The following is a 72,089-nucleotide window of genomic DNA, read 5'->3' as shown; positions in this document are numbered from 1 at the left end:
TCAATTAATTTTTAAAAAAATTTAGAGTGCTCTGCCAAAACAATGAGAAGATATATATATAATTTGTAATCATGCACATACAGAATTAAGCAACTACGTGGAAGCTCGCTTCCTCTTCTCCTAGGTTCAGTCATATCACCCCACAGATTCATACTTCTATAAATACCTTATCTGATTACATTATCTTCCATCGAATCCTCTGCTTCGAAATTTCAAATACCACCTACTTCCCCAAACATTTCAATTAACTCGAGTCTGTGTGCATGGGAGAGCCCAATTCCAGCAGCAGCACTGTCTACGGTGCTGCAACTTCTGCCTACAGAGGCGTCCGCAAGCGAAAATGGGGCAAGTGGGTGTCTGAAATCCGTGAGCCGGGGAAGAAAACCCGAATTTGGTTAGGGAGCTTCGAGACCCCCGAGATGGCTGCCGCGGCATACGACGTGGCAGCATTGCATTTCCGAGGACGTGAGGCCAGGCTCAACTTCCCGGAACTTGTCAACTACCTGCCACGCCCTGCCAGCTCGAGCCCCGACGACATACGCATGGCTGCGCATGAAGCGGCTTTAAGGTTGAGGAGTAACGATGGTGACACTACTAATTCTTTGGGGGCAGCAGGTCATTGTGACGTTGGGAGCTCTAGCTCGAGCGGGGTGGCTCCGGTGACGGTGAGGCTGTCACCGAGTCAAATTCAGGCCATTAACGAGTCTCCCTTGGACTCGCCCAAGATGTGGATGCAAATGTCTGAGGCTCTTATGTTTGAGGAATCCATGATGTTCTCTAATGACTTCGACGATGAGGGCATGAATAGTAATCAATGGGAGAATATTCAACAAGATTCTCTGTGGGATCCTTAGGTAACGTTTTGCATAACAGAAATGACATAATCACTATATTTAATCATCATATCCGACAATTACTTTGAGTTTTATAACTAGGTGTGACTAAGTTTGACATATATTTATTATGGAAATAATTTCTTACAAAACTCTCTAATATATGATGTTGTTAGACTGTGAAACGAGAATGACGAGTTTGATTTGATTAAACTCGACGAACTTGATCACAGTACTAATAACATAATATGTCAGACTGTACGGTAGAATAAAATTTCCTGCATAAATAAGTGTGCAATAACACTTCTTTGATATAAAAAAATAAAAAAATCAAGATTAGTGGTAAGCTTTGAGCTTCCATAATCATTCATTGGCAGATATATATACACATAAAGGAAGGCCATCTATGGATATAGCACTAGAGGGTCACTATTTTTTTCAGGGAAGGCCATTTGTGTTCACAATATTAAGAGATACCTTTGGCGGGTCCCTTTTAACATTTGATAATTTGGAGGGTTTCAGATAGCTCCAGAAGCATTTGTTGTAGTGGGTGTAATTGATTTGATTCGTGTAAGAGCCACAAACTCACATATTGGCTACTCTTTTTAAATCAGCTGTTGAAGAGTGTGGTGTACATGTGTTTCATATGTAATGGAATTCAAATTATATTATCTTCTACTATATTTTGACAAGTTATATACCTTTTATCTTAATTAAATTTTATTTTTAGTGAAGTATTCCCCGTTTGTTTTCTTATGACATCAATATCAACCTCACTAACAAAGAGCTTACATGCTCTCCACAGTCTCAACAACTTTTACAAAAAATATACAATAGAGTGTCTGATCCCTTTATCTGAAGGTATTCAAATAATAGATAATATAATAAGTTAGCAAATTGGAGGAATCTAGACAATTAAACCGAATAAAAATATACAAATATGCTTTTTATTTCTTATTTTATTTTATTCAAATGAACTTTATTGATACTGCAAGTAAATACATCAAAAACTGAAAAAACTGAGCATTCCCAACCCCCAAACCTGGTTACAGGGAGGACTAACCTCCTGATAACTCAAACTATCAGTGATTCTTAAGGCATGCCGACCCTGCTTGTGTGGTATTTGGTTGCTTTTCTTACTTCATCCCATCACCGCCCCAATCTCACTAAGGAGCCTTCAACACATTCAAGACATCCCCTACAACTTCTAGTTTAGCTATCCCCAACTGGCATCATAATTTCAACCCATATAATAAAGTCAAAGCCTCCTTAGCTTCTGGGCTCAAATCACAACAAATTAGAATGGCCAAGGCCCCTCTAAGTCATCCCACATCACTTCGAAAGACAGCTGTCAAACCCACCTTCCCTTGCTTGTTGTCAGTTGTCACAAGTCCCATCAAAGTTCATCCTGACCCAAGAAATTGGGGAGAAACCCACCCATCAACTTCTATTTCCTCACTAATCACTTGGTGTTTTGGCTGCTCCAAAGCTTGCCAATTTCAGCTAGCCATTCATTTGCTTTCTGCACCAATTCACTAGGTTGCAGCACATTTGAACCGCGCGTGCACCTCATTAAATCCACCATGCCATTACTGCAGAAACTGCATAATCAGCTGCACCACCTCCTCATTTAGATGTCACAATAAATCAGCAAAAGTCAAAACCGCAAAAGTCGACTCCTTCCATCTTTTCACTACAAAACCCAACCAAGTTTCCATACACTCCTAGCCTTCGGACATTCGCACAAGCAATGCATCACGGTTTCTTTTGTGCACCCACATGGACCACAATTAGAAAAAGAGCTGATATGGCGTTTACACAGATGCTCAGCACAAGGTAGAGCTGATATGAATACCTCTTCCCCCATACCTTTATGTAAACTCAAACAATTGTATTAAACTAAATTGACACACAAAGTACATTGATACAATCTTATTAGTGTAAAGCACTCAAACCACATATACAGCAATGTAAAGATATGAAGTGTTCTTGAAGAAGTCAACAAATCTGAAGAGGCCATTGAACTTCAAACACTCATCTTCTACACTACTCACTGCTATATCTCTCTATGGGACGAGTTACTGAATGTCTGGCGAGCAATGAGAGTGCAGGGACCAGGTTTTATACAGGGGCGGATCCAGGAAGTGAAGTTGGGGTGGGCTAATTTAGCACTTGCTTAGAAGAATTATTTTTTTTTTTGATCAATAATATTTCAAGAATGTTGAGATTAGATTTTAGAAGAAATTTTTATTAATATATAATGTTATAACTAAAAAAAGAAGGAAGAAGAAAATGAGGAAAGTGTTGTAAATATTATATAAATGTGGCTATCCACTGTAAATACTCATTAGTTACGTCCTTATGATGTAAACTCTACCTCTATATAAAGGGGTCTAATGAGAATGAAACATACACTTCTACCTCCTTCCATATTATGTTTCTCTCTTCTATATCTCTCTTATTCTCTAGTTTATAACACGCTATCACCACGCATTTGCTCTTATTTTTTTTCTTCTTCTTTGAACTCTATGATGATCTGCGAGTCTTATGGTGCAACATAGTTGCTTATACCAAGGCAAATGATCTATGAGTTTCTTTTTTTCTCTATAGATGAATATCAATTTTTTTTATGCATTCATATAATTGTTGAAAATTTATATTTCATATACGACAATGAGAACTACATGTTCCATTGCTCAAGACTCAAGTCCTCTGACCGAGTAGTCTTAGACCTATGGCTCTATAGACATCACACGAACGTTTTTCTCGTGTGTTCCCTATGGGATCCATTGTTCATATTTATGAACACTTCGAAACCTTTGTTTCGTATATGATTTTTCTATCATTTTTCATAGAACATACTGTTCTAATACTTATGGATCCTGATATATCTCGTCTTTTCTCTTTGTAGAAAGATGATGCATCTAACAAAATTGGACTTTGATCCTCTTGAAATTTCTGGCAATAACTATTTGAGCTGGGTTCTAGATGCCGAAATTCACCTTATGGCTAACAACCTTGGAGATGCCGTCAAAATTGACAATAAGTCATGAGTGCAAAATTGCGCTAAGGTTATGATTTTCTTGCGTCATCATCTTGATAAGAGCTCAAAAGATGAGTACCTTACGGTGAAAAACCCGCTTGAACTTTGGCAAGCATTGGCTGATCGATTTGCTCACACCAGAAAACCATTGTTCTACCTAGAGCACGATATGAATGGAAGCATTTGCGCCTTCAGAACTTTAACTATGTCACTGATTTTCAATTCTGCTATGCATCAGATTACCTCCCAACTAAAATTATGTGGAGAATCTGTCAGTGAAGATAACAAGCTCAACGTTTCTGATTTTTTTGTAGACAATGGAAAACATGTTGACGACATGATCAGCGCCAATGTTCTTGACAACGATTAATTTTAAGCCTATGTCTAGGCCTTTTTTTTGTCTCTATTTATTTATTTAGTCATTTTAAGCCTATATTTTGGCACTGATTAAACGTAATTATGTTTCCTTATCTTTATCTGTTTAATCACATTTATTACGTTTAAATTACCTTTATTACAATTCTTACATAATTGAATTTGTCATGAGTATTTGTTGCAAGAGTTACAATTATCATGATATTACCATTATCTGGTAGTTATTGTTTTTTTTTTTTTTTTTTTTTTGAAAGGGGTTTGGAACCCAGCCTAGCTGGGAGGCTCAGCCTCACGCCCGGTTCCATTTATTATATTAATAGTAGTACTTTGCGTCGGGGGGAATATAAAACCTGAACCCCGCGCTACATTAGAACAATTACAATAATCCTCGTAGAGAACGTCCTGAATAATAGCATGAGTCTCCTCTAACCAAACATCATCAAGTGCAAACAAGCTAGCAAGGTGAGCGAGACGATCTGCTACACCATTTGATTCCCTATAAATATGTCGGATCTCAATAGATTGGAAAGCCGTCATATAGGACTTACAATCTTCCAATACTCGACCAACATCGGAGAAGTCATTCCCTCCTCTTTTCAGGGCTGCTATAGGGAGGGTGGAGTCACTTTCAATTTCAACTTCTGTCCATCCTTGGTGAATACCAAGTAACAAGCCCGCTCTACACGCTTCAACCTCCATATTAAGAGCTGAGTGAGCATGTAGAAACGGTCTAGCCAATGCCGCAACTCCCAAGCCTCTATCATTTCTAACCACAACCCCAATACCACCACAACCTATTTCCACATGGGAAGCACCATCAACATTAATTTTGAGCCTACCACTAGGAGGACACTGCCATTTAGTTAGGGCTCTCTTCTTTTTGCAGCTCGGTTTAGCCTGTACCTTTAGGAACTCCTCCAAATACCTCTTCACCCAATCCACTACGAACAGAGGGCTAAACGAAGCCTTTTTCCAAATAATATTGTTACTCTCGGACCACAGAGCCCATAATAACATGAAGAACATACAAACCTGCTCCCCCCTCAACTTATCCAACATATCAAAGACCCATGCATTCAACGTACTTGCATGGTGGTGAACAACATTCAAACTTAAGGAAGAAGAAGACCAAAACATAATTAAAGCTGGGCAATGTTTAAATAAGCGAACCTGTCTCAAAGCTCTCCATGCAGAATACACACCTTAAATCAGGTAACTCTATTCTTCTTGCAGCTAAAGCTGTAAGTGTAGGTAGCACACCTCGTAGCAAGCGCCACATAAACACCCTAACTTTGGGCGGTACCCTAGTCTTCCATACAATGTTCCAATACTTTCCCAGCGGTCCACCAATTACCGTACTCGATGTAGACGCAAAATTACTGGCCCCTCTCCAAGACCTCAGTGCATGGTACCCGCTCTTCACTGAGTACAACCCCTTCTTATCAAAATGCCATATCAAACGATCGTCTGTCTGTCTCAAACTCAGTGGTATACTTGCAATAGTCTTCACTTCATCAACTGTGAACAACTCTTCTAACTGGTGAGTTTGCCACTCCATCTCCTTAACATCGATCAGGTCCTCAACACTCCAGTCCTCTGTTCCCACAATAGGCACCGAAAAGGGACGAAAAGAATATGGAACAGGCAACCATGGATCCTTCCAAATTGAAATCTTATCACCCCTGCCTACTTGGAATCGTAATCCTCTCTCTAACACTGTTCTTCCAGCAATAATGCTCCTCCAAGTATAAGAGGCCCCACCACCAACCTTTGCCTCCATGAAAGAAGTACGAGGATAATACTTTGCTTTCAACATACGGCTAATCAGAGAGTTTGGAAAGCAAATAAGTCTCCACCCTTGTTTCGCAAGTAAAGCAAGGTTAAACTCATGCATATTACGGAACCCTAACCCTCCCTCCTTCTTAGAAAGACAAAGCTTATCCCAAGAAAGCCAATGACATTTCCTCACATCCTTTGATCCTCCCCACCAAAACTGTGCCATCAATTGTTGCATGGAGTAACATAAATGTAGAGGCAATTCGAAGCAACTCATTACGTAGGTGGGTATTGATTGGGCAACCGCCTTCACCAACACCTCTTTTCCAGCCAAGCTAAGTGTTTTCTCCCTCCACCCATGAGTTCTATTGCGAACTTTCTCAACCAAGTAACTAAACGCCTCCTCATAGAGTAGCTTAATTCTGTAGGCAAACCCAAGTATTTGTCATGCTTTTCAACCCGAACAACCCCCAAAACCGAAGCAAGCAATTTGAAACACTCTTGGAACATTCCGGCTAAAAGAAATACAACCCTTCTGAAGGTTAATTTGTTGCCCCGAGACCCTCTCATAATTACCCAAGATATCTTTTAAGGCCATGCATTCCTCCATCTCCGCTTTACAGAAGACAAAGGAGTCATCTGCGAATAACAAATGGCTGACACTCGGTGCACCAGAACAAATCTCCACCCTATGGATAAGAGCTTGAGCTTCTGCCTTTCTGAGCAGCCAAGAGAAAACTTCCGCACAAAATAGAAACAAGTATGGGGAGATTGAGTCACCTTGTCGTAGCCCCCTAGAAGGCCTGATCCTCCCTCGAGGTTCCCCCCGCAGCAGAAAAGAGTAAGATACAGATCGAACGCAACACATGATCCACTCCACCCATCTACTGCAAAATCCCATTTTCACCAACACAGCTTCCAGAAAATTCCATTCGACCCTGTCGTACACCTTACTCATATCTAACTTAAGAGCACAATAGCCTTTCTTCCCACTTCTACGTCACTTAAAAAAATGAGAAATCTCAAAGGCAATTAGTGAGTTATCTGAAATCAACCTACCCGGGACGAAAGCACTCTGCGAAGAAGAGATTAAAGAATCCATGAACGGCTTTACTCTGTTGGCCAAAACTTTAGAGCCGATTTTGTAAATTACGTTGCAAAGACTGATGGGTCGAAGTTGACTCATATGCTCAACGGCTTTAACCTTCGGGATTAGTGTCACGTATGTAACATTGATGGTACGTAAGAAATCTTCTGAGTCAAGAAAGCATTGCACTGCTCCAACAACATCCTGCCCAACAATATTCCAGAAGGTCTGAAAGAAACATGGAGGTAGTCCGTCTGGCCCCAGAGATTTCGAAGGGTGCATTTGCTTGAGCGCTTCATAAACCTCATCCCTGTTGATCAAAGCAGCTAGAACATCATTCATACCATCACTTACCAATCTAGGAAACCCATGCAGAATCTGTTGTACCTCAGTAGGATGGGACGTAGAGAATAGCTCACTAAAGTACTTTAAAATAATCTCTTCCACCTCCTTGTCATCATTACACCATCGCCCCTCACTATTAAACAATCCATTGATAGAATTCTTTTTTTCCCTTATACTAGCACGTTGGTGAAAGAATCTAGTATTAGAGTCTCCCTCCTTCAGCAAAAAAATTTTAGCCCTCTGCCTCCAAAAAGTCTATTCCCTCTGCCTCCAAAAAGTCTGTTCACGCAACAAGAGCTCGTTCAATTTTGTCTCCAACTCAACCCTATCTTTGACTTTTTTTTATTGATAACTAATTTTATTAACATTCTCCCCGATAATTATTGTTAGAATAAAACTCATTTTATTACCATTCATAGTTATTTATTTTATGCGATCATAATGAATATTTGTTACATTTGTTACTTATGATTATTTTTGTCATGTCTACCTCATATAATTATGTCGCTTGTGAAAAAATAACAAAATACAATACATTACCAAGATTTGAACACTGGTCCCTCGGGTGAGAGCCAAATATCCTAACCAACTAGACTACAACAAATGATTATTTTGTTATAATATTATATTAATGCATGTTTCAATTACTGACTCTAAATGAATCTGTCTCTATTTTGGCATATGGTACTCACCAATTGATATCAACAATATTAATTATATTTCCTATAGAATCAAGGTATGTATTTTTATTAGTTTGACGACTTCAATTTGGTTTCCTCTTATTATTTGATCTGATAATTTGATATAAAATTGTCAATTTATAATGAGATCGAAACTACATGTTTCTTGATTAAATTTCATGAGGACTTAAAATTCCTCCACTAATTGTTATACAATCAAATAGATCGAAACCTCTTGTTTCTTGATCTCCAATTATGTTAGGACCTTTGTCCATTCTCTTTATGAGTACATGTGAACCTCTGTTCACTCCACTTTTAGAACATGCTTCTAATTGTGAAGACTAAAACCAAATGTTTTGAGTATGAGGGCTATAGTCCCTAAATCTATTATTATTGGAGTATATGCTTATACCCATATGGACCATTGTCCCAAACTCGAAATTTGAGTATATCATTTTGACATTTTTCAATGTCAAACAATAATATGAACCACGTGTTCATCAATAAACTCATTTTGAATCATGAATGTTCATGATAAATATAATGACAAACATAGTTGTCTTGCATGCATATAATGCAACTATAGACATGATCCATTGCAATTGTTGATAATTTTTCACAATTGATGCTTCAGAAAGCTAAGGTAATAATCATCTCAAGAGCTGCAGATCTTGATTGATGGCTCCATCTGAGCTCATATTATGTTACATACCTATATGGAATACCATTGCATATATTGGTGATGAAATTTCCACCTAACTTATGTTGTATTAATCAACTATAAGTATACTATATCATGAATTAAAAATTTCATTGAGCCAAATAAAATTATTTTGGCGTGACCAATGTGTTATTGTTTTATCTACTATATCATGTAAACTCATCTACATACTTTACATTGTTGTATAATACAACAATAATTGCAAACTGTTCTAACGAGGAAGTTATAATTTATCGCATATTTGCGAGTTGTCACTTTAATAAGACAATCCTCCCACCATTAGGGGGAGCAATATCGTTTATGAAAAATGACATGAATTGGTGTGTGATATTTATCCACCATGTCTTATTCTTATCTTAAGAAAAAGTCTCAATCAATTATGAGAAATTGAGAAAGTGACAATCATTAACTTCAAGTTTTTGACCTAAAAATTTGGTTTGGGCTCACCACCCCTCAATGGATATCATAGATCCAATATTTTTCATCGCACATTTTGCGAATGATCAAACTAGATAGTCTTCCCGCCGTTAGGTGGAGGAAACACGTACTATTGTAACGGCACAAATTTATGTGGAATATATCCACCAAGTCCAATGGTTCAAGCTCCCTATAAGGGAAGATTATACAAGTCCTATAATGCTCTTCATGAGGTTATACAAAGATCCACATTCTCTAATTAATTTGTCCTAAAGAGACAATACATTCCTAAAATAGGAATGAGTACTTAATATCAACAAAGCTTATTATAGCTAATGCATGCATATATGAATGTGTGAGATCGAAATTTGATGATATCTCATCTATAGTAGCGCTACTAAAAATCATCAAGGGTTGTATACTATACCACGTTTCGCTGTGTCGACAAACTATAATATTGGCCAAATTGGAAAGAGGTAATTCCAATGAAATAAAATATTGTAAACGTGATCATATACTTGGACTTTATCAACCCTAAAAATTACAAGAGGGTGTACTAAAGTGAATTGAAATCACTATGACACAAGTCTCTTTATAGAGACATGAGATTATCATTCTTCTCCAAGCGACAACTTTTCTATAAGTACAGTGTTACATATAGCTGTTATATTGACGAGAGGCTTATAGTAGGTTGTCATGGTTAATATGAAGATCTTAAAGGAAAATTTCTAAAAGCAAATCCCCAAATCCTATGTGTCATTATAAGCATATTGCTTAATCAAATTCTTGACTGATTCATATTGCCAAAGGCAAGTCCATGAATGAGTGAAAGAGCTTAAAGCTCACTCATGGAATCAAAAAGTCTAAAGCTCATATATACTCATTTATTTACGGTCAAAGTGACTTATTGTCTCAATGAGTATTATGACAAGACTAATAAATCGATTTCCAATTATGCTCACAATGTTGCAACATATTCTGACTTTCGCGAAGTTATGAATTTATCTAGAGCTCGTATTGAGCCTATATGAAATTATCAATTACACAAATTGATATTTATGACTAAGTATGTCATACTTAAATTTCAATGCTCGGATAAAGGTAAATGTGTCAATTGTTGTTCCTTTATATTGTTATTCTTTGCTAATATCTCTATCTATAATTTGAGCATATGAAATTGGTTCTACTCTTATTATGTGAGGTAAGATTTATTATCATAGGTTATTGGTATTACCCTAACCTTCGATAGGAATTGAAATTCATGATGAGTCCCCTTTATGCAAAGCACACATGGTCTCACCTATGTGATCGACACACCATATCCAATATATATGGTGCATGTATTTTATTACATACATGATTGAAGCTTGCAACAATCAGGGGGAGCATTCAAAATTATGCTACCAAGGACATATGCGCGTTGTACTCTTTTTCTCCTTCGACCAGGGTTGTTTTTATTCCACTGGATTTTTGTTACCTGACAAGGTTTTTAACGAGGCAACATTAAGCGCGTCCAACACCATATCGGTGGTGGACATTGTTGAAACCGAAAAAAATTCATATATCCAATTACAACGAGATTGACGTCTAGTGCATTTCTATGGCAAAAGACAAAAGATTGTGAAGAAGTACAATTGTCAAGCTCGTAAAGCATTGGACTTCTAGGTTTGTTAGAAGTCTTGCCAACAATGCAATTAAAAAATAAGTTACAGTTTTGACGTCAGAAGAGAAAAAAGAAATTGTGGAGATAAAGTTTCCAACTAGTTCACTTCGAGTTGAACTCTAAAACTCTCAATGTTGTATGCAAGTCAAACTTGTCACTAGTGCATTATATAAGCATGATGTGAAGAAAAGAAAAGGAAAAAAAACACGAGCAGAACATAGCAGCGTCAGGAGGACCCGGAAGCAGCAGAGGAGAGGAAGAAAGCAAGAAAGAAGAGGGTGAAACTTTCACCGAACTGCACCTTTTCCTCTTCTGTTCTCAAATGATACAGGCCTCCAGTGATATCGAGCTCCGACACGGCGTGCCTTAGGGTGCCGATTGTCGTCGAGCTCCGGCGCGGCGTGCCTTAGGGTGCCGACATTGTCTTCAAAGCTCCGGTGGCGGTACTTTAGGGTACCAATACTGTTTCAGAGCTGCACGGCACACCCCAGGGCGTTGTATCATCCTCAAATTCCGGCGATGGCCTTTGGTTCTTGAAATCCCAGCAGCTGCTGTCCTTGTTCTGTACCTGTATACAAAAAAGGGTATTGTCAAGGTCCTAAAGTTGCAATGGGGTGCAGTGTGTCTTCTCGTTCACAAAGAACCAAGAACATTGTTCGACAAAACAATTCCAGAAGCTAACAAGCTCTGGTTTGAAGAATATGCAATATTCCAGAAAAGAAAAAGAAAAGAAATAAAAATGTTAATCTAAGGCACCAAGCCCTAGCAATGCTCGGCTTTGGTTCTCACCAAAGCCTAATCAAAACTAAGAGCCTAGTGGTGGATATTCACAAATGAGTGGAAGAGTTCAATATTTTGAGAGAGGATTTTAGATTAACAAAATGTAATGAAATGTAAAGAAATAAAAATAAAAATGAAATGTAAACAATGGAAATGAGAATGTCGGGTGCTAGGGAAGTTCCTTCACCCAAAATTCTATGTGTCGGAAGCTAATCTAATGTAGATGCAAATTCCTACTTTGGCGGTAGTCGTATCCAAGGCGGTTCAAGGCTCAAGGACCGAAATTCCCTTTCATGGTATTCCTACTCCGGTTCAAGGGCCGTAGGAACTCACTTGGCATGAATTAGAGCCGGTTCAAGGGTCACTAATTCACATCAAGTGGCGTAGAGATCGAGGAATTAGACTACTAAGCGACCCGCCCGCGCAATCACGCAACGGGTGTAAATCACCATGCTTATAACCCCTCGAATACGAAATTGAAGGTTTCTAGCTTAGGAATTAGAGGGGGTCAAGCCTCTAACTCCGTCTTAGACATGCTCAAAATACACACCCTAGAGTTGGCTAGGCTCCTAGACATGCATTTTAACCCAACAAAAATAGATATAAGCATCCATCATATGAAAATTGCATCATTACATTAAATTAAACATCTTTTACACAAAATTTGGGTTAGGGACACAACCCTAACCCCCAACAAGGGAATTACTCACAACTCATAATTATAGACATCAAGATTACAAAATTCAAAGAGAGAAGAGTACAGAAGTGTGGGAGAAAACATGGGTAGCCAAAATTAGCTAGAAAGCTAGCATGACTTCCCTTGAATTACAACTCCCACAAATACCTAAAGCTTGAATCTTGTAGCTCTTGATGAATCCTTGAAGCTTGTGTGAGAAATTATATGAATACCCAAAAGAAAACTAAAACTATTATGAAAAATGGAGGAGAAGAGGATGGGAGAAGAGAATGAAAGAGCAGCCCAAAGGGCTGCCCTGTTTCTTGGTGCGGCGCTGCTCTAGGTTATTCTTCTCCGTCTCTCATGCTCAAGGGTTAATTGAATATATATGTGGGTTGCTGAGGAGGAAAGGGCTGATGAATGGATGGCTGGGATTGAAGAATAAAATATGGTCAGTGTGGTATGTGGCTCGGATTCGTAAAGAAGAGAGAGAGAATTGTGGTTGATTGATGGGTGGCTGCTATGCGTGAAGGAAGAGAGAGTGAATGAGAGGGATAAGGTTAGGCCTCATCATTTAGCCCTTAGGCCCTAAACCCGCCCTAAGCCCGCCCGGCCCGTAGGGCCGAAGCCCTACCCGGCCCTTACATTAGGGCGGGCCGGCCCTACCCTTTCTCAAATAGGGTAGGGTAAGGGTCATGCAAATGAAGCCCGGCCCTACCCTACGGCCCGGCCCGTTTGAGCCCGTTAGGGCCAAGCCCGGCCCGGCCCTAAAAGCCCTACCCGGCCCTACCCTAAAATTTATATATTATTTTTATTATTTTTCTATATTACATATTTACATAAAAAGAAATAAGAAATATGTTATTTTAGAGAATGGGTATTAGATTGAACATTTGAACCCAATTAATTTATGTAAATCTAATTTTTATATCATACACTCCAAAGAGAATGGACACTAATTTTTTTATAAATCTATATTTATATATCATACACTCCAAAGAGCAACCTCTATCAATTCAAAGAAAATGAGAAAATCAACCGTTGGATGTGATTATTACAATAAATTATGCGTGTGGTTAAAAATTTAGTCAATTTCACCATAGTTTCGAACCCGATCGGATTGGTCAACCATATTCACTTGTATGTTTTTTTGGTTGACCGATGGCGTGACAACCGCAAAACATGCTAATTTTTTTACATCACATTTTTAAATATTTCATCAATGGATGTGCGTAGATATAAGATAAAAATTTCAAATTTAATTACAAATATGTTGGTCTATACCAATTTGCCTCCTAAAGTTGTATAACTTATACATTGCATTTAAATGATTGAGGTTACCCTCCATGAGCAAAATGGGGGACGAAATGGAATTTTTTAAAATGAACCGCTGGATGTTGTTTTCATATGAATATATGTTAGTGGTAGAAATTTCAGCAATTTCTGCCTTCGGTTGGACCTCGATCTACCCGGTCAACTCAATACCCTAAATAGAACATAAAACAAATATGCTCTTAACCGGTCATTGGAAATTCACTTTTTTCGATCTTTAAGCTCCCACACTCTCATGGGTAGGGGGTATACTTACGGATGTCAAAATTCCGCAACGTTTGTCCGCGCATGGTGCCGCTCCCCTTTGGGAAGTTTGCTTGTGCAAAGCGTTGACCGCTACGTTGGACGCCTTATTGACGGCAGATCGGCCTAATTTCTTTACACAATACCTATCAATGTTGTATGAACATATGAGAATTTTCAGATTGGTCGATTTTCATTTCAAAATTTTTGGATCGCACATAATCCTTATATGCCTTATAATGTAGTATAACTAATTTATTAGGCTTGTTACCCTCCATGAGGAAAATGGGGGACGAAATGGAATTTTTTAAAATGAACCGCTGGATGTTGTTTTCATATGAATATATGTTAGTGGTACAAATTTCAGCAATTTCCGCCTTCGGTTGGACCTCGATCTACCTGGTCAACTCAATACCCTAAATAGAACATAAAACAAATATGTTCTTAACCGGTCCTTGGAAATTCACTTTTTTCGATCTTTCAGCTCCCACACTCTCATGGGTAGGGGGTCTACTTACGGATGTCAAAATTCCGCAACGTTTGTCCGCGCATGGTGCCGCTCCCCTTAGGGAAGTTTGCATGTGCAAAGCGTTGACCGCTACGTTGGACGCCTTATTGACGGCAGATCGGCCTAATTTCTTTACACAATACCTATCAATATTGTATAAACATATGAGAATTTTCAGATTGGTCGATTTTCATTTCAAAATTTTTGGATCGCACATAATCCTTATATGCCTTGTAATGTAGTATAACTAATTTATTAGGCTTGTTACCCTCCATGAGGAAAATGGGGGACGAAATGGAATTTTTTAAAATGAACCGCTGGATGTTGTTTTCATATGAATATATGTTAGTGGTAGAAATTTCAGCAATTTCCGCCTTCGGTTGGACCTCGATCTACCCGGTCAACTCAATACCCTAAATTGAACATAAAACAAATATGCTCTTAACCGGTCCTTAGCAATTCACTTTTTTCGATCTTTCAGCTCCCACACTCTCATGGGTAGGGGGTCTACTTATGGATGTCAAAATTCCGCAACGTTTGTCCGTGCATGGTGCCGCTCCCCTTAGGGAAGTTTGCTTGTGCAAAACGTTGACCGCTACGTTGGACGCCTTATTGACGGCAGATCGGCCTAATTTCTTTACACAATACCTATCAATGTTGTATAAACATATGAGAATTTTCAGATTGGTCGATTTTCATTTCAAAATTTTTGGATCGCACATAATCCTTATATGCCTTGTAATGTAGTATAACTAGTTTATTAGGCTTGTTACCCTCCATGAGCATTGTCAGATTGATCAATTTCCATTTCGAAATTTTTGGCCTGCCCGAATAAGCCATAATTTTTTATTTATTCTTTCTATTTTTTTAATTACGTTTCTCTTTTTTCTATAATATGCAATTTATCTCTTTCTTTGTAATTGATTTCATAAGTTTTGTTTTCTTTATTTTCTATTTTCTTTGTTACACAACAGTTAATATTGGGAGATTTATATAGATAGTTAATTGAATATAACCACCTTAAGTAATATTAATAAATGTTATAAGTTACAAGTATTATATGAATATAAAATATGTTCAATAAAAAACAATGAGTCTTTTATCACCAATACATACCATTAAGCCATATTTTGAGAAGAAAAAAATAATGTTTTTTTTTTTGTTAAACAAAATAAGGCCCTTTTTGGCCCGATTTGGCCCTATTTGAGGGCCGGCCCGATCCGGCCCTTTCGGCCCTAACAGATCGGGCTTTTCGGGCGGGTAAGGGTTAGCATATTTAAGCCCCGGCCCGACCCTACCCGGCCCTAAATTTTGTTGACTTTGACTAGGCCCGGCCCGGCCCGACCCTAAGCCCTAAAATTTAGGGTAGGGCCGGCCCTAGCCCGGCCCATGATGACCCCTAGATAAGGTCATGTGAGTGATGTCACAAAGGTAAAGAGCACGTGCTGTGCTTTGGATTTCATAAGCATAATTAAGCAATTGGTTAATTAATTGATGCACTGCCACATTTAATTAACCCCTTTTTTTCTTTTTCTTCTCTTTTTCCTTTGTTGTCGTTGACCACAGTTGACCGGGTTTGTCGAAAACTCCTATCATCTTCAATTTTATATCAATTTGTCTCATTCCGGCGACTCCTCTTATTTTCTGTAAAATAAATAAAAATGAATTAATTACATATTAATTGACTTGGGGATTAACTTATTTATAGTGTTTTAGATATAATTATACGCATAAAAATGCGTATAATCAAGTAATACCAAAAGCTTTGAAATAATTATCAAAAGCTTTGAATTCATGCAAGAATCTTTTGGCGGTGTTTCCAGGTTTCATGTTCACAATTAAATGAAATCAATGTGGACAAGACAATTGCAGAAATTGACAAAAGCACAAAGCAAAAAAGAGTAGAAAGTGAATGTCCGCAATAATCTGTGTGTCCTCCTTATGACACCTGCAAATAAGCAATAAGGAAGTTAATTTTTCTCCTTCAAATTGAGGCCTGCACAAAGCTAAATCTATTCTCCATGATGAGGGAGCACTATTTAAGCCATGAAAGAGGAGGCCAAGAAGGTGAAGCTTGGTGATCTAATTGCGCCTGCAAGCAAAGAACACAAAACAAACGAAAGTTTAATTAAATCATGGTCCCAGAATCAATGAAAGAAAGAAGCAAAAGCTTACGAAGACTACCTTCGCCAAAATCTAGCAAGGAAATTGCTGCAGACTTTGTCTTTGGCCTTTCATCGAATAGTTGGTGGGCATTATGTTGCTGCTCTACAAATGAAAAAAAGAGAAACAACGATCCCCACACCGTGATTCCATCGCATGTTTTGGATGATGGTGCTCCAAATTACTGCTGTGAGATGGCACCGCTTTGGCCTCACAAATGGGTTGCTGGCTTGAGGAAACACAAATGACAAATTAAGAGGTCTCTCGCCAAGAATAAAGACACATCCCCATCTCCCATTTGCTTTGTGGAAGCTCCAGCGTACCCATCTCTGATTCAATTTCAGTCTTCAAGTCCACCTTCATTCCGTTCTGCTTCTGGGTTTTGTCCAAGACAGTAGAAGAAAGAAACGGAAGTGAAAAGAAAAAGAAGTGAAAGAAAAAAGGGAAAAAAATACAAACAGTACCCAACCTAAGGCCCACTCGTAATTTCTATACCCAAGGTTTCGAAACTATCACTTTGGTACCCCAAATACGGACCCCGACCCAACTTTAGTACCTGGAGCCGTTATCTCAGTAACGACGTATGACAGGTGGCATATATTGAAGGACAAATTCGTCCTTTCATATTTAATTCATTATTTTATATATATATATATATTTTTTACCTCTGCTCTCTGCGCTCTCTCTCTCTCTCTTCCCTTAACCATCATCAACGACCACCCACCACCACCATCAGAACCGTCATTCCTCTTGCCGGCGCTTCTGCCCCGCGCCTCCTCCTCTTCAGCCCCACCCGCCTTGCAGCAGCCCTTGCCTTGAAGCCCCATAGCCGGCCAGACCAGCACACCAGGCCGAGCGCTGCCCAGCCACGCCCAGTCGCCTGCCTTGCCTGGTCGCTGCCCAACCTCGCCCAGCGCATCGCCTAGCCCCCCCCCTCTGCGCGCACATCGCCCTCCGCGCTGCTGCCCCGCGTCCCTAGCCTGCGCAGCCCACCCAGCGCAGCAAGCCTGCAACCTGCCCACACTCGCCCACCCTCGATCACGTACATGGGTGATGCAATAAGGGCGCATCCAAGAAGTGAAATTAATTTGCCCCAATTCTGGGTTTCATTCTTTTGGCAATGGTTTGGAGAAGATGATGGGAGAGTTGGGAGGAAGAAGAAAACGAAGAGAGCTTGAGGAAGAAGAAGAAATCTAGTGAAAGGACGAGAATACCCCTCAAAGTTTGACAGTTGACTAAGGCTGTAACCGCCAACAGTGTTTTAGGTACTAAAGTTGGGTCGGGCAAGGTATTTGGGGTACCAAAGTGATAGTTTCGAAACCTTGGGTATAGATATTCGGAGTGAGCCTTAGGTTGGGTACTGTTTGTATTTTTTTTCCCAAGAAAAAATAGAAGTGGAACAGAGAAAATAGTAGCTGGGCCTCTGAATCAATTTGAGCCTCTAAAAGGGTCTCGATGGCTGGTAGACCAAGGAAAATGACTCACAAGCAAAGCCCATCTTAAATTAGGGCCCATTTGAAGAGTTCGGCAAGGCTCAACACAACGGGTGTCCAAATCAAAAATACCCGGACATTGGTTTCGTAAAAAAAATACTTCGGAACCTAAAAATATCATTTTGGTACAAAACCAAGAAAAATCCCAAATATACAAATCCATCAGAACTACAATGGTTTGATCCATTCACAGGGTATGTAGGCAATCTAGCGACCCACTAGATGCAACCACAAATTCAAATCGAATCCCTGACTCCACCAGTCAAATTCAGCCAATCCGAATCTCTGACTCCACTAGTCAAATTCATCCAAACACCAGAAAAATAAAATCATTCCCAAATTACCCAAAAGCAAATTCAAGGGCATTAAACCCTCACAAATATCTCAAACACAAATCCAAAAATAAATGGGTCATCTACCAATTTAAATCCCAAATGCTGGAACTACATGTGGTTTGATCCCGCAAGGGTATGTAGGCAATCTGGAATCAAATAATCTAGATGCAACCGCATCCTAAACACTATTCCTATTTCAAAAATTGGAACTCTTAAACTACGAGTGGCTTGATCCATTCCCGGGTACGTAGGCAACCCATTCCAAAATTCGGGTGCAGCGGCAAAAACAAACAAACACACATTGGTTTCTTTATAAATGGAATCAAAGGGTGTTTCCCTTGTAACAAGGGATTGTAATTAAGAGACACATTCTGTCTTGAATGGGTCGAACCCGAAATAATTAAAACTCTATTCTGTTAATGAATACGAGTGAAATTACGTTGGGTGACATTTTACACTTTGTGAAATTTTTAACTCAACAGACATCTAAGGGGGAGTGTTGTAAATATTATATAAATGTGGCTGTCCACTGTAAATATTCATTAGTTACGTCCTTATGATGTAAACTTTACCCCTATATAAAGGGGTCTAATGAGAATGAAACATACACTTCTACCTCCTCCCATATTCTGTTTCTCTCTTCTATCTCTCTCTTATTCTCTAGTTTATAACAGAAAAAGCAAAAACAAAATTACAGGCAATGCAAGATTAGATTTGCCTTTAAGGGGGATAAATATTAAAGATATACTTATAGAAATGTTGTAACTAAAGGGGAAAAAGAGAGAGAAGTTAATGGTGGGAAAGGAAGGCAGGATAAAAAGAGAGAAGTTAATGAGGAAAAAGAGGCAAGATTTGCATCCAAAGAGATTTGAACCAAGGAAAGCCTAAGGATAAAGGCAACAACACTACACTTCGCCAACTGAACCAAACCCACATTTGTGGATGCTCATACATATAGTAGCTAAAATATTTTAAAGATTTTGGGTTGGGCCAGCCTCTCAAGTGGATCCGCCCCTGGTTTTATATGGTTAGACGACTTAGGGGTAGGCCTCCCCTCATAAAGGAAGCTAATCAGTACAAACCATATATTGCTAGATGCATATTGTTAATTTATAACTCATTTTTCGTACTGAATCAGATTTCCTACCTTAATCACTTGATACACAATAACTAGGTGATCTGGAATTTAAGTTGATTGATCCCCATTGCATAGTCTACAAGTAAATGACAAGTTGTTGAGATCTTTATAAAATTTAAATGACAATCTCCATTTTAGTCTTATACTTTACTCCACCATTACTTCGCTACTTTGGACTGATAAGTTCTACACACCCTTACCGATAGTTGGAACACCGACATAGTATATGAAGGAATGGCTGGGCTACTGTTTTAATTATTACCGACTTATTTGGATAATAATTTATTTGGCAACCATGAAGATGCTGATCCAACCTCTCATGAATTAGCTTGAACATAGCCTTTTCATCGCACCATGCAATAGTTGGAAAACCTAGATATCTCTTTTGAAATGCCACAACCACTACTCCCAATACCTGTGTTATATCAGTCAAATATTGAGATGGAAAAAGAGAAAATATTTTTTTGTGTTTGAACCCTATTATGTAAGGGGTATATATACAACTCTATTGTACTACACTTGTACTATACATTAGTACTACACTTAATTGTATTACACATTAGTACTACACACACAATGACTGACATGTCAACACTCCCCCTCAAGTTGGGGCATAAACATCTCGAAGACCCAACTTGCCTAGTGAGTCATAGAACAACTTGCTAGATACAGCTTTGGTGAGTATATCTGCTAATTGTTCCTAAGTGGGAACAAAAGGAAAGGTAACCAACCTTTTGTCCAGCTTTTCCTTAATGAAGTGTCGATCAACTTCCACATGCTTCGTTTGATCATGTTGCAAAGGATTCTGAGAGATTTCAATTGCAGTTTTGTTGTCACAATATAGCTGCATAGCTGACTTAGGCTTGAAACCCATATCTCGGAGAAGATTACTTAACCACGGGAGTTCACACACTCCATATGCCATACCTTGATATTCAGCTTCAACACTTGACCTTGCAACAACCTTCTGTTTCTTACTCCTCCAGGTAACAAGGCTTTCTCTCACAAAGGTAAGTAGCCAGATGTAGACTTCTGGTCTGTGATACAACCAGCCCAAATAGCATCTGTATACCTATTAACATCAAGATGTTGATGTTTTGAGAACATTAAACCTTTTCCTGATGCAGACTTCAAATACTTCAAGATCCTCACAACAGCATCCATGTGTCTTTCACTTGGATTGTGCATAAATTGACTCACAACACTAACTGCATAGGCTACATCAGGTCTAGTATGTGATAGTAAATTAGACGTCGCACTAACCTTTAGTACCGAGGTTTATCAGTTGGAACTTGATCAGGGTATTTTACCAGTTTGTGATTTTGCTCAATTGGAATATCAATTGGGCAACAATCTAACATGCCTGTTTCTGCCAAGAGGTCCAGCACATACTTTCTCTAACATAGGAAGATAGCATCTCTCTCCCTGTCTACCTCTATCCCCAAGAAATACTTTAAGCCACCTAGATTCTTCATCTCAAATTCGGATGACAACTTCTCCTCAAGGCTTTCAATTTCTGTTAGATCATTCCCTGTAATCACCATATCATCCACATATATGATGAGCATAGTCACCTTTCCCTTTTGGTGTTTCAAGAACAAGGTGTGATCAGAATTTCTCTGCTTATATCCAAAACGTCTCATGGATTGAGTGAACCTGCCAAACCATGCACGGGGTGACTGTTTCAGTCCATAAAGGGACTTCTTCAATCTATACACAATATCACCTGGTATGTCAGGTATATAACCAGGAGGTTAGTTCATGTATGCTTCTTCAGTTAGCTCTCCATGAAGGAAAGTATTATGAACATCAAATTGATGGAGTGGCCAGTTCAGGTTTACTGCCAGTGATAATAACACTTGAACAGTATTCATCTTGGCTACTGGAGATTCTCATCATAGTCAATCCCGTACGTCTGAGTAAATTCTTTAGCCACCAACGTACCTTGCCTTATACCTATTCATTGTGCCATCTGCATTATATTTCACAGTGAAGACCCACCTACATCCAACCAACTTTTTCTCACGGGGTAGTGGTACAAGTTTTTAGGTGTCACTATGCCAGAAAAGCAATCAGACGACAGAGGATATCTGTCGTCTGATTAAAAAAATTTCTGTTGTCTAGTACGGTGCCGTCTCTTGGGGCATCAGACAACAGATTTCCTCTGTCGTCTTATTTATCAGACGACAGAAATTTGTTAGGTCTTCTGTTGTCTGATGAAATCGAGACATGAGGCTAGTGAATTCAAACGACAGATAAATGTAGTGTGATCTGAAAACAAATAACAGTTCCTTGTAATTTCTATGATCTAATGCTTATTCCAAAGACAGAAAAATGTGGTTTGAATGCTCCAAAGTAGAAGATATGAAATCTGATATGTTGTCTGAATGGACTTATAATAACATTTAAGTGTTGTTTTATTCACATTCCAATAACAGTTAACTGTCATTAGCATTCAGTTTAGATTACATTTATCTATCGTCTTTAGTAGCCTACAATAACATTTATATGTTGTTTGAGTGCGCAAGTAACAACATATTTTTTCTTGTTTCTGTTGATCTTAGATATGTCCAACAACATATTTGGATTTCACTTTGTTGTTGCTTTTTATTTTAGATGACAATTTTCTGTTGTTTGAGTACACAAGTAACAACATATTTTTCCTTGTTTCTGTTGTTCTTCGATATGTCCAACAACATATTTGAATTTTATTTTGTTGTTGCTTTTTATTTCAGATGACAATTTTCTGTTGTTTGAATGCACAAGTAACAACATTTTTTTCCTTGTTTCTGTTGTTCTTAGATATGTCCAACAACATATTTGGATTTCATTTTGTTGTTGCTTTCTATTTCAGATGACAATTTTCTGTTGTTTGAATGCACAAGTAACAACATATTTTTCCTTGTTTCTGTTGTTCTTAGATATGTCCAACAACATATTTGGATTTCATTTTGTTGTTGCTTTCTAATTCAGATGACAGATTTGTATTCTCGTTGTGCCACAATTATGTAAATCTGGAAACTACCCAATGCATTCATCAAATATGGAATCCATTCATAAAAATACCAATATTTGATTAATCTGTTACTGCAGCTATACATACATCCATAATGGAGCTAAACTTAGTAAACATAAGTTCAATAACCTAAATATAGCAGTTGGCATGATCAACAAATGGAACCCAAAAAACATTGATATCTCATATTATTGATCATGTTTGGTGAAGGCAAATTTATGTGGTGCATCAGTCTCTTCAACAGTTGGTTTCAACACCGTTTTTTCGCCTCTTTTCATTTGCAGTGCCTTCATCCTTAGTGTTATTGCTTTAGCTTTGGCTGTGTTGTTAGACTGGGGAGTCATGTCTTGAAAGAAACAGATCTGATCAATAGTCAGCAATATGTATATCACACAATTAAGTAAAGGAACCAAATGTCAAAAACTTAACAGCCACATCAACTCACCAAGTAAACAAATATTAGAACAATTCTAGCATTAACACAATGTTCAGTTCTAGCAAAAATTTCACAGAAAAAAAAAACCAAAAAACCACATGTTCATTTTGTCACCTGGGGTCAGGTCAAGGCAGAATAGAGAGGGGTTTTTTTTCCAAGGCGTTGACGTCAATTGGGGTTCATATCCATGCATTGTGTCACTTTAACTAGTTTTCAAAATTACAGAAATGGGGAGTTAACTAAATCTTTCAGAGCTGGTACAGGGACAGACCACGTGACCATATATCACCTTATATGTTTGTCATTTGTATAGAAGATCTGTCTCATCTAATTACTTCTGCAGAGGAGAGTAGTCAATAGAAGCTAGACCAATGACCCTTACAAAAGACAGAACAATCAGAAAACTAAAATTAAAAGGCATACAATCCACTCCAACCACTACAGAAGATCAATGCAAGGCAAAAGCTTGCATCCAAGATGAATAAACTTGATACAAGGCATATAAACAATGACAACATTCAAATTCAGCTTATAGACATTTCACCAAGCAAGAACCACACATTAGATACACATTCCAAGAAATTTTGATACCTTATAAAAGTTCATAGATTGACTCATTAGTCCCAAAAATCATGTACATTCACATCTCTAACCAAACTGATCAAAACTCGATCAATAAAATTCGGGTTTGCGAAAAAGCTAAAAAGAGCTAGAGGTCATGTACCTGCTCTTCTGCTTGTTGTTGAGTAGTAGTGTCATCAATGTCACCAACACCATCACCATCAACAAAATTCGTAAACTCCCTCTGCTAAACCGATATTCTTACTCTCAAATAGAACTGAAGTACATGTATTCCAAAGATTTAAATCAGCATATTAATGGAAACTAGCATATGTGAGCCAAACTACAGGAAAGCTAGAATATTAAATAATAAGGTCTATGTGAGAGATGCAAGCCAACAATGTCACATAATTGTTGAATCTAATACAAGGGCATGAGCAAATGGGGAAAAAATCTCATTTCATGAATCATGTCAGGGCATGGTTTTTTTCTAAACGAGGAAAGGGAGCCTGTGTAATTATTCTCACAAGGTGTTGGTTGTAGCTTGCCCATGACTACTGTCAAGTTCAATTGATACTATTTAAAGTAGAAAATAACTATATTAACTCTAGACTGCCCCATAACGCACAAGAATTTAAGAACATGGAAAGAAAAAAAAAATACATTGGAAATATAAAACTATTGAGTATGTCGGTCGCAAAGTTCTCCCTCATAGTATATATCAAAAACAAAGTTATTCTGCCTCATTGGATTCCTTACACAAATTGATTAGCAGCTTATTTCCATGTATGATTCATACAACCAGATGGAGCAGAAAAGCTTAAGATGATAGAACTCATATAATTAGGTCACAAATTCCACAAAAGCAAACCCACAGAAAATTGAAAACAGATTAAAATGCTCTTAAATTACTGCATCATTAACATGATTTCTGTTTCTAGTTGCAGGGAAGGCCATTTCAAAATATTTTGGGTTGATTTTTCAAAACACAAAACATTTGTTGCACTCATTAACTAAGAAAATGTTCAACAGCCCATCAAAAACCGAGTGGAGTAAGAATTCAGCACCCACAAAAGTAGCACCACTTAAGAAAACTTTAAGTTAGATAACAAGATAAGCCATGACCTAGATAAATCCAGTATATGCTATTTTCTTGTACTGTTAAACCCTGCTAAGTTTAATACTCACCTCTGACTGGTTTTGCATAGAAGCAAGCAAGTCTCTTATTGAAGGATCATTTGGGTCAACCCCTGGAAGCTGTAGAAACATTAAAAATAATATGTTATTGAAGGCTAGAGTTATGCAAAATTTTTTTTATGGGAATGAGGGAAAAAATGGAGGATGCAACAGATATACCGAGGCAAGGATAGAAGACACAAAAGACTGATCAGCCAATAATTTACTCATATCTTTATCGCTAGCAGAATCTTTTTCACCTTCCTGCACAGACATTTGAAGAGCTGCAAAAACCAAATATCAAAAAGGAGACCGACTGCATACTAAGGAAACAATAACTGATATGGGTAATTTAAAATAATTGACTAGGGAGAATTCTAACTAAATCTGCAAACAAATGGAATCATCCATAACATGTGGCTCACAGGCAAATGGTAAGGCATGATTCACCGTGAGTAACCACCTGGACATGCTCACCGATGGCCACGGCTTTGAAGCTTCAACAATAGACTTAATCTTAATCCCACTCCCACCTTCTCCATCTACAGTGAAGATAGGTGTACTGCAAGAAGAGAATAGAAATTTTTAATTCAAGCAAAGAAATTCCCAGGTCATTAAATCCCCATGAATACTAGTCTCACATATTAGGCTCTGAACTTCAAATATGACATAACCCCCTAGGTTAACAATCTTGTTTTTAGTTTATGCAAATCCCAACTTTTGAACCAATTTAGCCATTACTAAGAGGTGATGCAGCACTCACATGAGAGTTAGGATTGGAACAATCGAAGACATGATTGTTATTCTAAGGAGTATCACATTTACAGTTCAAGATGTTAGACCAGACAACTTAAAATCCGGCACTATTATCCCAATCACTTATTCAGGCATCAAAACAGAAAATGAGGAAACACATGAACACTGACCTTATGAGTACATCAGAAAGAGCACTTGGACCAGCCGAAACATGAACAATGTGGCTGGTGTCATTATTGTTCACAGCAGCAAGAAGTGCTTCTAGCTTCTCTGACTTTTCTTCATCTTCTTCACCAAAATTAATGATATCAAGGGCTACACTGTTCTTCTTTAACTTTCTTCCAATCATCTCCAAAGTCTTCTTTTCATGTTTAACAGCACTGACAGCAACACATAAGTCAAAATGGGTAAGTATACAAGAACTGGCAAAAAATAATGTGAAATCACAAGCATAACTTGGTATAATTAACCTTCCAGCAAAGACTATAATCCTTTGTTGCTGCTTCTTATTCTGGCGATGTTTGAGGGCCAATTGAGCCACCTGAATGCCAGCAGCCAGGTTCATCTCACCACCTATTTGTAAAGAGGAAGGGTAAAATACCTCTCCACCATCATCAAGAACAAAAAACTCGCCATGTTCAAAGGGAGACATGGTACCAGCAGCTGTATTCAACTAGAAACCTGCAGATTATTGGCAAATAGAGTAAGGAATAAATAACTGAAAATTTCAAATATTAATACTAGATCATATCTACAACAGTGGGATCAACTGATAATCCACAATCTTATAAAAAAAAAAATGATTATCAACAATAAAGCTATTGGAAAAGTTGAGGATATGTACTTGAGATCTCAATATATAGGTCTTTAGATTGAGGATAGTTCAATACTTCCAAATATTTTTTTAAAATTCCAGAGGAACCAAGAAAATGGGCTATTAAAATAAAATACAATCACGACATACAGAACCTATTATTACCAACTCTCCCCCTCTCTTACATTCTCTGCCAATGATAAAACCCAACCCATATAGATTGAGACACAAATTGAAGACGAAGAGCAAAAATAAATCCAAGCATAAAACCAATTACCCACAAATCAATTGCACCGGAGAAGCTGATGTTGCCAAGAGTCCTCAGATGTGGGTAAAACAGAGGTTGTCCAATTCTGAGCCAGCGGGTAATCAGAGGAACACAGCTTTCTTCACCTCTCTTGAAGCGAAAAAATATAATCAGAGTTGTAGATGCTAACTAACAACACCACTTTTTTCGCTCTCTCTCTCTCTCTCTCTCGATCTCCACCTCTCTCCACCTCTCTGTAGAGTGTTTCAAATAGACATGCTTACGAGTTTGTGGAATGAAAACCAAACAAGCATAAATTAAACCATATACTAAACATGAATCTAAGGCAAGAGATTAGCCCCAGATTCAGCTAATAGAGCAACGATATGAAACCCCAAAATGTAGAAAGAGGGAGAATATGTAGTACCTGAGAGAGTGCAGAAGTGAAATTAGTATACAAAACCTGCAATTTCAGGAGAAATTGAACTTTTCAAATCGGAACCCATCCCTCTTCTTTGTTTCTCACCCTTGTTGTATATGCAGAGCTGATGTGCCTTCCAATTTCAAATCCGAACCCATCTTCTTTGTTTCTCACTCTCCAAAACGAAGTTCTATCCATCAAATATAGCTTAGATAGAGCGGAGAATCTGGAGAAGAAAGAAATACCAGATTTGTGATGGATTATATTGATATGATGAGATCTAGCTTATAATTGATCTTACCCAGAGACAGGATGCATGTATTTGTGACTTTGGTACTCTGAATACCCAAACACCACACTAGCTTCTCATAGATATGAAACGGAAGATAAGTAGGTTGAGAGCGGAAGAGAGGCCGACCCAAAGAGAAATTTACAAGGGAATTTTATCAAACCCCAAATCAATTTTCAGAAAAATCATATATCGAACATTGAAGTTGAACCCAATCGAAACCGTAAACTAAATGAAGCAAAATGCTTACCAATAACCCAATCGAAAACAGAATAGTGAAGCTTCCTCTCTCTTGAGTGGTTGCTGGACAGCTCCATTAAGACGCAAATGCAAACAACAAGGATTTTTTAGGGTTGAAGGCGAGACTAAGAAGGGTGGCTTAGGTTTTGGTAAGGATTCTCATATTTGAGAGATGGTCGAGTTTTAGGTTTATATCAACCTCTCAAATCGGCCGAGTTTTCTTACTGGAGCTTCGAGTTTTTGGTTGCTAAGAGATTGATTGGATGGGGTTTTAGACAGAGCTAATGTTTGGGAAATACACGAAGTGTTTCGCGTGTATTCTGTAGTTATTCCAAAAAAGACTTAAGGAAAAGTCATCTCATTCAGACAACACAATTTCTTAACAATGTTGTCTGAATATCACCCTCATTGACTTCTCAGCTAGGGTTTGAGAATTTTGAGAGGGAAATGACTTGAGGTAGTTGGAGGGAATTCCAAAATTTCTGCTAGGGTTAGATATGAAATATTTCCATCTTTTCAGACGACACATAAATGTCGTCTGAATCTGACAATATCTTCAAAATGAAACAAGCATGGTTTCTCATTGTATTCAGACAACACATTTAATTTATGTGTCGTCTGAGTTTAGTCTAAAACACTCAGACGACAGAAAATGACAATTCTGTCGTCTGAACTCTGTTGTCTGATAGCTTTTTTGGCATAGTGTGTGATTCTTCTCTAATGCCTCCAATTCTTCCTCCATTGTCTTGGCCCACTTTAGGTTTCTCATAGCCTCCTGCACTTTATTCGGTACAGATACAGAGGATATTTGGTTCACAAATGATGCATAAGGTTTGGATAACCTATGGTGTGACACAAAGTTAGCTATTGGATATTTGGCTTTAGCAGTTATGGAAGGTTTATACATTTTTGCTGGTTGACCGCGATGGTTCTATTAGGTAACACATATGTAGAAGAGACAAACTCTACTAGATTACCAGATGAAGATATTGGACATACCTGAGTTGGAGCTTATTGACCAGAGATTTCAGCATTAGCAGGTGGAGTATCAAGTAAGGGGAAAGCCTGTAGAGAATCTTCTTCAGCTTCAGAAGTTGACTGGTCGATGTATTCTCATCTTGGGATTGACATGTCAACTCCCCCTTCTTTTGCCAGGTCGACTGCTTGTCTGGTCGACTGTAAGATTTCTTTGACTGACAGGTCAACTCCCCCTGTCGACTCTGGAATTTCAGCAGTGCAACTCTGGAATTTCAGCAGTGCTTTCTTCTTCTTCTGCATCTTGATTCTTCTACAATGCTCCACCAACATACATCTCTTGAAAAAATTTATTCTCTCCTTGAAGAGAGATGTTGGTGGGGGAGAAATAGCACATGTCTTCATAAAAGGACACGTCCATGGTGAAGTAGAACTTCCATGTAGGTGGGTGATAACACTTATATCTCATCTGATGAGCCCGAGCATCCAACTTTAACCGCTGGTTTTCTGGTATGTGGACAAAGGCAACACATCCAAAGAATCGGGTAGGTAAGTTATGGAATGAAGGAATAGCGACATAGGTTGACATGACTTCGAAGAGAATACTCCCCTGAAGGACACTGGAAGGAAGACAATTAATGAGATGAGATGCAGTTTGGACTGCTTCACCCCATAGATACTTGAGCGTATGAGCACCAAATAATAATGCTCAGGCTATGTCTAAGAGATGACGGTTTTTACGCTCTAACATACCATTTTGTTCTGGTGTGTGGGGACAAGTAGTTTGATGAATTATGCTCTGTTCTTAGAAGTGCTCCTGAAAAACACTATTGACAAACTCCCCCCATTATCAGAACGAAAAACTTTTATAAGGCCATTAAATTGTGTTTGAATCATTTTTTTGAAATTCTTGAAATGCAGGAAACACAACATCCTCAGACCTAGGCAGTGCAACCCAAGACAATCGAGTACAATCATCAACAAATAGAACAAAATAACGCGTTCCGGAAACAGTGGGTTCTTGGAAGGTCCCCACACATCAGAGTGAATAATTTCAAAAGGAATGGAATTTTTATTAGAAAGACTCAATGGGTAGCTGACTCGATGGCTTTTTGCCAAAACACAAGTTTCACAATGTAAGGAAGACTTATTAATGCCAACAAATAAAGAGGCATAGTTTTACGCATTACACTAAAAGAAGGATACCCTAAGCGTCTATGCCATAACCACACTACGCTCAATTCTCTAGAATTCAAAGTCAAAGTGACTGATGCAATCTTCCTTGGCTTCTCCCCGGCATATGCTTGGTCCAAATGAAACATTTTTCCCCTCAGATACCCCCTGCCGATTACCTCCTTGGTCAGAAGATCCTGAAAAAGAACATACATAGGAAAGAATGTTACAGAGTACAGGGATTGAGTATTTAACTGGGGAACTTAGATTAGATGATGATACAAGTCAGGCACATATAACATGTAAAACTAAGGTGGATGTGACTCTTATGGACCCAACGCTTAAGACAGGGAAATATTCACCATTGGCATTTATAACATGTGACACACCAGGAGTGGATAAACTAATGAAGTATTTCCTATAATAGGTCATATGATCAAATGCACCAGAATCAATAATCCAAGTATCTGAACCTACAAAGTTTGAAACTTTTAAAGCCATACCAATCTTACTAGTACCTCTACCAACCATTGATACTGAAGGATTGTCAACTCTGTCCGTGGTATGATCTTGCCCAGCAATACCTAGGTACTCAGAATTCTGAACTAGATGGACAGCTGCCTTTCCTTTCCCTTGAGGTCCTGTTGGCTTAGGCTTGTTGAAATATCCAGCTAGATACCCAACCAACTTATAGCAAGTCTCCTTGGTATGTCCAGTTAGTTTGCAATGCTGACATACCAACCCAGAATTGGCTCTTGATGAAGGAGACCAAGTCATGGGACGAAGTCCTGAATGTGCTACTACGAATCTAGGAGGTGGACCTTGAGCCCGTGAGGGCTTAGCTTAGACTGTCAGGCTAGAGATTTCAGAAAAGACTCCTTTTATACTATCCTACTAAGACTCATCCTAACGGATGTAGGTAAAAGCCTCAATAAGGGAAGGAGGCTCTTGCCGACGTAGCAACTCTCCCTTGGCACTGTCATGTCTAGCATCTAATCCACTCAGAAACTGGTGCACGCACTCTAACTCCTTCTCCTTGACGTACCAGGTGATATCCTCAACATTCTTCAATATGTTTGGCCGCCACTGATCAATCTCAGCCCAAACGTTCTTTAGCTGGGTGTAGAACATTGAAACTGCTTGCCCAATCTAGAATGGTTTTCAATTCAACAAAGGAAGGGGAGATTTGGATATGATGTTCGACATTTTTTTTTTTCATGGGTTGTGGAGTCTTTGGTTTGGATCTGAAGCAAAGGAGATGTGCTTGGGATTTTTTTTATCAAAGATGTGCTTGGGATTAAAGGTATTGAATTTTGTTTTCTGGTTTTGTCTGGAAGCAAATTAAGAAAATGAGTTTGATGAATTGGGTAATGAATGAATGAATGAATTGGATTTTAATGAATGAAAAGTAAAAATAAGTACAGGGAAAAAGGGTGATGTGATGTGATCTGAAAACAAATAACAGTTCCTTGTAATTTCTATGATCTAATGCTTATTCCAAAGACAGAAAAATGTGGTTTGAATGCTCCAAAGTAGAAGATATGAAATCTTATCTGTTATCTGAATGGACATATAATAACATTTTAGTGTTGTTTTATTCACATTCCAATAACAGTTAACTGTCATTAGTATTCAGTTTAGATTACATTTATCTATCGTCGTTAGTAGCCTACAATAACATTTACATGTTGTTTGAGTGCACATGTAACAACATATTTTTTCTTGTTTCTGTTGTTCTTAGATATGTCCAACAACATATTTGGATTTCACTTTGTTGTTGTTTTTTATTTTAGATGACAATTTTCTGTTGTTTGAATGCACAAGTAACAATATATTTTTTCTTGTTTCTGTTGTTCTTAGATATGTCCAACAACATATTTGGATTTTATTTTGTTGTTGCTTTTTATTTCAGATGACAATTTTTTGTTGTTTGAATGCACAAGTAACAACATATTTTTCCTTGTTTCTGTTGTTCTTAGATATGTTGAACAACATATTTGGATTTCATTTTGTTGTTGCTTTCTAATTCAGATGACATATTTGTATTCTCATTGTGCCACAACTATGTAAATCTGGAAACTACCCAATGCATTCATCAAATATGGAATCCATTCATAAAAATACCAATATTTGATTAATCAATTACTGCAGCTATACATACATCCAAAAAATGAACTCAGCAAAAGAAAGTTGAATTAGGGCTAAAAAGAAAACTTTGTTCTAACTGCAGTTAGTACATTCAAATGAATCCCCAAACATCTTCACATGCTTTGCCAAAAAACAAAATTCACGGTGAAAAAGTCTTTGAATAAGGGGGCTAGTGTGGGACTACTTCTGTGGTTGAGGGGCAATCATCTGCAAAATAGAAAGAACCATTTAGTTATATCAGCATACCTGAAGAAGAACAACCAAAGTCGACAACCACTTCAATAATCAAAATCAAAACTTTTAATAATGATACACATATCAGAAAATGCGCATATACTTAGGATTGTGTATAAATCAAAGCTTACAAGCCGATCTATCAACTTAATATATAGAGACCCACTTGCCTATCTCCATAACCTCTCTTCTTCTTATAGCTAGCTTTTATAGAGAAAAAGAAATATAAATAGCAGTTAAGAAGTTTTATAGTTGAGAAACTATCACATAGTTACAAACAAAATGTCTAACACCTGAAGGAGCATTTGACTTCGCGGCATCTACAACAAAAGACAGAAAATAAAAAAAATATGTAAAAAACTTGCTCACCTTAGTAAAGGGAACATTACCGCCCAATATATTTCCAAGCATCACCATATGAGCAACCCAGAAAAAGAGAATGTCGTGCCCAGTTTCAACAACTGAATTTAGATAAAAAGTTCTTAATCTTCTGGATCATCCGGCCAGCCCAATACCGACAATGGGAAAAGACCAGACGAAAACCACTTGTCAAGCACATCTGAGTCCTGTTCTAATCGAAACTTCTTTCCCTCATATTTTTGATCAGCCAATGCTTGAGCCTCTTCCTCACTTCCTGCAACCACCCATCGCTCAAATTTTTTTCCAAATTCTTCGTTGTTATCACCCTAAAAAACAACATACCGTGCCAGAACACGGTGACTCCACCAAAGTTGCCTCGAGACACACCAATCACTAATGTTACGAAGCCATCTGTGATTACAGAGAGCAAAACAAGTAAACATGTTCACATTTCCATTTTTTGAGTAAATATCCCCTAAAACAAAAAAGGCACTCAAATAAAGAATAACAACTGAAGTTAGAACAAGAACAAACTTAATGCAATATAAAAATTGGACACACAAGGTGCACGAAAAAAACCCTAAATACCTCTGCAATTCCTCCTTTCTCATGGTAAAACTTGATGCACTAATGCACTAGTCACAAGAAAAGCCGAAGATAGAAGCTAATTGACAGTTGCTGAATAGGTGGTTTAACAAGGAAAACAGATAAAGATTGTAGAGACCTCTAGATACTAGGATTACAACTAAAGTCACTGTAAACTGGTTCAAATCCTTTACGTTCTTGGCAATGCATATAAACTAGAAATTTCATACAGCACAATAAGGAAAAAATGAGCACCTCTTCCATTCAGCAGTATACTGTCTTGGGATAATCTCCAGCTTCCTATTTTCATCATCAGCGACAGCATTGAGAGCTTCATTTCCCATATCGCTGCATTTAATGTACCGCTGGGGCTTTATCATAGGCTCCACAACATCTTTACTTCTAGAGCAAATTCTAAGACACATCTCATTGGTCTTAGTTTCTTTGAAGAGGCCCTAAATGCAAAGAAAACAATGTTGATGAAACAGAGACGGTGTTATTGCATATGCAACTGATGACGTTTATAAGTGAAACAATGACAAGTAGATGATCTTAAACTTCTGTTACGTGTCTGGCTCTGGAATGAAGGGCATGCAGGGTCTCAAGTTAATAAGAATATGAAAGAGGTGTCGGAGGAGTGTATCAGTAGTGATAGTTTCAGAGGTGCTTCTTAGATAGCTCTGGCAGTTAGTTCAATGTACATCACCGCCAATATCAAATGTATTAATCTCTTGGGCAAGTGTTTATCAGCCACATAAATACCATGATTTAGTATGCATATGTAGTATTGTAGAATAGATACCTTCTTCTTTAATGCATCAGTCACAGCCTCTCGGGCTCTGAAGCGTGGCATCCCTTCAAATGCTCCCCCATACTGGTTTATTTTTCCATCATCAGTAAAGATGTTGATAAACTCAAGATTATGGCGCTTCCCAACCATAAAGTCATTAGGATCATGGGCCGGGGTAATCTGCAGGATCCAAAGAAGATACAAAATCATTACATAATTGAGACACAAACCTGGAAAGAAATTTTAACAGAAAAATAGATCATTATGTATAAATTTACCTTGACAGCACCAGTCCCAAACTCTGGATCAACAAGAATTTCATCACTTATTATAGGAATCCTTCTTCCATTAAATGGATGGATTGCATGTTTACCGTGAAGATGCTTATATCTTTCATCATCAGGATGCACTGCGATAGCAGTATCACCGAGCATCGTCTCTATTCGGGTAGTTGCAACAACTATCTCACCTAAATCTTCTTCCACAGGATATGCAAATAAAGTCATAACACCAAATTCAACAGGGTTCTCATATCCAGGAACTTCTAGTAGTGTTCTTTCTTTTATTTCAATTGGAGGATCCACCTGCATATGCCAAGAAATTAAATAATGCTGAGGATTTGTAGATCTGTATTAGGTACAATATGCCACTAAAAGTAGAAGCTATGTCCAGTTATCTTTTGAGAGGAATCAGTGTCGAATGCACTAGTGCTATATGCGGGAAATGCAGCCATGATTGGAGTACCTGGCATCAAGTACTCAAATGGGTTAATTGAAGGCTTAGGAATTTCAAGTGCTCCTTCCTGCATTTTCACCACTACACTCGTCAAAGGCCTCAACTCGGAGCTATACTGAACACACCATATAGCTACTTTTACCATTCTCTCTGCTGCCTCTTTATCTTTTTCATCTATACCACATACTACCATTAGTTCTTCTAGTTCACCAGCTTCAAACTTCTTCCATCCCCACATCGGAAACCAGTCTTGACTCTCCGGCAGATTCAGGTCTAGGTTCCTTCTTCTACCTATGATCTCAAATAATAGCATTCCAAAGCTGTACACATCACACTTGTGGGTTATAGGACACCGCAGGCAAACTTCTGGTGCAGCATAACCAAGAGTTCCCCTCCACCCTGTCATTGTTATATGAGAAGAGGAGACAAATTGCATTATTTTTAGATACATTACCACATTTCAGCAAGATGATTCACACTTGAAATATTCAGACTGCTGCTAAACTTCGGATAAAACTAATATATATATATATATATATATATATATATATATATATATATATATATATATATATATATATATATAAAGAATAAAAAGAATAGTTGCTTAATGCCAGAGAATTTCACAGAATCATGATGCAACTGCTAACATACCACTTTGTTTGGTTGTGGGCAACTATGTGTATGGCCTGGTTACTCCACTCAAGATCCCACCACCCTTTAACATTCCCATCATAATGGAATAGTATAATCGTACAGTTTTCTGGAAGAAACTGAAATTGATAAATTTAGGTCAAGCATGTCTCTTGATAGCATTTTAAACACTGTGTAGAAAAATCTATTACCTTTTGCACAATATCATCAACACTATGTTTCTGCTTAATACCAGCTGCAATAGCCAGTAAATTGTGATTGCTATAATCAACCTGAATCATTATAACCACCCCAAAATCAGAGAAGTGTCATCATCAGCACAATAATTACAATAAAGAAATTTATGTTTATCCATTAAATCCTACCAATCTAGCAATCATCTACCGGTGTTCAATTAAAGAGAGTAAGCAGACATGCAAGAAAAACATAAAACAAGATAATTAGAGTATTACCGTTAACTTTGAACTAGTCAGCCATAAAGGCCTCAGCTCTAAATCTGACCTAGCTTGTATTATGCCACGAGGCAAACCGTCCAACTTTCTGGAGCTCAAAAGAATTTCTTGAAGGCAAGCATCAGAAGCACCTTAGAATATAATGAAGATAGACATACATCCAACATCTGATCGGCATGCAAGAATTGTAATTGGTCTAGTTATTGCTGTGATTTGATACATAAGTCAATGATGAATAACTAATGAAGCCTTACTTTAAGGTGTTACAAAACACAGATGAAACGAAGCAAGAAAAATTGATTTGCATACAAGGATCTGAGCATTTACCTGATTAATGGGATGCATTCTTTCTTCCATCCAATTCAGCAATGCTATAACAAGCAACAACACAAATTTGAATCCCTGAATTCATAAACCACAGCACCAAATCCATAAATTCAAAAACAACAAATTTCACTACCAAGACAAAACCCGAACACCTTAATCTATTTCAATATCCCCCAACCCAAATCAAAGAAAGACACCTAACAACTAAATGGAATTTTAGGAAACCCCAAATCAATTTCCAGAAAAAAAAACCCTAAAATAGAAGATTGAACCCAACCAAAAATCCATGCTCGAATACAATCTCCTTGATAAAGATTGTAGACTTAAAAATTCTATTGCCAATTTCACAAAGAAACTCATATAAAACAACAAAATTGCAACAGCCATACCTAAAAGTTAACAATGCTTTCCGCTACGATACTCAAACATTTTCTGCAAAAGCAACATAAGAACAAACATAAATTACAAACCAAGCCAAAGTAGACAGGAAGACCCACCTTACCAAATGAAAGTGAGCAGAAATACCATAATACAGAAAGCAGTGACCATAATACCATAACACTTTCTAAATCTTACGTTTATCTGTCTGCAACATCCATTGCACACAAAGGTTTTCAATAGGCTTTGAACTTTCTCAAAGTTATCGCACCCATTCAAGCCATAAAACGTAGAAGCCAAAATCTAAAAAACATAAGAACCTACATATCGAGATTACCTTTTAATTCAAATATTGCAGCCGCTATAAACTGATGAGTACCACAATAGAGCCAAAGACAAGGATATCAAACATCCCTGGTCTTACTACTGGATTCCTCACCAGTCAGAAGAACCATTCACAACAAATTCACAAGGTTACTTGGAATGAAGTAACTTTTCCTATTGAATGGAAATTATATGGTCCGAAGCTACCAGCAGAAAGTGCAAAAGCAAAAATTTATGAAAGTAGAAAGACAGGAGAAATCAGTCTAAATTTTGACAATCACAGAAAATGTGGTGCCCCGAGAGGGGGGTCCCACAGCGCCGCAACTCCGAGCCAATGAGAAATCGACATGTCACGAATGGCATATCGATAGCTCATCAACCCGAAACCGCAAGGCCTTTTGAGTTTAGGTTGTTGGTTTACAAAACACTTTCTTGGACAAATCACTCTAGCAACCGAACAACATATTTTTAAAGGCGGAATTTAAAGTGGGCTAAAGGATTTTGGCCTACAATAGGAGCCCAATTTGGAAAATAACGAATCACGAAGTAAAAACAAGTATGAGAGACGCGCCCCAGGGTTACGGGTCTCTCGAAATTTTGTAGATGAGCGAATAGAAAACAAATAAATTAGTAAGAAAATAAATAACTAAGTTACTTCAAAATCCAATAAGGGACCAAAACCTTCCTTTTGATAAAACTACAGAGAAATGCGCCAAGCCGGGCCATGTGCCTCCCCTGTACGCTTCCCGACCACATGCTCGAAACCTGCACACTATAGTAGGGGTGAGCTTTCATCCTCGCATGCCCAATAGGGGCCGACCCAACCATGCTAGGTTTGAAAAATAATATACTTGAAAATATTTACTACATAATATTGTGCACGTTTATTGAAAAATGCTTTAAGAAAAGTGGCAACCACAAACATTTGTTTTCTTTCATAAAACATATGCAGTATGCTTCACACACTTGGAGCTCCGAGATACTTACCTGCCGGCTAAAATAAAACAAATCGGTAACCGACCTGGTTCGTCCTGAATTTGAGAACCAGCCAACTACTCTGTAGTACTTCCGACTACAAGAAGCGAAAGTGTCCATTTCCTGGCCCTGAGTCTCCTATGACTGGTTCACTGTCTATACTCACTCTTTCTCGACAAACATAGGAGCACGGCCCCCTCCAGAGGTTCACGGTTATCGACACCGTGGGATCCCTAGGAATCTACGCGTCTAGGTCCCATTCACTTTCAGGTCACAAGTACAAACACACAAGGGTACAATATCTCAACATGCAAGTCTAGCCTCGGTTTTCGCAATTAGCAATTATCAGTTCTGAAAACACATATATCACGAGGCATCGACTAATGAACAACCAAAAACGTTCTTACAGGCAACATACTATCTTAGTATAGCATTCCACATATACTAAAAAGCCTCTAACAAGGAAGGGACAGCTCACCCTACCTGGATATGGAGTGCTCGTCCACATTCGGGTTCGTTCCCGACTTTCGATCATTTGTCTAAATCCATGTGCACACGCTCGAGTCCTTTAACAAAAATCATACCTATAAGTAATTGATTCATAACTCACTTTAAAATTCACCAAATAACCCATGATCGATAATTATTAGAAACCATTCCCGAACAATTCACTTAGAATGGTAAACTCATTCGGGATATGGTGATCATACTTCTTTCGATAATATAGTTCGAGTTAAATAGTTGATGTCATTGTCTAGTATTCCTTTCTTAAGCAACAAACACCCTTACCATTCCCAAATAGTCCAAATGAAATGGCATTTGAAACATTTGAGATATGGTGATTAAACTTAACACAAATGTCCCTTAAATATAGTTCGGTTCAACTCAATTGTTTTTCCTTTGTTTTAGCATTCATTTACCATTCCCGTATGATTTGGTTTACTACGTTCATTCCGGGATATGGTAAACTAAGAAAGCACCTCTAATTGTAACAGTTTCATAACTTTAATCCAATATCCTAATTTAGCTCAATCAAATAAAAATCCACCATTTTCATAATCAATTTCTCAAACAATTGTGGTTACTTAATCCCTTTGACCTCGTTCAACACATCGAGTTTTAATTCTCAATTACCACCAAAATAAACTCTTCGGCAAAAGACATTTCCAAAATTGATATCAGATACACCTTCTTAATTGACAAAACCAACTACGTCACATTCAACCAGTTTCAATCTCAACTACCAAACTGTTTAAGCATTTGACTAAAAATGTCATCTTAAATTAACTTCATTCAATCCATTTTCCAACCCATTCAACAACATGCTCTAATCACCCAACTCAACCACAACAATTGCAAGATCACCAAACCAGGCCCTTACCATTTCTTCTTTTCCGGGTTAGAAGCTAATTCAACATATCTTCATTTCACCACTGTTAACCATCCACATTCCTAGCAAGCAAAACACAAGTTAACAGACAACCCTCATTCAGTTTCATATTCAATAGAGTCTATGATCCTCACCTTGATCGATTTAAATCGAAACTGTCCCAGTAGCTCCTCTCTTCCCCAAAGCTTCAAAAACGCAGATCCCACAACACCTCACACAATCCCAATTAAATGACAGAGTTAGGGATTTTGTTTCACGTCAAAGCAGAAGCTCCAATCAAAGGGGAAACGTGAAGATTACCTAATAGAGGCTCTCTTAAGCTCCAACAGCCGTGAGCGGCGGAGCTAGAAATTTCTCACGCGCCTGCAGTGGCGTGTGCGGCGCACGAGGTGGCTCTGGTAGGAGTCGAAGGTCGGGACGATTGGGTTTTGGTGAACAAGAACACGCTGACTCCATTCACAGTGGTGGTTTGGCTTGATTCGTGCCGGAGATGGGAGAACGAAGGCATGCAGAGCCTCGGGCTCCGACGTTGTGTGTTCGGCCTCGTTCGACGTCGGCTGGCAACGGGGCCTTGAGAGCTTGATGTTCGGTGCTCTCTGAGCTCACTGGTGGCGACGGTGTACTGAAGAGGTGGCCGAAAATCAAAGAAGGATGAAGAACAGTGATTGCACAGGTTTGGAAATCGGGTGTGGAGGTTGAGGCTGATGCATGGTTGTAATTTCTCTTGGGTTTTGGTCGGATTTGGATTGTGGTTAGACTGGTGGTAGCAGTGACGAGAGGTGGTGGCCGGAAAGTGTGCTTCCGGCGATGGCAGAGAGAAGGAGAGCGGAAGAGAGAGGTCGGGGTCGATGCATGGCTTCGATCTCTCTTTGGTTTGGGTCGGATTCAGGTGGTGCGTCGATTGGTGGTGGTGGTGTGGTGAGATGGTGGCCGGAGATGGAGTCTCCGGTGATGGCAGAGGGATGAAGAAGAGAGAGGGAGCGAGAGGTCGGGGAGAGATAGAGAGAGAGGACGCGGCTGCAAAGGAGAAATGAGAGAGTTTAGGTTTTTAGGGTTTCCAATTTCCTATTTATACTCATGAATGTGGAATGACGAATTTGCCCTTCCGACAAGTTTCACAATTCTTGTAGCTAATTACTTCCGGGATTTAGGTTCGTAACTTTTCTTTTGTTCGTTTTTCATCGGAAACTTCCTAAGTCACTTCTCGACTTCATCTTAGGCCCAAAACTCGATCTCGTAAAAACCCAAAATCCAAAACTTTGTCACAACTCAATGTATCATCTTCGAAACTTCAACAAACGGTTGCCTCACTAAACTTCTGTAACCTTCTAGGCCCAAATGAAAGAATCTCGGTCCAAACTTAAATCATAAGGCCCAATAGGTGGTCTCAACACCCAAAACAATTTTCGAAATCGATTTCTTCACTTAAATCACCTTGCGAAAATCTTATTGGTGAAAAATTACCCTTAAAAATTAAACAAAATTTTCGGGGGCTCACAGAAAAAGTGATGTCTGTCCTGAGAACATCAGGATAAACAAAAATCTTCTCATAAGAAGCTACAGCACTAGAGAAGCTAGTGTTAGTGGTATAAAAAACTCTGAAGAACCATCAGAGTCCATCACTGAAGAAGAATTAGAAGCTGATCTAAACAGACCAGTTAATATGCTTAGAGCACAAAAGCTCTATGATCTCTATGAAGAAGCAGAATTCTGCGAAGATCCTGAAAGATTAGAAAAACTAATCGAAGAAATGAAAATTTTCAATCCAGGAAAGGAAAGAAAACTCCTTCCCTATTAGGATATTGAAATGGAAGAAGGAGAAAGCTCCAAAACTTTCATCATTAGAGAAAAGGGAAAGCTGAAACTTCCCATACAGAAAGCCCCTACGGGTAGAAATGGAGAAAGAAATTCTCAAAGATTTGTCCCAGAGGATAAGATACCCAGAGTACCAATTTCCAATTATGGTATCTGGCTAGATCTAGACAAAGCTCTAGACAAGAGAAAAACTCTTGGCCAATGGGTAGACAGCCTGATGATGGCCTCTGCTCTTACCCTTGGAAAATTTGAAGCTCCTGATCTTCAGATGTACTTTGAAACTACTCTCACTGGAGTAGCCAAGAAGTATTACTTCTCTTTTAAGAAGACAACCAGAGGAAAAGAATGGCTGGAAGAAATCAAGACTTCGAAATCTCCGTATGATTTTGCAGTACCCCTGTACGATCAGTTCTGTGGAGATCTCTCAAATCTGAGTGAAAAGGCTAAAGAAACGGCCAAATCAAATATCTATGCGCTAAAGATTTGCGACATGAGATATTTTGAAGAATACTTGAATGAATTTCAAGAATATTACTGTACGATTGGTGAACTAGAGAATACTAATCTAGTCAACCTGTTGCACAGGAAACTCCCTGAACCATGGAGAACAGTTGTGAGAGAAAGCATAGCTGAAAAACCAATTGAAAGATTTTCAGTTGGAGGAATTGCCGACAGAATCCGGCAATTACTGAAAGAACAATGCAAAACCAATCTTAGAGCAAAAATGGCTAAGAAACAACTCAAAGGAGTTGAAAATTTCTGTTATGGAATACTGGTTATGCCAACCAACTGGGGATGTCATGACTCCAAGTTCCACAGAAAGAAGAAAGAAAAATATTACTCTAAAAATTTCAAAAAGAGTAATAAGAAAAAAGATTGGAAATTCAAGAAAAGTTCCAATTACAAGAAACAACAGGATGAAGATCCCAAAAAGAAATTCTTCAAGAAAAAGAAGAATACTCATCAGCATAAACAACCAAGCAAGAAAGCTTGCAGATGTTGGTTATGTAAAGCTGAAGGGCACTATGCCAATGAATGCCCGGAAAATGGTAAAAGATCTACTAAAGCTCTCTTTGAAGAATATGAGCATATAGTAGAAACAGCAAACATGAAAGGCTACGAAATAGCCTATTCTGATGATGAAGAAGACGACATGTCAGTTTACTCTGCCTGGTCTGAAGAAGAAGAATCATCTGAATCTGAATAAGATTTTGAAGTAGAGTACTTCGAATCAAGACAGATGAATGTTCTGAAAATCAAAAACTGGGAAGAAAGTAAGACAGAATCATTAATGTCTTCTTATCAGGTGAACCCTGGTACATTCGTTTGTGACTACTACTTATGTCACGAAAAGGATGGTCTCCCTATGTTTTGTGAAGAGTCAAAAAAGACTTATCACAAAGAATGCTTCATAGCTGAAGCAAGAAGAAAAACCAAGAATGGCCTTGTCAGCCAATTGGTAGAACAAGAATATGAAGAATATTTCTCTAAACAAAAAGAGAAAAAGGTAGAAGCCTTGTTCCAAGAAATCATGGAACCATCTTCCTCAAAAATAAAGGAAGAAATCATCAATGAAGAAAAAATCGATGAAACTATTGAACTGGTTGAACCACCAGAAATTGTTCCAGAAGAATGTAAACCATTCATTCCAAAGGAACAAGCTCAGGAAAATGAGCTTCAACAATCGAAGGTCGTCTCTACTAGTAGATACAGCAACTACATAGAGATTGGACTAAAATTCCCTTATCACAAAAAATATCATCTACATGCCTTTGTAGATAATGGATCGGGATTTACTGTTGCAAAAAGATTTGCAATTCCAGAAGAACTCTGGAAAGAAGATAAGAAAAGAACAGCTACTGGTGTTACATTTGACGGAAGTCACCTCACCATGAATAAAGTAGCAAAAAATGTTCACATCACCATTGGTGGAGGAACAATTATCATCCACAATGTCTGGCAATCTGAAGGCCAAGGCTCAGATTTCTTGTTGGGAAATGATTTTATTCTCCAACAAAGATTTATTCAGGATGAAGAAGCGATAGGCTTCAGAAAAGGAGAACGGGTGTTCTGGGCAGATAGGCTTACTCAAGCCAAAAGTGTAGTAGGACCAAACTTTACTACCCAATATCAGAGATCGCAACAGAATAGTGGTGATCTTACCCCCTACAAACCCAAATTTGAACCCATACTCCAAATCAAACAACAAGAAGAATTACTTGTTGAAGAATCTTCTGAAGAAGAAGAAGAAGAAGAAGAAACTAATGAAGAAAAAGAAGCTAGTTTCATTCATGAGCATAACCTCAAGCACTTTTAGAATAAGCTTGAGTCTCAGAAAATTTCCACTCTTGAAAAAATCAAGAAACTACTCGAACAGAATATCGATGTAGATCCTCAGAAGTTTTGGGAAAAAGACCCAGTGGTCTGTGAATTGAGATTGCATGACATGAATGCTATCTGTCATGTCAAAGCCATTCCTCAATACAAAGAGGAAGATAAAAAAGAATTGAGAAAAGATATTGAAGATCTCCTGAACAAGAGATTAATTCAGCCTTCCACTAGCCCTCATCATTCTCCAGCATTCTACGTGAGAAATCATGCAGAAAATCTAAGAGGAAAAGCTAGAATGGTGATTGACTACAGAGATGTCAACAAGCAGACTGTCAAAGACGGTTATCAAATTGCTCAAGTAAGAGTATTGATCAACCAGCTCAAAGGAGCTAAAGTCTTTTCAAAATTCGATGCAAAGTCGGGTTTTTGGCAAGTCAAGATGCATCCTAAGAGTGTACCTCTCACTGCATTTGGAACACCACAAGGTCATTATGAATGGTTAGTAATGCCTTTTGGTCTAAAGCAAGCTCCCTCAATCTTCCAGAGAAAGATGGACAACATCTTCAAACATGTCGCGGAGTTCTGCGTCGTCTACATAGATGACATCCTGGTCTTCTCCAAAAACAGAGAAGAACACATGAAACACCTCCACGAGGTTGTAAAGCTGATAGTTCATCATGGAATTATCCTAGGAGAGAATAAAATCTTCTTTATCCTCGATGAAGTTGATTTCCTAGGAATAAATATCAAGAATGGAGTGATAAAACTCCAACCTCATATCCTTGAAAAGATCTGGAAATTCCCAGATAGAATTCCTGATGCTAAGAGTCTAGAGAGATTCCTTGGTGTCATAAATTATGGGAGAGATTTCATCCCAAAAATCTCAGGGTTAACAGCAATGTTATCTCCTAAGACAAGTTCCAAAAGAAAATGGAACTTCACGGAAGATGATGAAAAAATTGTGAAGCAGATAAAAAATCTCTGCAAAAACCTCCCTCCTCTTCAACAACCAGAAGAGAATGATGAAATTATCCTCCAAATAGATGCGAGTGATAATTATTGGTCTGGTGTGGTTCTGGCGAAAGCGCCTGGAACTAACATTGAAAAGATCTGTAAATTTTGTAGTGGCAAGTTCAGCCCTGCAGAACTAAATTATCCCACAGGGGAAAAAGAAATTTTGGCTGTCAAGAAAACGATTTTAAACTCCCCAGCTTTTCTTGGAAAACCCTTTACTGTCTGCACCGATTGTGCTAGAGTAAAGAATTTCAAAAATTTTAAACTTGATAAAGCTGCTGATAGAGGAAGATTAGCCAACTGGCAATTGTTTCTTAACCAATATGATTATGTTGTTGAATTAATTGCAGGAAACAAAAACTATCTTCTAGACTCCTGAACCAGGGAACTTGCAATGTTTAGCCAAAAAGATGACGACGAATGTCACAATCCCAGAAGTAGAAGAACAACTGGGAAAGAACATGAAACTCAGGAGGATCCCAAAGAAAAAATCCTCAAAAGGTTCCTGCTAGGCCCCAAAGGACTAGCTTCAACTGATCAATCCCAGGGTAAATGATTGGCTAGCTCGTCTCAAACGGCAGACGGTAAAGGCTCCTCAAGACCGTTGACGGCTGTTGCTTTGCCAAAAATCAAACCTACTCCAACTGGAGTAATAAATGTTTTTAATTATGAACTTCAAACGTTTGATACTCTTGTGTTCAGAACTGGCAAGAGACTAGCTTACCACCAGAAACCAATTCTGGATAATCTCCTATTTGCTTTTCAAGGAAAGAAGCAGTGGTCTGATGTTCCCAGCGCTCTTTGCATTAGCTAAAGAACTCTTTGAAAATGCTAGACCACAGTTTGAAGAAACTCATACACAGCAGAGTGCTATTAAGAAAGAAAAAATCCACTTCCTTGAAGATCCAGAAAGTGCTAGGATCCCTATTATAACACTAAAAGAATCAGACTGGCATGAATTCCATTGTCTGATAGGAAGTCATAATTCTGAGGACCGTATCCCTCCAACTCTCTTCATTATTGCAGGACCATATGTTGGAAGATACCTAGTTAATGTTCAGAGTGAACATCCTCAAGAACACAAGCTTTGGCTTGTTGAAAATGGTTTTGTTCATAATATTTGGAGCAAAACAAATGATGATCTCAAGGGACTACCCCTATCATTGTCAACACAGTCAAAAATATCAGGAAAAATGACTGTCTGTTGCGACTGAAGTTCAGATCTACTCCACCAGAATGGATACAGAAGACCAATGGTGAAGTTGAGTACATTTCTCCATATCATTATGTGAGAATTATTCAAAGAATATATCTTCAGCCCGCCTGTGTTGGTTACAATGGCCAGCCAAATTCAAGCATCCCGTGGATGAAGGCCATGTCATTAGAATACATCAAAAAGATCATCTCTGAGGACACAAAGAACACGTTCCTGGCAGCAGGAGAAAAAACAATAATCACTGCCTACGACCATCCCGACGTAGTCAGTAGTGACCTTTTCCTATCTCTCACCATAAAAGAGATAGACTCGACACTGGCATGCTTACGGTGGGTTTAAAAGATTGAAACTGACAACCACTACAAAATGTATGTTGATACAGATGTCGAAGACAATGCAACAACTTTTCGAATGGCCCAGGCAGATAACAACTCGTTTGTCCTAAGCTACAATTCAGAAACAGACGAGAACATGTGAAGCAGCAGGTGTAGAAAACACCGAAAGTACTTTTGGACTCTTCCCAAAAGCTACTTTTGCTTTTCAAAAAGAAGAAGGTGAAAAACATTTCACCTAAAGGAATCTGCTTTTCCCCGTCCGACCTCCACCAGCAGGAGCACTCAGGAAAGCAGGAAATCACAGAGTTGTGCTGTACATTTTTCTGTTTTGAATTCTAGTTTGAGTTCCGCTCCCTATATAAGGAGCTTTAATTTCATTTGTAAGGCATTCGAAAAAACAGAGAGAAAAACATAATCAGTGTGCTTCCCTTCTTGTCTGGTGTGAAGTAGTGTGCTTTCATTTCAAGTAAGTATCTGTTCTCATTCTTATGGATAGCTAAACAGTCTTTAGCTGTTTACCTGAGAATGAGGCTCTGAATTACTAGCATGTATTTATATTTAAATAAATAAATTCAGATCGTTCACCCACTTCATCAAAATTTTACTTATCTGTTATATGCATGTTTACTTATCTGTTATATGCCAGTATCTTGTAGAAATCCAAAGTTCTAAGTTTTACTATTTACCAGAAAAAACCAATTTTAAAACTTAGGATCAAGACAAGCAGCAGTGATTCCGCCTGTTAAAGCAGCAGTGATTCCGCCTGTTAAAGTAACTGTTAGGCAGGGAGCCGTTAGGTGAAAAACTTGGGCATGTTGAAGACTAGTTTTGTTTTTTTTTCAAAAGTTTTAAAACGAAGTTTTTAAGGAGGAAAGTCAATTCCAAAAACCTAAAGGTTGACGTAGGATACAAAATGCATTATCCTGAAAAGGACTACCCCTATTAGTCTTTTCCTAAGAAAATAGTGTAATACTAAAGTGTTGGGCAATTGGGCACAATACAAGGGATTTCTGGGTATACGGGAAGAACCCCCTATTTTAATTATGTTTTCTGCTTCTCTCTCACTCTCACACTCCCTCACAATGTGAACCAACGCCCTAACCAGACAGGCGCTCCACCGTCAGGCTGCCTCCGGCTGGAGCACGGGTATCATTCTCTTCGCCTCGCCGTCGCCGACAGCTCTGTGGCCTTGGATCATCCATGCATCGAACGAGGAAGGAGAATCGACAATCCAAAGCTTGAAATTTTCCAGCTAAGTCTTCTGTAAATTCCGGCGACTACGGCTGCCGATTTAACTCCATGGGGTATGAATCTTTCTTCCCTCGTCACGCTCTACCTACTTGTATAAATGGTTTTCGATTTCGAATGGGTTCTGATGAATTTGAGTTTTGGGTGACGTCGTAATTCACTATGATTCCGGTTTCCGGCAACCGTCTAGGTGTCTTCAACTAGTTTTTCGTCGGTCACTGTGGTCCTAGAACTCAGAAGCGTGGCTGGTTGGGCTGAAATCGTTGGCCGGGCTGAGCTGATAGTTTCGGATTTCTTTAAGTTTGGAAACTGATGAGAAAAGAGAAAGAGTCCATTGTCTTGTTTTCACCATAAAGCTATTGTGAAGGAGTTTGAGTTCCAGTCTGCAAATCAGACATAATGAAGGTAAATTCGGAGTTCTGTTAAAGTTGATAATCTCTGAGATTGAGTAATTGTGGTGATTGTGGTTGATGCGTTGAAATTGAGTCTTCCAAATTGTGTGTTCAATTTATCAAGTTGATTTGATTTTGTTTGTGGTAGTTGAGTGTTGTAATTGAATTATGGGAGAAGTTTAGGTCAGTCGAACAAATCTGGTATTGATATTTGGAATGAAATTGGTTTCTTGTATTACATGACGGAATTGATATTAAAAGGATGGTTGTGTAGAAATGGTTTCTTGGTCAGTGCGGACAAGGGGGGAGAGAGAGAGGGCTTTAGGCTAGAGTCGAATTCGATCGGTGTTTGGGTTTGGTCTTTGCAGGGTCGGTCAATGCATACGAGGAGAGGATGAGGAGATTGGAGAGAGAGAGACAGAGAGACCGAGAGAGAGAGAGGAGAGGAGAAAAACAAGAAAAGAAAAGGAAGTGTGGGGTAAAATAATCATTTTGGACCCAATTGTGTGAGATTTGATTGTCTGAGGAGTTATTTGTTAAAATTAGGATGTTATGGACTGAACTGTCGACGCACCCAAAGTACAGAGTGTGACCAATAATTTCCCCAAATTTATTTGTAGGGTGAACAAAGCATTTAGTGGGGTGAAAATAGCCCCACCCTAAAATAAATACGAGAAAAGTTAATTTAATTGAACAACTAAATTTTAAAAAAAATCACTCACTGCAAAATGGCTCAGTTAGTTGGTCTAGTTAAAACCTCCACAGCCAAGGGCTCCACACATCCTCCTCATTTTTTCTTTTGACACCCTCCTTTCAGATTGTTTTCAGTATCTTAAAGGCAACATAGCCTAATGACTAATCTGCTGGAGGTCGGGATGGTCAACAATGCATTTCAGCCCCTTCGTAACCATGTTTATAACTCAAAAATTACACTAAAACTAATACATCATTCGAACGCAGGACGTGGAGGTTCCACATCTTGAACATTTTTGTGAGCGGATCCAGTGCATCCAATAAATCACTTGTCGTGGTTTTCTCCTCAATAGTGATTACTGTAAGAGTACATTTATAATCTCAGAGTTAATCGAATGTAATTGAAAAACTCACACTTGCTGTTAGGTTTGGTGCATATCCCTCATTGGTGGAGATATTTTACATGGCATAGCATCGTATTAATGGTTTGTGCATTCAAGATGACAACTTATTGCATGGGAAATTGATGCATAGTCAAGTACATGCATTTGGTATAAATGCATGGTCAAATTGATGCATTGGGAATAAATGCATGATTAAATTCATGTATTGACCTTTTAGTCTTCCTAGGTAGTTAATGCGGGAGATGGGTGGTTGATTCATGAATGAGCATTGATGAAGTGACTCTAGAGGCTTCTATTAATGGTATAAATATAAAAAGCTTGTGTGGAGGTAACCCTAAGGATCTTCAAGATGTAGAAGGTAGGGGTTGTTGTGTTCAAGGGTGTGTATAGCTTTTGGGGTAAAGTGATTTTCTAGGATCGGAGTGGGTATACAAGGGGTATTCGATTTATCGGATACATGGGTTTGGGTTGGGCATAAACTTGAGCGATGTAATCTTGTACTTGTGTAATTCTCTCATAGTGAAGATGAAAGCTCTCTGAGGACGTAGGTATATATTTTGGCCGAACCTTGTTAAATCTTGTTGTCTTCTTGACTTGGTTGTTTCTTCTTTCCATCTCTACTACTAGTACTTGTGTGGTAGGGGATTAATTTCCTAACACTTGCAAAGTACGAAATCAATGGGGAGAGAAAGGGAGAAACTTACATTCGGAAGATCGTTAGAAGTTGCGCTGAAACTTATTAGAGTGCAAATGATGGTGCTTTTAGTGCTACTGTGGATTTAGAAAGATGAGAGATTTACATAAAAGGACTTGATGCTCTATAATCTTCTTACTCTAAGTTTCAGAGGATTAGACCAAAAGAAACTCATCAAATCTCTGTTGGGTTTGTGTTTGAGTAGTGTTTGATGATTAGTCTAGAAGTTGAGAGTTTGTTGAATGCTATAAAAATAAAAATAAATCAAATAATGATGATGATGATAATGATTCTATTAATTGCTAAATATACAAAAGCAGACAGTTTGTGTTGGGCTCAATGAATGATGGGTTTCATCCCTAGTAAGCATTTAACTGGTATATATGTTCTTATTGTGACAACCAAGTTCAGGTTTCTTTGGATCAGCAATTCAGCATTACAATGCAAGCTGGTCTACTTTAAATATAAAAACTTTGTGTTAAACAGCAACATGCATCATTCGTGGAATTGTCTCAATTTAATTAAATATTTATAATCTTCTAATTCTCAGTTAACTGTTCATCGGCTTATAAACAGTACTGGCTCGAGCCGAGCTGACATTGTGAAATTACAGTTTTGCCCTCCATTCTTTGCTTAATTGCGGTTTGCTGTTTGGCCTCGGTATAAAAGGCGCTGAGGTGACAGAAGCGAGAGAATTGCAGAGAATAGGTGTTGTGTGTTGTGATCGTGTTTGTTTTCCTTTTATGGTTTGTTTCGGTGGACGCGACCTTTTTTCTTTCTCTTCGTTTTTGCCTCAGCTCTGCATTCTTGGGAGAGAGTTGCAGAGAGTAGGTTCTGCATGTTGTGATCGTGTTTGTTTTCTTTCCATTTAGGGTTTGTTTGTTCCTTGCATGTGACTCATTTGGGTTTTCGGTGATGCAAGAGTTCATGTTAGTAACGAGAGGGAAGACGAAGATTGGAATTAGATCGAGGAAAGCAGGAGAGTACTTTCTTTGGCGATTTTGTTTTGTTGGCGATTTCGGGTTTGTTGGAAACTCAGGTGCATATGATTTGCTTCAATCGATTAATGTTTACTTTCACTTTTCTACCTGTTGTAATTGGTGTTTGTTTTGTTTTTGTTGGGTCAAGGAGGTGTTGGGCTCATTGTCGCGATCTTCTGTCTCTCTCTCTTTCTCTTCGTTTTTGGCTGGGTTCTTCGCATGTAGAGGTATGTAGTTGTTGGGTTTTTTGTTCTCTTTTTTTCCACCATTTGTTCAATTCAATTGTATTACAAGGTTTCGATTTGCAGATTCTCAAAATCAGTTTTCATGCATTGACAACTACTCTACTGAAAAGTTGGATTGGTTTTTTTTTTTTTTTTTTGCTGATTGTTTGCATTTGCTAGGGATGTAAATGGACGGGAATGGGAGGTGGCAGTATTGCTTTTTCCTCTAATTTTTGGACTGTTGTTCTTTCTTTTCGTTGTAGCTCCTAATTGAAATTGGTGTCAAGAAAAACCCCTTCATGTATAGTAATCACTTGATTATTGTTCCACTTTATCCCTGCCAGATAGGAATTTTGAATATTTTGACTACAAATACAGTATAAAATAGACAGATAACAAAAGAATATGAAGTTGGGAGTCATGACCATTTTCAATATTTTGGAAGCCTCATTGGTTCCGTTTTCAATATAAAGGTTCCTCTAATTTTTTTACTGTTGTTCTTTGTTTTCGTTGGATTTCTCATTTATCACACCAAGATATGTACCTTTATGTATTAGTGAATTATTATATGAAGAACAAACATCAATCAAACTCTAATCCCACTGGTTAGATACAAATCTATGCCTCTTTAACACAATCAAACATAATTGAATATCTGTATGTGCTGTCTATAGATCATGGGAAGATGTACATGAACCTCAGTAGTCATTTATTTAGAATTTAGATAGATTCAGTGAATGCTGGTACTACATGGTTTTGCCCTTCACAATTAATCAATCAGATGATTTCAAACAGAATATTGTGATAATGATATGTTTAAGATCACACGTTTTATTAATGTGTCTCTCATTTCTATAAACATTGAAATTGTTGTTTAGTTTGTTCTGTATTAAATCATGGCATAGAAATATCGAATTATTTTGTATTCATGATTGGTATGGTTATTTTTTATGTGTTCTTGGGTGGTCTGTTTGAGTATGATCACATTTGATGTTTTTATTTTGGGTAATTTGAGAACTTTGGCTTTCAGGTTTTTGGATTAATTTTTTTTTTGGGTGTTTTTTTTTTGGCATTGTTTTATGTTTGATTCCAAATGCAACATTTTGCTGTTTCTTCCCTGCAGGGATATATATTTTCACACAACAGCTGGCCTTTAAAAGATTAGGTAATCAAGATACTCTTTTTCGTTTTTATGAACTAAAGTTTGGCTTCCTATATATGATGTAATAAACTCAAAGCTGTTTTTGGCATTTCAATTTTGCAATTTCTGTCAGGTACTTCCAGTAAAATAACACCATTGCAGCTGGAAGGCTTGCTGACCGAAGGGAGCACATCAAGACTTTGGTTGGTAAATGTTTCCCTTGATATATTTAATGAATGACATGATCAGGTTGAATTCTGTGCTGCATATTCACCTTCTTGCCTTTGCAATAGTTTACATTATTCTTTGGCTATACAAAATACTGTACTTGATGTACAGTAATAATCCCCCAGAATCTCCTGCACTGCTTTAATTTTTCAGGTAAAATGTTGCATTTGGAAAAGGAAAAAATGGACTGAAATATCATGTCACTTTTTGTGTAAATAGAAATGGAGGCAGCAACTTTTTTGACAACCTCCACAGCTAATCATCACTAGGCTAACAACCTCTCAGCAACTGATGTCACTTTTGATATAGTCACTAGGTTAGCCTATAAGTAGATCACTGTATTTTGGAGAAGCTGTTTTAACAGCATTTGTAATATATATTTGAACATTACCAGAACATCTATATTAATGGTAATGTTAGCTCCTGATATGGAGCATGAATTGATATATTTTTGAGAAGCTGTTTTAACAGCAGTTGTATTATATATATGAACTAAATTTTATATCTTTCAAAACTTGAACAGTCCGTTCCAAAACCCGTAGCAACGCTCGGGCATGTATGCTAGTAAGGTCTAGATTGTATCTCCAAATGCTTTGGTGCAATTAAGATTAATTTGAATTCTTATACATTTTATATATATATATATATATATATATATATATATATATATATTTGGCCAATAGATAAGAACTTATATTAAAGAAGAAAATTACGACATGAAAGACCCACTGGGCCTTCCAAACACAAACAAAAGCAAAAGAGGACAACATGCCCATTTTTTCCCAAACAAAGCTAAAGAAAGAAGACTCATGAGCCCAAACCAGGCGAGCCCATTTACTTTGCCACGAATAGACCAGCCCAGCAACAAGGAGGAAGCAACTACAGCAGCCACACTACCGGCAAGAAAAATCCAACGAACTTCGCAATCCGAATAGATTGAGAGAACTGGGAAGGCATCTGTAATGACCTGGATTTTCGTATTAAATTCTTGTATTTTGCGTGAAAGTAATACAAGTCCCATTTGGTATAAATTATAGTTGTGATGCCTTGTTGTTATGATTAATCGTGAAATGGTAATTGTTTCGGACAATTATTCGCTCAGAATACTCCGATTCAAGAGTTGACTTATTAGAGCATCTCCAATGGATTTTTCTTTTGGCTTGTGTCAAATTCAAATTTGACATGTGACATGGCAAATTTGAAGAGAGAACATTTTGACAATTTTTAGCTCCAATGGAGATGTCAAATTTGAATATTACTTTAATATATAAAATCTGGAAACTGGAAACAGAAACTGCTTGAAAACAGAAACAGAAACAGAAACTGAAAACTGCTTGAAAACTAGCAGTTAAATAGCAGCAAACAGAATCAGCTTGATTTTGATAGCACTCAAATGCAACATCACATGAAACCAACATCATGATACAAACTGAAATGGATTGAAAACAGAAACACAAACTAGAGAACTGAATACAGAGCTTGCTGAGCAAAATGTAAATACAGAGCTTGCTGAGCAAAAACGTGCAAACTGAGCAAAATGTAAATACAGAGCTTGCACAACAGAGCACTGAAAAGAATCTATCTGCACCTTTTGTACCTCATCAATTTAAGGCATCAGTCTGCACATTAACTCATCATTATTTCCAGTCACATGTTAGGTAATAGAAACAATTAAAGATCATGTAGTTGACAGTCTAATCTGCCAACCAAGCTCACCAAAGCTGAATATCTCATAAAATTTGGAGAGCAAAGCATGTGAATGTTGATGAGTATATATACATCAAAGCAATGGCATTTGATGGCCTAGCTTTTACAGTTGAGGACTCCAGAAATCATTTGAATATCATCCTAATGACTAGGATTTTCTGCAAGTTATAGTTCTCCCAACCCCATTCCTTATTTCACAAGAAAAAGACTTTCAAACCGCACCAAACCAGAAATTAATAAGCACTTTACAACATTGACCAAGGACACAAACTAGAGAACTGAATACAAGACACTTCATAATAGCCGGAATTAATGCCAGCTAGAAATCTACAAGTATTAATACAAATATACACCTTCTGAGAAAAAGGCCAGCAATGCCGTGACAAAACAATCAAAATTGATTCTAGAATCAAATTCTGGACTCCAACAAAAAGACAAACTATGATGAAGAGCACAGATGTGCAATGAAAAATAATTCCATTACAGTAAACAGTATCTATAAAAAAAAAACCCAGCTCAAATTTATCAGCATAATAATGCTACACCTATAAAATACTAATCGAAAACATGAACAGAAAAACACTTGAAAGCTTTCATCTTTCTCCCTTTCCCTCACTTTCCCAGCAACCCAATAAAGAGCAGACTACAAAACTACAAGACCCAGATCCAAAACCCCTCAAACAGTAGGAATTAATGCATTTTAACAAGTATAATGTTCATTGATATCACCTTATAGACAACTCCATAGCCTCCTCCACCTATTTTGTCTGACCTCAATGAAAATTCCTGGTCGCTGACCTCAATGAATTATAAGAGAAGAGCCTTACATTGTTGGTAGGAATCCCTAAAGTACCATGCATTCCATACACACAGACAAAGAAACTCTGGTTAGATCAATTTGTCCAGTTCAGAACCAGCAAGAACCATAAACAAAGATCTAAAACATGCATATGTACTGGACACCTAGCCTAGCACACCCACATACAAAAAAATCAATCTTCTAGGAAGTATCTTATATCTTCTAGGAAGTATTGCAATGTGCTTCTAGATGTGAGATTTCTTATATAGCACTGAGAAGCTTGTAAAAGCTCTATAACCGTCTATTTAGTTACTAAAAAAAAGCAAAACGTCTAAAGGTGCAAATTGGAAATTTAACAAAACCCTTTTGCATCCACTTTACCAAAATTAGTTTGATTTTGAAGTTCAATATAGTACCGAATCGCTACCTTGGGCTTGGCTGGAAGGTTCCAAATACTTATTTCCTTGGGCAGGGCAGGGCAGTGGGGATGCAGCGCGGGGGCTGTGATGATCTCCTTGGTCGGACACTAATTAAGAGCAAGAAAGCCTCCGTTGAGATCTGGGTTGACAGCATCTCGTTGCCTCTGAACTCAACAGGGTTGACAGCATCTCGTTGGCACGACGTACTCTTGAGCTCTTGTTGTGTTCTTCTTCCTCCTGCTCTTCTTCCTGAAAAAGATGGGTGGCTGATTCTGGGCGAGCCGAGGCGAGGAGCAAATGGTGGAGCGGGGGACTGGAGAAGGTGGCCTGGCTTGCGACGCAGTCTGAACAGAGTAGCACGTCGGCGCCGAATCCGATCAAATATCCCATATTCTATTCATGGTGTCAAGTCGGTGAGAGAGAATATGGCTGTTGATTAAGAATTCTGCTATCCAAGGAGTGAGATCACGAAAGGGAAAGAGATCGAGAGAGAGTGAGAGGGAGAGAGAAACAATAAAAAAATAAAAGACCGAGAGGGGAGAAGCTGTCAAATTTGACAGAGCATGGTCGTATGTCAAATACACGTGTAATAGACTGATGGGTTGGAACATAATTTGGTTGGTCAAAAGTATACGTTAGCTGTACAGATGGCAAAAGACCAATCTGTTGGAGATGGTCTTATACATTAGGATTCTGTGAAACTTCATTCACGAAAGTTGTAAAGCGCGTCGATACGAGTTCGTGGACACGTGGCATGTTAAAATTGGAGTTGTAACGAAGAAGTTATAAGGGAGTTTCAAGTGAGTGGCAGCTTTGTAATTTTGCTGAAATCGTGCTCAATAAATAGCGAGTGTTGACTTTCCATTTCGGGAAAATCACCTTCTAACCCAGATTTTTCTTCTCCTCGCTGCAGTGACTTCCCGGCATCGTCACCGTCTCCTCCGGCCACTTATAGTCACGAAATTGCTATCAGTCTCTTTGTCTTGAAACAAACTTTCCATCCAAATATGTCTTGCATCCTCTCATTCACTATAGACGACAAATCGAAGCAAAGAAGATCCAGCCCCTTTTTCAAGCATTTCTTCAAATTTCGACCAACTCAATCCAAATTAGGAGGGGAGACTAACTGGGCTTTGTTCATCTTGCCATGCTCTACAAACTCACCAAGTTTCATATCTCAATTCAATCCGAAGAAGACGAATTTTGGATTTGAGCAATTTCGACCTCTTTCTTTTTGAGGTAAATCCTAGCCTCTAGGCTTGAAATTAAACTTTGTTGCAGTTATGAAAGTTGTTGTACATGTTGAAATGAACATTTTGACATATGATATGTAATTTTTGGAGATCATATGAATATGTTAGGGTTTTTACCGGTTTCGATGATCTCGGTTTTTGGTCCGTGAGGATCCGGCCGTTCGATTGACTTGTAGTTTTGATATATTGACTGTAGAAGTGTTTCAGAGACTTTGGGTGGTTTCGGATGAAGTTTCACCTCGATTGGCATTACTTATGAGTTTTAGTTCAAATAAGGGATTTGAAATTTAATCGGTTTGTGATTTATGTACTGAATTGTGATCGTATTTTGCTTAGGTCCTTGACGAAGTTGTCTTCGATGGATATTTTTGTGATTACAAATCTCAACTGTATGAGAAGATGCAGCTGGACTTAGAGGTGAGTAAATCTCACGTGGTTCGTTTATGAACCGAGTTATATTATTGTTCGGTTTAATCGGTAAATTATGAAATTGCTTTCAAGAAATAAAGATTTGTTTTAAATTATATGAACTTGATGGGCTAGGGTTCATAGGTAAGTAAAATGATATTTTAATTATAAAAATGATTTTCTCAAGTTTTGCGATTGTGGACTATAGTTGGTATTAGTGGCATTCATGAGTGGATCGATGACCACGTGTGTGTGTATATATTACGTGGAATATATATATCTTGATGGCATGGCATTGTGTTATGCGTAGTGAATTGTGATTTTATTTGGATTATTATTTCGAGCATTTACTCTTTGCGGGAATACAATATGTCATGTAATTGTTGATTTTATTGTGTGAAAGAGTATTTGAGTGTTGGGTAACACTTTGAGTCATGTGGGACTTTAAAATGTTTCGATCTACGGATCTAGTGTCATAGTAGTGACAGAGACAATTATATCGGATGTCATAACTCTAACCGGGTGACGGGCTACGATTGAGGCAAGTATATCAGATACCATAACCCTGGCCAAGTGACAGGCTACGATTGAGACAATTATATTGGATGCCATAACCTGGCCGGGTGACGAGCTACGATTGAGGCAAGTATATCAGATGCCATAACCTTGGCCGGGTGACGGGCTATGATTTAGTTAGAGCTCTAGTCTGTCTGTCATTGTATTGCATGGGGGCAACACGTGGGTTACATGAGGCCCATGATTACATGTTTCTAAAGGAGAGTTTCAAGTGGTTTCTTTCTTTTATGGGTGAGTTGAAATAATATGATTTTATCACTTTAGTGATGTATGTTACCCTTAAGGGGTAACGATGTCGAGTTTTGAAAACGAGTCATTTTGTGAGATCGTTTATTTGGAGTTGAATGGTGATTTCTTGGCTTTAGCGTGAGTTGTTTGATTTCTTTATTTATTTTCCATTTTCATTTCTATTTGTTTGATTTTAAATGTAATCTCCTAAACTAAACTATATGCAGGGATTACTATGATTTATTTTGTTTGATTTTAATGTAATCTCCTGAACTAAACTATACGCAGAGGTTACTATGGTTTTGGATTGTATGCTTTTGGTGATCTCCTGAACTAATATTCTATGCAGGGATTACTAGTTTTATTTAGTTTAATTTGTGAGTGATGTTGCGATTGAAACTCGTAATGAGTTGATAAATGCTCCCTGTCGTGAGGAAAGAAAAATGATTTATTGGTTTTGTAGTTGAGATTTCAAATGTTTTGGTTTGTCACGATGGTGACTTGTGTTTTTCTTAAAAAGAAAAGGATTTCGATTTTGAAAATAATCTTGTGTTGATTTGTTTTCTTGAGTCAAAATTGTGAGTTTGTGGTTGTCGGAGTTTACTCACACAAGCTTGCAAAAGTTTACCAGGTTTGTTGTTTCAACCCGGTGCACTATTTCATAGTGTAGGGGTTCTTATGCAGGTCAAAGTAACGATCAACAAAGCAGAGGTTTTGTTGCTGTCGTAACTTGGACGTGGAAATGTATGTTCGATTTTAGTATTCCGCTGTGTAGTGAGTGTGTTTACTTATTGAATTGTCGTTCAGTTTAATTTGTAAACTCTCTGTAATGTAATATGTGACTCTAAAGTACGAGTCCATATTGACATTATGAGCTTGGTTTGTTGTTGACTTGTTGCATAGTTTAAATGAAAAATTTTCTGACTGTTTTCTTGTTCTTGTTAGGTTATTGGGTTTCAGATTCGAATTTCGGGACGTGACAGCATCAACAGTAGATCAGAGCGAAGAGCACCGTACCAATCTTAATCCAGAATCAAAGACAAGAACCACATAACTCAAACCATTTGTCTGGGTTTTCTCTCTAGAAACACCTTGAGAGTAGGTGGCGATTATCCTCGCCCCCCATGGGCGCTTTTGCCCGGAGTTTGTCTCCGATCTGAGGCTCCATGCCTCTTATTTCCCTTTCTGTTATTTTCCTTTATGTCTTTCGTTTTCGTTTTTTTAGTATGTTTTTTTTTATTCAAACTGATAATTTCATTCACTGATGCCAAAGGCAAAAAGGTTAATAGCAATGCATAGATGCCTCTGCCCCCAAACTTATTACATAGTATATTTCTCCACGGGATCTTGTAGCCAAATAGGGCCTAATTCCTTGCAAAACATACTCTAGTAAAACTCAGCTCTTTACAATAAAGAATTTCATACCTTAAAGCTAGCCAACAGACTAAGTGTCCCATCAACAGGAACAGCCAATGCACCCTACATCCTTCCAAATTCATCAAGAGCTACTGCACCCATACCAACTCTTCCATTTTTTACATCACATGCACCATCAAAGTGAAGCTTCACCCAATTAGAAGGAGGTTGTTTATCTTTTTTTTTTCTTTCTTTGTTTTTTATGTCACTATTATTTTTGGTCAACATACTGACTCTCAAGCGTGTAATATGAACACAATATTGAGATATATGACTTGAAAATATCGGTTAGTATCCCAAGATGTTTCCCCTGCAGAGCTTATGTCTCCATCAATTTTAGTCATGGTTTGCAGCAGTCAAAGAGTACTAGAATCCGACACGAGCACCGCCATTTCAATACAGTAAGCCCCACAAAATCCATCAATTTTATACATTCCAAATTTTCAATGGTAATTTAATAAACACCTGCCAATCCATCATTTGCTTTCGAATTTGAGTCAAAAGCAAACCAATGTCGTTTATATAAGTTCAGCTTTGTGTGTTGCAGCTGTTTTCCTCTCATCATTATCCATGTCCTTGTTCAATTAGTTTAATTAATCATTCTTAATCCAATAGATTAATTAAGACTTTAGAACGCCATGACGTAGGTCTATAAGATCCCTTCCCCTTTTCCAATTCCAATGAAACGGGATTGATGCAGATTAATTAATCATTCTACTGCTTAACCTTGATTATTATACACTAATAAAGTTGGTACTCATTCGAGCCAAAGTTGTCGGTGTGGGAGCCAAGAGAAAGCAGGTTCTCTTGTTCTTCATTCAGTGAATGAAAATTAATAAATTATGACCAGGTAATTGATTTGAAGAGATTATAAAAACTAAAGCATATATGTTTAGATTTTTAGATTATTACTTATAGTTAATGGCATGGCATTGGTTGATTGAATGAAAATTATGACCAGGTAATTGATTTGAAGAGACTGGCTGTGTGATTATAAAAACTAAAGCATGTTTAGAACTTTAGATTATTACTTATAGTTAATGGCATCGGTTGAAGGTTAAGTGCGATTGAATTTGATCGATTTCAGATTTCTGAGATACTCATCATACTCTTGAGTGAAATGGGGTGAAAGCTTTGTGGTGTTGTTGGTACGTACGTGGTTATTCTTTTGTACATTGCTTGGTGAAAGTGTGGTAGAATTTAGAAAGTTGGTGGTCTCCTGATGGGGTCATAAAACATTACGTTGGTGTCAAGAAATTAATTAAAAGAGGGAAGATGATGAGAAGGACCAAACGTGAAAAGTTCAAAAAAGATAGAGAGAGAAACTATTGGCGCTCTACCTTTGTAGTGTGAAAAAAGATACATAAGTTGGAAACAAAAGAGTCAAAATGGAAGTCGTGAGACATAACTAAGGAAATTAAAACTACAAATCGGACAAAGTAGTGAGAGAATGTCAATACTCCACCCACTTCTAGCGGTACGAAGATCTCTCTGGTAAGGTGATATGATAGCGAAAATGTTTCACTGTACAAAAAAAAAAACTCGACATAAATGAAGCATCTCTAGCAAATCACGACATTAACGACTATCATGTTAGTAAATCATGGGCACGCCCAAAGAACAAGAGAAACTTAACCACATTTTAGGTTTTCATTATTGATTTTTATTATTTAACACAATTATAATCTAATATGATGCTTATATAGAGCTTATTAGAAACATAATAAGAAAAGTAAGTAATTCATTTCTTGCAGACAAGCAAACCTTATTTAATGGGAAATAGAATTCTAAATTCCAACAGAATGTCAAATTTTGTCTAGTCACATTAAATCTCGAATTTGAATATGTAAACGAGGTGATTTGGCTTAAATCTGACAAGGCTCACAAAATTGAGTATTGTAGATCTCATGTTTCTCTTTTTGGAAAGGACTCACGCGTTAGATATGGACTTTGTAGCCCAAAGAGCTAATCTGAATTCGTAGTCCAAACAGACTTCTGCTTGAGAAACCTGATAAATCCAAAAGAACCATTTACAAGAAAGTTTAAAACCTATTTGAATACAAATTTACGATCTTTAGGTTGTTCTTAACATGCTGATGTTTTTTTTTAATCTTTTGTCAAAACTGACCAAATTCTTGTCTTACATCAGGTTACCTTAAGAGGATTAAAAATTTGTATCACATTCAATAGCCTACTATCGGATGACCATTGCATAAATTTTAGTGGGAATATGACAATATATTAAAACTGAAGATTACACACAATATCACACCTTTTTTGGAGCACCATAACAAGAGATATCACCTAAATAACTTCAGCTATTCCTTGACACAGCTAGTACGAAATGGACATACCTAGAAACTGCAAAACAAAAATTAAGAACTTAGGGGCCATCCTAATCCTAAACTTAAAGACGAGTACAAAAAACTATATGCTACATATGTATATAAGTATACATAGCTTGCTAGATATATAAATTGTCAACTGTTTCAGAAACAAAGCTGGAAAAATAAATTTGTATACCAGTCCTCTGTGTAAAACACTTATTTTGAATATGGTCGAATTCTTATGTATAGTTATAGTTGTGAACTACATAAGACATATTTCATAATCAAGTGTTGGCATCACAAACGTCCTCCTTGTTGAGGGTTTGGCTCTTTGAGATGGTCTTGTTAAAAGCTCTTCAACACGGATTCAATTATATTCAAGTGGAAGTGACTCCGGTTCTCACTAAAATCATCAATGACTGGTTTTCCCCTCCTTGGGGCTTTAAAACAATTATTCAAGACTATCAAGTGGCTAACTGTTTTTTTTTTTTTTAACTCTATTTTTTTTTTCACCACATCCTACAAGAGGAAAATTTCACTGCTGATAGATTAGCGAAACTGGGTCACTTTCACTGCAAGAAGTCACAATCTTCCCCATAATGTTGCTGCTACTTCAATTTTTGATAATCTCAATGTTGGTTGTCCTAGAGATTTTTCTTTGTATTTTGTTTTTCTTATCAACGTGTGTGTGTGTACAGTGCTTCTCTGCTAAGGATCTCCGCATATATTAAAATATGTGGATTTCCTTAATAGACTCACTTTCGATCGCATATCCACATCTCGACCGTTCAGTTTTTAGGTTCTAATGTATAGATCACTTTTGCAATTTTCAGCTAAATTGATAATTGTTAAGGTATTCATAACTGTGATTTGCAATTATAAACATGAACGGTTCAGGTTGGACAGATTCAGTTCGTTCATTGATTTAATCTAGTTCGATACCTTAACAGTCATCAATTTGGTTGAAACTTTGCAGAAGTGATCTATACATTAGGACCTAAAAATGAACGATTGAAATGTGAATATGCAATCAAAAAATGATTCTATCAAGGAAATCCGCATATTTTAATGGATTAATTTTAGTTTACCCCCCTGAAGTTTGGGGGTGTCATCATGTCACCCCATGTACTCTCAATTTTAAATTTTTAGCCCCTAAGCTTTCCAATTTTAATCTTCCGTGTCCAATCTCTGATGCTCCGTCCAATTTGGACGTTAAATCTTTGAGGGCTAAAAAGGTCATTTCATGACAAAAAAAATAAAAAAAACTTTTCTCCTTCCTCTCCTTTTCACTTTCAGGGGTTTCTCATTTTTCTCTCTCTGCGCCAAATCCATCTCTCTCTCTCTCTCTCTCTCTCTCTCTCTCTCTCTCTCTCTCTCTCTCTCTCTCTCTCTCTCTCTCTCGCTCTGCGCGGCTAGTCTGAAGCCTCCTTGAAACTAATATTACCTCCGGACCATTTCTTCTTCTGCGAGTCTTCTTCATCATCCGAACCGGACCACCAGGATAACCCATCAGCAGTACCCGGCTTGGACTTGACCCACGAACTCCCATTGCGGCCGCTGTGTGACGGTGAACTCTAGGGCTGGGCAGGGGCTGGGTCCAACTAAAAACTTTTCTGGGCCCGGAACCGGCCCATTTTTTACGGTTCAGGCCCAAAGCCCGTTTTGCAACCATCAGGGACCGGCCCGGGACCGACCTGTTTCATTTCGGGCTGGGCTTCCGGGTTTTCAGGCTCAAATACCAATTTTCATTATATTTCCAAATTTCAACATATTCAAAGTCCAAATACAAATCCATTAAGCTTTTAATGTATTTCCAGATTTCAACATAATCCAAGGATTTGCTTTTAATGTATTTCCAGATCTCAACATATTCAAAGTCCAATACAAATCAATTAAGCATTTAATGCCTCCATTAAGCTTTGGCTGAATAGATTGAGATACTTTTTAGTTCCTTTCTCTGGGCATTAAGGCTTATAATGCTACCATTAACAGAAAAGAAAAAAAACAAGAACAAGATCAGTAGCGCTCTAAATCCAAAACAACTGAACAACATAACAAAGATATGAGTACCATGTTCATATAGTTATCAACGAACAACATAACTAACAAATCTGATTTTTACAAAAAAAAAGAAAAAAAAAATTGAATCAATTAACTGATCCTTCCATGGCGGGCAGGAGAGGAAGAGCAGACCATGGGATCCATGGAAGGGGAGGATCCAATTGGAGAGAGAAAGAGGTTCTGGAAATCTGTGAGACGATGAGATCGGTGAGTGAAGACGAGGCGATGAGATCGGTGAGACGATGGCCATGAGGAAGGTTCTGGATTTCAAAGATGAGAAGCTTCAAAGAATCAAAGGAAAAAAAGAGAGAATGGAGTTCTTGTAACCAAAAATGAAGAAGAGAGAAATGTGGTTATGCGGCAGCGAAAATGTTCACCTGGTCAGTTATTGACCAAGAAAATAATGCTCAACCACCCATGGATGTAAATCCAATGGCAGAGAGAATTATTATTAAGTTGAGGTGTTTTGTTTTCCACCCTTGGATGTAAATCTAAGGGTTATTGAGCATAAATTTTTTTGTCAGCAACTGACCAGGTGAACACCACTGATGAGCGGCAGAGTGAAATGAAAAGAGAGGAGAGAGAGAGAGTAGGGTTAGGAATTAATATTAGAGAGAATGATTTGGTGTGGGGAGGTCTATACTAGTAATGAAGACTAACAACATAAAAATAATATCTATTTTATAGCCAATAGTATAGAGACACATGTCTTTTTTTAATGTCAAACGGGCCTAACGGGCCTTTTCATTTCTGAAAGTCCAGGCCCGGGCCCGAACCGTATTTCGAAAGTTAAAGCCCGGCCCAGACCGTTTTGAAGAAAAAAAAAAATAGGGCCTGGCCGGTACGGGTCGGGGTTTCACGGGCCGGTTCGGGTTTGCGGGTTTTCGGGCTTAAATGCCCAGCCCTAGTGAACTCGGGCTAGTGGCGACGGTGGCGGTACGGCTGTAGGGTTGGTGGTGGCGGCGCCGTTCGTGGCAACCTTGGAAGACGGGTAGACTCTGTCTGTCATTTTGGAGGATGAAATTGAAATTGGGATTGGGATTGGGATTTGGATTTGGATTAATCAAGAAAATGCAGGGAATGTTCCGGTCATGAATGGGTGCAATCAACAGCTTTTGTTTAGGGTAAAGGAAGAGGAAAGAAGAAAACCCAGTTCCATCGAAAACCCAGCAATCCGATTTTTCAATTGACGAAGAATTTTGTATGGATTTCAAAAATTGAGAGGAATATGGGGGAAAGTTCAGGGATTAAATTGATGGTTCTGATTTTGGTATTTGGATCAGGACTGTGGAGGTCGCAAATGAATCATGATGGAGAGGCTTTCAATTAGCTCATTGGACTGAGCTAATTGTATCGAATTGAAGAGTGGAGAGGGAGAAGATTCGATTGGGGAAGTGAAATTAGGGCTTCAATTTCAGATAGGAAGATTGAATTGCAGAGAAAGGACGGAGAGCGAGGCGATGAATGCGTACACATCTGGGCATTCGGTGGTGGTGGACGTTGGACTAGCTACGCAGAGCAGAAGAGAGAGAGAGAGGGATTTGGAGAGAAGAGAGAGAAACCCTCGAAAGTGAAAAATAGAGGAAGGAGAAAATGTTTTTTTTTTTGTCATGAAATAACCATTTTAGCCCTCAAAGTGGGCCCCATTATCAGATTTAACGTCCAAATTAGACGGAGCATCAGAGATTGGACACGGAAGATTAAAATTAGAAAGCTTGGGGGTAAAAATTTAAAATTGAGAGTACATGGGGTGACATGATGACACTCTCAAACTTCAGAGGGGTAAACTGAAATTAATATTAAAATATGATATGCGGAGATCTTTAGCAGAGAAGCACTGTGTGCGCGCGTATATATATATATATATATATATATATATATATATATATTTCATAATCAAATAATTACTATTTAAAAACACAACAGAAATATAAAACTTTGTAAGTTTGTACATCGTGATAAATATTCATTCTTTTATAGATAAATATTCTTCCTTTTATATTGTTAATGTTTTAGATTTATTTGAGATGAATCTCACTATAGAAGAGTTGTTAAATGATGAAACCTACAAACCGATCATGTGTGAACCAAATCGCCTCTAATTCATTTGGTTTGATTTACATGCCTCATGTATATTTTCCTTGATCATTAGTTAGTCCAAAAGTTCAGACTTTTTTATTTCGATTCAAAGAATTTGAACTCAAACCCGAACCAAACTAGATAACTATGTGCAGCACTGAAATCAAAAACCACGTGTCGGACGACAAACATTGCACTATCAAAACTCAACGTTGAATGTCTCAGAAAATTTAGTAAAAGAAAGAAAAAGAAGATAAACAAATGAATGAATTCCTTTGTTCTAGGAGCATCCAGTGAACGCGGAGATCGTATCTTTGCAGCGTACGTACCACCACCGTAGCTTTCAATCGATAATTGCAGCTTAGCAAGATCCAGCTGTTTTAATTACACTAAAGAAAGAACACGGGCTGAAATTGATTGTACATGCCATCGAGTTGTTACCCAATAAAGCCAACACGTTTGATTTGTGCATTTTGGAGTGCTTCTGAGTGTCGCTAACAGTCTAGCACCAAAAAGACCTAGAATCACTAACTGGACCCCTCTCTAAGTCTCTAACCAAAAAGAGGAAAAAGAGAGACAAAACGAAAAGGTAATTACCCAAGTCAAATCCTAAGGCCCTAAACCTACAACTTTCCACTACGCCTTACTCCTTAACTACAGCCTCTGTACGTAGTATTAGTACCTACGTGATGGTGTTGTGGCAAACCGAATTATTGTCCTTGCTTAATCATTTTATGTTAGAGTTTTATTTCAAAATATCTCGGTATTGTTAGGAACAATTCAGTTATTTATACATCTTATTATATTATTTTATTTCTAATTTAATGGGACTTGGTTCATTCTACATTTTGGTATGTATTGAACTACACAACCCCAACATAATATATTGCCTTTATAGAATTAGAGCGTGTTTATGCAAAAAATCTATCAAATTATGACTTGTTTGTTTAACGTTGAGAATCATTGTTACTCGGGAAAAATCAAACAGTTGATTAGACTCACCATATATAACTAGAACACTAGCTCTCTCAATGCAAAACAGTTCATCTGGCAGGTTTATTTCAGGTTTGACTTTTATTTTTTCACTAAACAATTGATCAGGCCCGTTTTTAACTAAATGATACATGCAATCGTACGAGATTACTTAAAAATACGTAGAATTTATATAATAGTTTCTTGATTAGCTTAAACAAATGTAGGTTGATGTAGAATTAGTTTTGGTCCTCCTATTAATATATGAACACGTGTGCACTACAAAGTAACAGCATTCTACTATTTTCCAACGTTGGTAGGGTATAGAGTATAGACTATCCAAAAAAAAAAAACGTTGGTAGGGTATAGGTCTAGTATTAGTATCTAATAATTTTTGATTTCTAATTCTCGGAATATGGTTGGTCTATTTAATTAAATCAAAGGTATGACTGTGCGCATTGTCAGGTTTTGGCCACCTGATCGATTGGTTGTTATCATCGTTCAGCAACTTCCAGGCTGCTAGCAATCTATGGATCATCGATCTAGCATTACGCTAGATTGATCGGAATCTCTGTCGTTTACTTGAGAATATAGCTCATTCTTAACGGACTTCTTTAATTTATAGAGTATGATGATAATTAAATATCGGTATTTCGACAGTTTAATTTTTAGGTCTTTTTGAGTAGATCACTTCTGTAAGTTTTCATCCAAATTGAAAATCATTTAGACATTTATAATTATGATTTACCATTTTAAACATAAACCATTAAGGTTAGACAAATTTAGTTCATACTTTTTGATCTGATTTAATACATTCTAAAAGAATTGTTCAAGGATGAATCAATTATGTCGTTTGTAATTATTCATATCAAATACTACTTTTTTAGCAAAAGACCAAAAATCAAAGGTCCTGTAAACGCAAACTCATGCATGTTCGCCACCCTTGCCTCCATCCCAGACAAAAAATTGAAGGAGGAATACATAATAGACGACGAATAAGGAGTCTTAATCATTGAGGAAACCACCGCCTTTAACCGGAGCTGAACAACCTATAGGGGATGTTTCAATACCCAACATTGAGAACAAACCTCTTACTAGCTTCCCGAAGGAGAAGCCAAGCTCGACCTTTGTTTGCCTCAAAATCGTCTCGGCCGAAATGAGGGCCGAGGGACCTGTGGTTGAATCGTCCTTCTGAAATTGCGCGGGCATGCCAACTCGCGGCCGAATGGCCGAACGAGGTTCAGATCTGATTTGCGCTTGTATCTGACTTCTTATCAAATGATTGAAGGCCGAGGAAGGAACCCTCTCGGCCGTTGGGTTCTAATGCCTCTGTTGCAAGGACTTCGGTTAAGCGTCAATCCCGACCGGGATCTTCTACCACGTTCACTTCTTGGGTAAACTCAAACGTCCGGGTGACAAGCGAGAGATCTATCGGGTGAAGGTACTCGCAAATCACGGTGAAGACGAAGGTGAAGTGGACTCGGTTGTCAAAGCGTTGTGAGATGATATGTGTGTGAACAACGAATCGCATCGACCCAATCCGGACTGGCCGAAAGAGATCAATGGATGATAATTCTATGTTATGAACTACTCCTAAGTGCGAAAAGTAAAGTGCATATAAAATAAATAAACAAGAAAGTAAAGTGCTTGAATGTAAAGTATTGAATTGAAACTAAGAAACTAGAAATGAAAACAAGTTATGAAAGTTGAATCGAAGGTAAAGTACCTATGAGATAGCAAGAGAAAAGTTTGTGAGTAAAAGTTGTATATTGATTTTTTTGTGTGGTGCAGGACCTTTTACAATGAGTTACAATGTGCTATATATACAAGTCAAAAACCCTAGCTAACTTGTCCTCCAAGACGTGGAATTGAAGTAGGATTCTCCTTCCTTCTAGGATTGATTCGTCTCGTAAAATCCTGACTTGGCTGATATCTGAAATCTTCCGCAATCGAAATCTATAATTGATTCGAACTCCTTCCTTGCGAGGATTCCTCAGTCGATATTGTTGCCTAAACTTGGCCGAACACTTTTAATTCTCATTTCGGCCCACATGCGTAACCACCCTTTTGAACTCGGACTAAACCAAACATATGGCTGCATGGTCCAACTCACTGATTTTTGGGTCGTCCGTTCCTAAAACCTCAAATCAAGCTGGGTGACCGACCGACACTTTTCCCTCGGTTGTATGACTTCACTTTTCCCTCGGTCGTCCGTTCCTAAAACCTCAAATCAAGCTGGGTGACCGACCGACACTTTTCCCTCGGTTGTATGACTTCACTTTTCCCTCGGTCGTCTGTTCCTAAAACCTCAAATCAAGCTGGGTGACCGACCGACACTTTTCCCTTGGTTGTATGACTTCACGAACTATTTATCTTGAATGGGTGCCAACTCAGTCCCATTTCTTCTCAACATGGTCGTACACGAGAGTAGCTAAATTCAGGTCCAAACAACCTTGTTGTTGTTCTTAAACCTCATCGATTTTAAATCATGCTCGTAACATTAAGCTCAATCCAAACTCTAACTTTCTAGAGTCATGGGTACGATGCTAAATATGTCCATCCCAAGCACCAAACCTCAGGTTACACCAATAATGATTCTGACTAACTCATATTTCACAGCAGGGAGAATCTCATTCAATTGCACTCTATAAAAAAACGTAAACAATGAATACTTCACCGACACTTAAGAAATAAATTATTTCAACGTGAGATTAACGGAGAAAAACAAAAGAAAAGAAAAGAAAATGAAAGGACCTGGACCAATGATTATATATTTATATATATATATATATATATATATATATATATATATATATATTTTTTTATGTCATATGGCTTGATCAATTAGACACTATTATGACGTATAATGACGTCATAATTATAGATCAAAGAAATATTGCATCTTGGTCAAGGTACTTTTGAAGTTTGGTATGTTTTGTTCCCTCTCTTTCTTCATCAGATAACTTTAGTCTTTCACGTATATGATTGATAAATCAAATTCAGTACCCTCTTGTCTAAGTGTCTTAGCATTACATCACATCTATATATTTCTTTTTATCTCTTACCAACAAAATCTTAAGCTCTGTTTGAGAAGGAGATGAGTGGGTCCAAATTACAGGCCATGCCTGGGTTTCAAAACCGCGTTCTACAGGAACCCAAATTCCTCTGCATCAAGTCCCTCTCTTTATCCATTAACCTTTCTTCGGTTCTCTGCATCATTCCTCCCCAAGATTTTATACCTTAAAATAATCCCATCACTAATTTGTCAATGTTCGATTCATCATTGCATGAACTTTCATTCCCCCAGATTTTTAATTTCAATTAGTTTTTAAAAAAATTTAGAGTGCTCTGCCAAAACAATGAGAAGATATATATATAATTTGTAAGCATGCACATACAGAATTAAGCAACTACGTGGAAGCTCGCTTCCTCTTCTCCCAGGTTCAGTCATATCACCCCACAGATTCTTACTTCTATAAATACCTTATCTGATTACATTATCTTCCATCGAATCCTCTGCTTCGAAATTTCAAGTACCACCAACTTCCCCAAACATTTCAATTAACTCGAGTCTGTGTGCATGGGAGAGCCCAATTCCAGCAGCAGCACTGTCTACGGTGCTGCAACTTCTGCCTACAGAGGCGTCCGCAAGCGAAAATGGGGCAAGTGGGTGTCTGAAATCCGCGAGCCGGGGAAGAAAAGCCGAATTTGGTTAGGGAGCTTCGAGACCCCCGAGATGGCTGCCACGGCATTCGACGTGGCAGCATTTCATTTCCGAGGACGTGAGGCCAGGCTCAACTTCCCGGAACTTGTCAACTACCTGCCACGCCCTGCCAGCTCGAGCCCCGACGACATACGCATGGCTGCGCATGAAGCGGCTTTAAGGCTGAGGAGTAATGATGGTGACACTACTAATTCTTTGGGGGCAGCAGGTCATTGTGACGTTGGGAGCTCTAGCTCGAGCGGGGTGGCTCCGGTGACGGTGAGGCTGTCACCGAGTCAAATTCAGGCAATTAACGAGTCTCCCTTGGACGGGATGCAAATGTCTGAGGCTCTTATGTTTGAGGAATCCATGATGTTCTCTAATGACTTCGACGATGAGGGCATGAATAGTAATCAATGGGAGAATATTCAACAAGATTCTCTGTGGGATCCTTAGGTAACGTTTTGCATAACACAAATGACATAATCACTATATTTAATCATCATATCCGACAATTACTTTGAGTTTTATAACTAAGTGTGACTAAGTTTGACATATATTTATTATGGAAATAATTTCTTACAAAACTCTCTAATATATGATGTTGTTAGACTGTGAAACGAGAATGATGAGTAAGATTTAATTAAACTCGACGAACTTGATCACAGTACTAATAACATAATATGTCAGACTGTACGGTAGAATAAAATTTCCTGCTTAAATAAGTGTTCAATAACACTAATTTTATAATAAAAAAAAATCAAGATTAATGGTAAGGTTTGAGCTTCTATAATCATTCATTGGCAAATATATATACACATAAAGGAAGGCCATCTAGGGATATAGCACTAGAGGGTCACTATTTTTTTTCAGGGAAGGCCATTTGTGTTCACAATATTAAGAGATACCCTTGGCGGGTCCCTTTTAACATTTGATTATTTGGAGGGTTTCTGATAGCTCCACAAGCATTTGTTGTAGTGGGTGTAATTGATTTGATTCGTGTAAGAGCCACAAACTCACATATTGGCTACTCTTTTTAAATCAGCTGTTGAAGAGTGTTGTGTGTTTCATATGTAATGGAATTCAAATTATATTATCTTCTACTATATTTTGACAAGTTATATACCTTTTATCTTAAATGAATTTTATTTTTAGTGAAGTATTCCCCGTTTGTTTTCTTATGACATCAATTTCAACCTCACTAACAAAGAGCTTACATGCTCTCCACAGTCTCAACAACTTTTACAAAAAATATACAATAGAGTGTCTGATCCCTTTATCTGAAGGTATTCAAAATATTACAGATATATAAAAGTTAGCAAATTGGAGGAATCTAGACAATTGAACCGAATAAAAATATACAAATATGCTTTTTATTTTTTATTTATTTTTTATTCAAATGAACTTTATTGATACTGCAAGTAAATACATCAAAAACTGAAAAAACTGAGCATTCCCAACCCCCAAACCTCTTACCAAATCTTACAGGGAGGACTAACCTCCTAATAACTCAAACTATCAGTGATTCTTAAGGCATGCCAACCTCGCTTGTGTGCTATTTGGTTGCTTTTCTTGCTTCATCCCATCACCGCCCCAATCTCACTAATTTCCACGACTTCTGCATCCGGAGCCTTCAACACATTCAAGGCATCCCCTACAACTTCTAGTTTAGGCGTTTAGCTATCCTCAACTGGCATCATAATTTCAACCCATGTATTGAAGTCAAAGCCTCCTTAGCTTCTAGGCTCAAATCACAACAAATTAGAATGGCCAAGGCCCCTCTAAGTCATCCCACATCACTTCAAAAGACAGCTGTCAAACCCACCTTTCCTTGCTTGTTGTCACAAGTCCCATCAAAGTTCATCCTGACCCAAGAAATTGGGGAGAAACCCACCCATCAACTTCTATTTCCTCACTAATCTGTTAAACACGTGCAACCTAGCTCTAGGTCTGCACGTGAAATTTATTAACAATCAAATTCCCACATTGAAAATTGTGACACAAGTCTTCGATAGACTTGGCCAATATAACAATCCAAGGCCCACATCGGACACTTGGTAACAATCCAATCGGAATATTTCGATGGCAATATAAGGAACCCAAATTCGGGCCCATGACAATTGGAGACGCAATTAAAGAGAGACATACCATGTTAAACAGCGACAAGCGTGGCCCGTGGTCCACCCTTGTACCGATATTGTCCCAACTTAACCACCTGTTAGGTGTTGAGTTTTAATCACAAAAGGCCTCGGTACAATTGGGTGTGATCCACCCACTTATAAGTTATATTTTATTTGTCACTTTTCTAATGTGGGATTTTTCCACTCCAACATAATCACTTGGTGTTTTGGCTGCTCTAAAG

The 72,089-nt window shown here is 38.0% G+C and overlaps 5 protein-coding genes and 1 long non-coding RNA gene across 10 annotated transcripts; 3 read left to right on the top strand and 3 right to left on the bottom strand.

Annotated features, from left to right (window-relative positions):
- The first annotated feature begins 94 nt into the window (after positions 1-94).
- Positions 95-1,551, top strand: LOC133746043 (ethylene-responsive transcription factor ERF021-like). The gene has a single exon (XM_062174199.1). It carries the CDS (start codon positions 264-266, stop codon positions 852-854), a length of 591 nt encoding a protein of 196 aa, XP_062030183.1. The 5' UTR covers positions 95-263; the 3' UTR covers positions 855-1,551.
- Positions 1,552-24,706: 23,155 nt separating this feature from the next.
- LOC133744381 (26S proteasome non-ATPase regulatory subunit 4 homolog) lies at positions 24,707-26,205 on the bottom strand. The gene is made up of 6 exons (XM_062172500.1): positions 26,024-26,205; positions 25,724-25,933; positions 25,223-25,359; positions 24,978-25,081; positions 24,810-24,878; positions 24,707-24,715 (listed from the first exon to the last, which is right to left on the bottom strand). The coding sequence occupies exons 1-6, from the start codon at positions 26,203-26,205 to the stop codon at positions 24,707-24,709; spliced, it is 711 nt and encodes a 236-aa protein (XP_062028484.1).
- A 5,661-nt stretch (positions 26,206-31,866) lies between these two features.
- LOC133706465 (valine--tRNA ligase, mitochondrial 1-like) lies at positions 31,867-35,822 on the bottom strand. 5 transcript variants are annotated; one of them, XM_062132005.1, is made up of 10 exons: positions 35,671-35,822; positions 35,410-35,490; positions 35,219-35,337; positions 34,574-34,963; positions 34,108-34,413; positions 33,842-34,009; positions 33,295-33,494; positions 32,797-32,865; positions 32,464-32,728; positions 31,867-32,067 (listed from the first exon to the last, which is right to left on the bottom strand). In XM_062132005.1, exons 5-9 carry the CDS (start codon positions 34,333-34,335, stop codon positions 32,722-32,724), a joined length of 672 nt encoding a protein of 223 aa, XP_061987989.1. In that variant the 5' UTR covers positions 34,336-34,413; positions 34,574-34,963; positions 35,219-35,337; positions 35,410-35,490; positions 35,671-35,822; the 3' UTR covers positions 31,867-32,067; positions 32,464-32,721. The 5 variants fall into 5 exon arrangements, with proteins under 5 accessions (XP_061987989.1, XP_061987986.1, XP_061987990.1 ...); XM_062132002.1 differs by having other exon boundaries at positions 32,464-32,865; XM_062132006.1 differs by lacking the exon at positions 32,797-32,865.
- LOC133744379 (G-type lectin S-receptor-like serine/threonine-protein kinase SD2-2) lies at positions 34,479-34,970 on the bottom strand. The gene has a single exon (XM_062172499.1). The coding sequence runs from the start codon at positions 34,968-34,970 to the stop codon at positions 34,479-34,481; it is 492 nt and encodes a 163-aa protein (XP_062028483.1).
- Positions 35,823-49,915: 14,093 nt separating the features above from the next.
- On the top strand, positions 49,916-52,266 carry LOC133707479 (uncharacterized). The gene is made up of 4 exons (XR_009845130.1): positions 49,916-50,245; positions 50,335-50,413; positions 51,534-51,575; positions 51,685-52,266. It is a non-coding gene; the product is annotated as an uncharacterized LOC133707479 (long non-coding RNA).
- A 16,990-nt stretch (positions 52,267-69,256) lies between these two features.
- On the top strand, positions 69,257-70,825 carry LOC133746316 (ethylene-responsive transcription factor ERF021-like). Its single transcript, XM_062174499.1, has one exon. The coding sequence runs from the start codon at positions 69,605-69,607 to the stop codon at positions 70,181-70,183; it is 579 nt and encodes a 192-aa protein (XP_062030483.1). The 5' UTR covers positions 69,257-69,604; the 3' UTR covers positions 70,184-70,825.
- Positions 70,826-72,089: the final 1,264 nt, after the last annotated feature.

The sequence above is a fragment of the Rosa rugosa genome, chromosome 4 (genome assembly GCF_958449725.1).
Source record: "Rosa rugosa chromosome 4, drRosRugo1.1, whole genome shotgun sequence".
Taxonomy (NCBI): domain Eukaryota; kingdom Viridiplantae; phylum Streptophyta; class Magnoliopsida; order Rosales; family Rosaceae; genus Rosa; species Rosa rugosa.
Note: the sequence above shows the minus strand (reverse complement) of the source record. Positions and strands in the feature narration are given on the sequence as shown.

Bases quoted from the DNA above. Each gene is read 5' to 3' on its own strand.
- LOC133744379 (XM_062172499.1), bottom strand. From the start codon at position 34,970: ATGACAGGGTGGAGGGGAACTCTTGGTTATGCTGCACCAGAAGTTTGC.
- LOC133746316 (XM_062174499.1), top strand. From the start codon at position 69,605: ATGGGAGAGCCCAATTCCAGCAGCAGCACTGTCTACGGTGCTGCAACT.
- LOC133744381 (XM_062172500.1), bottom strand. From the start codon at position 26,205: ATGTCTCCCTTTGAACATGGCGAGTTTTTTGTTCTTGATGATGGTGGA. The intron at 25,934-26,023 runs GTTAATTATACC...TGTTGCTGTCAG, and splicing joins ATTATAGTCTTTGCTGGAAG to TGCTGTTAAACATGAAAAGA. The intron at 24,879-24,977 runs GTATATCTGTTG...ATGTTTCTACAG, and splicing joins TGTCTTCTATCCTTGCCTCG to CTTCCAGGGGTTGACCCAAA.
- LOC133746043 (XM_062174199.1), top strand. From the start codon at position 264: ATGGGAGAGCCCAATTCCAGCAGCAGCACTGTCTACGGTGCTGCAACT.
- LOC133706465 (XM_062132002.1), bottom strand. From the start codon at position 34,335: ATGACTTTATTTGCATATCCTGTGGAAGAAGATTTAGGTGAGATAGTT. The intron at 33,495-33,841 runs GTATCTATTCTA...CTTTGCATTTAG, and splicing joins CTGATGCATTAAAGAAGAAG to GGCCTCTTCAAAGAAACTAA. The intron at 32,866-33,294 runs GTGCTCATTTTT...CTGTAATCACAG, and splicing joins TATACTGCTGAATGGAAGAG to ATGGCTTCGTAACATTAGTG.